We start from the raw sequence: 71412 nt of genomic DNA on the forward strand, positions 1-71412 counted from the left end.
CACATGGATTTTTAAAGCCCATTTTTTAAAAACAAATTCAGTTGATAACTTTCTATTAAATAATAAAACCAACCATCAATATTGCCTTTATGGAGGGTTACAAGAAATATAAAAGCAATGTAAAAGGCCACTCCTGATTACAAAGTTTTGCTCTGTAAATCAAGCTAATAGAGGTATATTTTAAGTAAAAATGAATAAAATGTATACAGAACTACCAAACACCCTTAAATAATTAAGAACACTCCAAGTTTTCTAATCTTTACCAGCCAACTAATTCCAAGGTAACTATATCAGCAGGCCTAGAGTTGTATGTATATAGACTCAGCTCTGCCCCTAATCGGCATAAGCTCACCTGTTAAGGTTTTCAGGTCCCCCTGCTCTTCCTGTTATTCCTTGATTAAACAAATATAGTTTCTGTTATTTAAAAACACCCACAAACAAGTAAAAATTGACTAATTTATAATGAGAGTGTTCCCTCTTGATGTTACAGCTCTAAGGAAAGAATCTGAACAGTGATACAAACAATGTCTTTTCAGAAACAGAGAGATCATGGATATGAATTTACTTTGAGAAGTGGTGAAGAAAAGGAGATTCAAAACACTATATTAGAGGGTACAAGAAAGGAGGGGAAGGAGGGGAAAAGTAGTAAACAAAATCTATTTTCAAGAGCTCTCTGGGACAGGAGACATTTTATGCTCTGATATTATAAACCTACATTAGAAAATGCCAAATCCTGAAATATTTCTGGGATTTTTTCAGACAATTTTAGAATGTAGATGAGTGTATTGTGATTAGTATACTGTATATAATAGTATCCTAGTATCTTCAAACATCATACTTCCTTTACCCATTCCTTTTTCTTATTATGGTACTGCAGGGTAAGAACTTCTAGACTCAAAACCAGTTTTGTTTTATATTGCTGTGATTGGAGTGCTGTAGCTGAAGATAAGAAGGCCTCAAGTTTTAAACTTTTGATTTCAGTTGCATACACCTTCTTTTAAAAGATAACTTTTAGCTGAAACTTTTCATGATGTTGTTTAGACCAGAGGGGCATTTATTTAGGGAAGCTGAAAGAAAAGGCTTTCAGGTCTGTTCGTTTTTTTCCAAACCATTAAGAAAATTGTTTGGTTGCTTTTTTTGGCACTGGATGGCTCATGGTTTATTTAAAAATATATAGATTATAAATTTTACAAGCATGAATGAGTAATATGTGTGTTGCTTAGATTTATAGAAATTTAGTTATTAGGTGTTGAACACTGTGTACTAAGCATGGAAGACACTTTACTTTTTTTACTGATTTAAGCACATATTGAAGAACAATATTCTTAAAACCAGATAGTGTGAACATTTTAATATATTTTATTTAAATCTATGCCCATAACAAAGGTAGTGTAAATTTGTATTGCATAAGAACAATATGGAGTGAGAAAGTCAAAAAACAACATAGACCTTTACTTCTTCTATACTGTTTTGTACTATCTCTTCTTAGGTCAGAAACTACAGGGATAAGTTCCATTTGTTCTCAACTGTTCAGTGCTGTTTGCATGGTATGTCTGATGTTGTACTGTTCTATAATCCTTAATTATAATGTATAATCCTGTTTCCCCAAGCATAGTACCAAATTCAGGATCCAGAACTTATGTATAATTTTTGCAGGTGCTAATAAAAACACAAGCCAAGATTTAAAAAAAAAAATAGGGCACTAAAGTTAGCATTTGGGTTGACTTCATTAGAAGCTGCTAGGTGCTTAGCACTTTTGAAAATCTGGCTACTTATTTAGATGTCTAAAAGACCCTAGCTTTAGGTTCCTATTTTTTTTAAATCATGATCATATTGCTTCATGTGTATTATACAAGTTACCTCTTAATCCTGGACCCAACAGGCATATATTTTGGCTTATCATAGTTGAAGACGCTTGGGGCAAACCAAACCAGGCTTTGACAGATTGTGGACCAAAGCCCCACAAACTGAAAGAAAGAGAAGGTGAATATATGTCCAACCTTCTTTATAAACAGGTAAAATTACAACTTGAAACCTTTCTGGATAGCTGAGCCAGTCTTTACAGTCTTTTGTTCAGTATGAACATAGCTCAACAAACACCCTTTTGCTCCAATAGTAACTCTTCTTAACTTTTCAGTGTGCTACTCTTATGTAAGGGTATGTCTACACTACGAAATTAGGTCGAATTTATAGAAGCCGGTTTTATAGAAATCGGTTGAATACAGCCGATTGTGTGTGTGTCCCCACATAAAATGCTCTAAGTGCATTAAGTCGGCGGACCGCGTCCACAGTACTGAGGTTAGTGTCGACTTCCGGAGCGTTGCACTGTGGGTAGCTATCCCACAGTTCCTGCAGTCTCCGCCGCCCACTGGAATTCTGGGTTGAGATCCCAATGCCTGAATGATGCAAAACAGTGTCGCGGGGGGTTCTGGGTACATGTCGTCAGGCACCTCCCCCTCCGTCAGAGCAACGGCAGATAATCGATTCGTGCCTTTTTACCTGGGTTACCTGTGCAGACAACATACCACGCCAACCATGGAGCCCGCTCAGCTCAGCTCACCGTCACCGTATGTCCTCTGGGTGCCGGCAGACGTGGTACTGCATTGCTACACAGCAGCAGCTAATTGCCTTTTGGCAGTAGATGGTGCAGTACGACTGGTAGCCTTCATCGGCGATCTGGGTGCTGGCAGACGTGGGGCTGGCAGACGTGGGGCTGGCAGACGTGGCGCTGCATTGCACACAGCAGCAGCCCCTTGCCTTTTGGTAGAAGATGGTATATTATGACTAGTATCCGTCGTCGTCGTACTGCAGTGGCTGTCAATCATGGGCACCTGGGCAGTCTGGACGATGATGGCTATCAGTCGTAGTATGCTATTTTCTGCCAAGCACCCAGAAGATGCCGAGGGCTATCAGTCATGCTGCACCGTCGTCTGCCAGCTTAAGATGTAAAAAATAGATTTGTTCTGTATTCATTTGCTTCCCCCTCCCTCTGTGAAATCAACGGCCTGCTAAACCCAGGGTTTTGAGTTCAATCTTTGGGGGGGGCCATTCTGTGTGACAGTTATTTGTGTTTCTCCCTGATGCACAGCCACCTTTGTTGATTTTAATTCCCTGTACCTGTACGCCATGTCGTCACTCGCCCCTCCCTCCCTCCCTCCCTCCCTCCGTCAGATACTAGTTTCGCGCCTTTTTTCAGACCAGACGCCATAGCACTGGGATCATGGAGCCCGCTCAGATCACCGCGGCAATTATGAGCACTATGAACACCACGCGCATTGTGGAGTATATGCAGAGCCAGGACATGCCAAAGCAAAACCAGGACCAGCCGAGGAGGCAATTGCAGCGCGGCGACGAGAGTAATGAGGAAATTGACATGGACATAGACCTCTCACAAAGCACCGGCCCCAGCAATGTGCAGATCATGGTGTTACTGGGGCAGTGGAACGCCGATTCTGGGCCCGGGAAACAAGCACAGACTGGTGGGACCGCATCGTGCTGCAGGTGTGGGACGATTCCCAGTGGCTGCGAAACTTTCGCATGCGTAAGGGCACTTTCATGGAACTTTGTGACTTGCTTTCCCCTGCCCTGAAGTGCCAGAATACCAGGATGAGAGCAGCCCTCACAGTTGAGAAGTGAGTGGCGATAGCCCTGTGGAAGCTTGCAACGCCAGACAGCTACCGGTCATTCAGGAATCAATTTGGAGTGGGCAAATCTACTGTGGGGGCTGCTGTGATCCAAGTTGCCAGGGCAATGAAAGACCAGGGCTTTGCTGCAATGGGATTCCCAAACTGTGGTGGGACGATAGACAGAACCCATATCCCTATCTTGGCACCGGAGCACCAAGCCATCGAGTACATAAACCGCAAGGGGTACTTTTCAATGCTGCTGCAAGCCCTGGTGGATCACAAGGGACGTTTCACCAACATCAACGTGGGATGGTTGGGAAAGGTACATGATGCTCGCGTCTTCAGGCACTCTGGTCTGTTTCGAAAGCTGGAGGAAGGGACTTTCTTCCCGGACCAGAAAATAACCATTAGGGATGTTGAAATGCCTATAGTTATCCCTGGGGACCCAGCCTACCCCTTAATGCCATGGCTCATGAAGCTGTACACAGGCAGCCTGGACAGTAGTCAGGACCTGTTCAACTACAGGCTGAGCAAGTGCCGAATGGTGGTGGAATGTGCATTTGGACGTTTAAAAGCGCGCTGGTGCAGCTTACTGACTCGCTCAGACCTCAGCGAAAAGAATATCCCCATTGTTATTGCTGCTTGCTATGAACTCCACAATATCTGTGAGAGTAAAGGGGACACATTTATGGCGGGGTGGGAGGTTGAGGCACATCGCCTGGCTGCTGGTTACGCGCAGCCAGACACCAGGCCAGTTAGAAGAGCACAGCAGGGCGCGGTGCGCATCAGAGAAGCTTTGAAAACGAGTTTTGTGACTGGCCAGGCTACGGTGTGAAACTTCTGTTTGTTTCTCCTTGATGAACCCTCCGCCCCACCCGGTTCACTCTACTTCCCTGTAAACCAACCACCCCACTCTTCCCTCCCCCTTCGAGCACCGCTTGCAGAGGCAATAAAGTCATTGTTACTTCACATTCATGAATTCTTTATTAATTCATCACACAACTAGGGGGATAATTGCCAAGGTAGCCCGGGATGGGTGAGGGAGGAGGGAAGGAAAAGGACACACTGCAGTTTAAAACTTTAACTCTTATTGAAGGCCAGCCTTCTGATGCTCGGGTAATCATCTGGGGTGGAGTGACTGGGTGGCCGGAGGCCCCCCCACCGTGTTCTTGGGCGTCTGGGTGAGGAGGCTATGGAACTTGGGGAGGAGGGCTGTTGGTTACACAGGGGCTGTAGTGGCGGTCTGTGCTCCTGCTGCCTTTCCTGCAGCTCAACCATACGCCGGAGCATATCAGTTTGATGCTCCAGCAGCCGGAGCATCGACTCTTGCCTTCTGTCTGCAAGCTGACGCCACCTATCATCTTCAGCCCACCACTTGCTCTGTTCATCCCACGATTCAGCCCGCCACCTCTCCTCTCGTTCATACTGTGCTTTTCTGTAGGCTGACATTGACTGCCTCCACGCATTCTGCTGTGCTCTTTCAGCGTGAGAGGACATCTGGAGCTCCGTGAACATGTCATCCTGAGTCCGCCGTTTTCTCCTTCTAATCTTCACTAGCCTCTGTGAAGGAGAAACATTTGCAGCTGGTGGAGGAGAAGGGAGAGGTGGTTAAAAAAGACACATTTTAGAGAACAATGGGTACACTCTTCCACGTTAAATTTTGCTGTTCACATTACACAGCACATGTGCTTTCGTTACAAGGTCGCATTTTTCCTCTTATATTGAGGGCCTGCCGTTTTGGTGTGAGAGATTCCTCACACAGTGCCAGGCTACAGATTTCGGCTTGCAGGCAGCCATGGTAAGCCACAGTCTTTTGGCTTTTTTAACCTTCTTAACATGTGGGAATGGTTTCAAACAGTAGCGCCCTCACTTTCCATACCAAGCACCTGTTGGGTTGGCCATTTAAAATGGGTTTGCAATGTAACAGGAGGGGCTGTGGTTTCCGGGTTAACATGCAGCACAAACCCAACTAACCCCCTCCCCCCCCCCAATTCTCTGGGATGATCACTTCACCCCTCCCCCCCACCGCGTGGCTAACAGCGGGGAACATTTCTGTTCAGCAGAGCAGGAAGGGGCACCTCTGAATGTCCCCTTAATAAAATCGCCCCATTTCAACCAGGTGACCGTGAATGATATCACTCTCCTGAGGATAACAAAGAGTGATAAGGAATGGATGTTGTCTGCATGCCAGCAAACACCGGGGCCATACACTGCCATGCTTTGTTATGCAATGATTCCAGACTACGTGCTACTGACCTGGCGTGGTAAAGTGTCCTACCATGGCGGACGGGATAAGGCAGCCCTCCCCAGAAACCTTTTACAAAGGCTTTGGGAGTACATGAAGGAGAGCTTTCTGGAGATGTCCCTGGAGGATTTCCGCTCCATCCCCATACACATTAACAGACTTTTGCAGTAGCTGTACTGGCCGCGATTGCCAGAGCAAATTAATCATTAATCATTAAACACGCTTGCTTTTAAACCATGTGTAATATTTACAAAGGTACACTCACCAGAGGTTCCCTGTGTGCCCTCAGGGTCTGGGAGCACGCCTTGGGTGAGTTCGGGGGTTACTGGCTCCAGGTCCAGGGTGATAAACATATCCTGGCTGTTGGAGAAACTGGTTTCTCCGCTTACTTGCTGCTGTGAGCTACCTACATTATCTTCATCCTCATCTTCCTCGTACCCCGAACCCGCTTCCCTGTGTGTTTCTCCAGTGACGGAGTCATAGCACACGGTTGGGGTAGTGGTGGCTGCACCCTCTAGCCTGGCATGCAGCTCTGCATAGAAGCGGCATGTTTGCGGCTGTGCCCCGGACCTTCCGTTTGCCTCTCTGGCTTTGTGGTAGGCTTGCCTTAGCTCCTTAATTTTCACGCGGCACTGCTGTGCGTCCCTGTTATGGCCTCTGTCCTTCATGGCCTTGGAGACCTTTTCTAATATTTTGCCATTTCGTTTACTGCTACGGAGTTCAGCTAGCACTGATTCATCTCCCCATATGGCGAGCAGATCCCGTACCTCCCGTTCGGGTCCAGGATGGAGCTCTTTTGCGATCCTGGGACTCCATCACGGTTACCTGTGCTGATGAGCTCTGCGTGGTCACCTGTGCTCTCCACGCTGGGAAAACAGGAAATGAAATTCAAACCTTCGCGGGGCTTTTCCTGACTACCCGGTCAGTACATCTGAGTTTAGAGTGCTGTCCAGAGCGTCACAATGAAGCACTGTGGGATAGCTCCCGGAGGCCAATAACGTCGAATTCCGTCCACACTACCCCAATTCCGACCCGCTAAGGCTGATTTTATCGCTAATCCCCTCGTCGGAGGTGGAGTAAAGAAACCGGTTTAAAGGGCCCTTTAAGTCGAAAGAAAGGGCTTCATCGTGTGAACGTGTCCAGGCTTAATTCGATTTAACACTGCTAAAGTCGACCTAAACTCGTAGTGTAGACCAGGCCTAAGGAGAGTCAGGATGAGCTCTACCCTGACATCTGGTGGTGAATTATGGCGAGTTTTAAAAGTTAGGTAATTTAGATTCTGTTAAGTATTTGTATGTGTGCACTCTAGCATTGTTACTTTAGTGTGGTCCTTAAACAATTGCCTTGTTTGTAGGGTTAAACTGATAAAAACAAAACAATCATGTTAGCTGTTTGATTATTTCAGACTGCTTGCAAATAAGGCCATGTTTACACAAGGGATTTTTTTGGGGGGAGGGAGACACCAACACTGCAACCAGTTCAGCTACACCAGTGTTAGCATTTGTGGGAGTTGGAGTGCAGAGAAGATTCCAATAGCTGCTGGCTTTTATAACCACAAAATAGGGTTGTAAATAGGCTGAAAGTCACCAGAGTCTTGTCTGAAACACTTGACCTAATGGTGGCATCAGTGGTAATTTTTTTACTAAAATTACCAGAGCCTGTATGCTGTAAACACTTATGCAGGTGCTTACCTTTAAGCACAAGAGTAGTCCTATAGACTTTAATTAAATTAAGCATGCATATAAATATTTGCAGGATCAGACCCCTAGTGTAGACAAAATAGAAAACCTTGCAAGCAGCCATTGAATTATTCCTCCATCTCCACAACAACAAAAGAACCTCTGAGCTCTTGCAACTATTGCCAGAGGATCCCCAATCTTAGCTGTGTATGTAAGTACTGTTTAAAAACTGCTGCAGATGCTGAATGAAACTTGATGTAACATGCACTGAAGACTCAATAGATGACACCTGCCAGCTTGTTCAAGCTAAAAATGTTTTAAATGCTGTAGTTCTTCAGGGAAATGATAAACTATTACATAAAACTTCCAAATTTTAATTCCAAAACTAAGATTTTTAAACAATTTCCATCCCTTCTAAGTCACCAGAAGGTAACAAAAATGTAAACATGGCTGTTGCCAACTCTGTCCACATATCTATTCAAGGGACACCATCATAGGACCTAACCACATCAGCCACACCATCAGGGGCTCGTTCACCTGCACATCTACCAATGTGATATATGCCATCATGTGCCAGGAATGCCCCTCTGCCATGTACATTGACCAAACCAGACAGTCTCTACGCAAAAGAATAAATGGACACAAATCAGACATCAAGAATTGTAACATTCAAAACCCAGTAGAACACTTCAGTCTCCCTAGACACTCAATAACAGACTTAAAAGTGGCAATTCTTCAACAAAAAAACTTCAAAAACAGACTCCAACGAGAAACCGCAGAACTAGAATTAATTTGCAAACTGAACACCATCAAATTAGGCCTGAATAAAGACTGGGAGTGGATAGGTCACTACAAAAAGTAATTTTCCCTCTGCTGATACTCAAACCTTCTTGTCAACTGTTGAGAATAGGCCAATTCCACCTTAATTGTATTGGCTCGTTAACACTGAACCCCCCCCCCCCCCCCCCGCCCTTGGTAAGGCAACTCCCATCTTTTCATGTGCAATAATATATATTCTGCTTACTGGTTTTTTCACTCTATGCATCTGATGAAGTGGGTTTTAGCCCACAAAAGCTTATGCCCAAATAAATGTGTTAGTCTCTAAGGTGCCACAAGGACCCCTCCTTGTTTTTGTTTGCTTATAGTTACTCAGCTGTATAAGTATTTGTGGGATATAGGCCTTTTATTATATCGGCTGTGTATATAACAATGTAGAATCTGTGAATGATACTTCAGAATTATGTAGATTGTAGAATGATCCCAAAAATCTTGTACATTTGATGGCTATCTGCCCCAAAGGGGAAGGAGAATATACAGAAGGTTCTGGAATTTCATACCTTTCTTTGCTTTGTGGATGTACAAAGTTTCTGATACTTGGAGTCAGATGCACTCATAGCCAGGTCCCCGCCCATGCAATATGTGTGGTCACAAAGCACCTCTCTTAATAACTCTTATTGGCTTCTTTGCTGATCATCTGGCACTCTCTAAACAATTCTGGCATGTACGCAGAAAAGTTGCCAGACTGGGTTGGTCTGCACTCATCTGAAGCTAATTGTAAGGCGGTGTGAAAGTCTTTCCCTCTGACGCTATAGGATTTTGCTGTGTTTGAACAAGTTTAAAATCTCATTCAGGGCATTTGGAGATATCACTACTACCCCCATGATTTCATGCTCGAATCCTTACATTGATGCCATCATCCTGTCATTGTTGTTCTGTGAATTGGTAAGTGAGATTGTTACCTATTATTTTTTTATTGTTCCATAATATAAATCGTGTATGGAATTCTAGAGATCCTTGGCTTCAAATTGTACAGCCAGTACTGACCAGCCCCAGAACTGACTGAATGGGAGTGCATAAAGCAGACGGTGTCACGGACTTGGTGCTTAGTGAGTGAAGCAGGGGTTGGGCATAGAATCAATATTCATTGCAAAGGATGAGGCACACAACCCAGGTCTGAGGGTGGATGGAGATCTCATTGAGGAGACAGTACGGAGTACAGACTCATTGCAAGGAGTGGGACGCGTAGTCCTGGTTCTCACTGAAGTATTGGGAAAGGTAAATACTCAATGCTCAGTGTGGGGTGGGAGAGATAGCCCCAGGTATCACCTTCATAGAGGGGATGTGGGGACCCAACCCCAGTTGTTACTGAGGCGATGGGAGAGCATATAGTCAGTGCAAGAGAGGGGAGCACAACCTTAGCTCTCACTGAAGGGACTGATGGAGGCACAGATTTGATGCTTAGTTGAAGAGAGGGGGGAAGAGGTCATGGGTTCCATGCTGTTGAGGGGTGAAACAGCCCCAGGTCTCAGTTCTAATTTCAAGAAGGGGATGGGGCTGGAGCCCAAGCTGTAACTGATGGGAGAGGGTGGTGTGTGTGTAAGTTTGGGGGGGAACAGTTTCCATGGGTGGGAAGTCCCCACTGTTACTTTGAGGTTGGGGGGAATCAGATCTTGCTATCACAGGGGTGGGGTGCCCAGGCTTGGTGGGTGTGTGGGGGGGACAGCCCTGCTGTCAGGATGGCATGGGCTCTGTGGGGGAGGTTGGTCCTGCTGTCACAGAGATTAAGGGGGCCTAGGCTCATGGGGGGCAGTTGCCTCTGTCACTGGTGGGTGTGGAGGGCATGGGCTCGGTGGGGGTCTCAGTCCCCACTGCCACAAGGGTGGGCAGGAATGAGGTTGGTTGAGGGGGAGGTCAATTCCACAGTCATGGAGATCATGGGCTCAATGTGCGGGGGTGGGTTACTCCCCACTGTCACGCATGGGGCGCGGGCTCTGAGGGGGATTAGTTTCTGTTGTCACAGGTGTGGGGACGGGGGAGGGGTCAGAACCCGCTGTCACAGCCATGGGGGGCCCGGAGTCAGTGGGGAAGGGCCAGTCCCCGCTGTCACGGGCTCGGTGGGGGGAGGGGGCTCAGTGCCCGCGGTCACGGTGCTGCGCCTCCGGCGGAGGGTGTTTCCCTGAGCGGAGGCAGATGGGCAGGAAGCGCAGGAATTGCAGTCGACGGAGCATGCGCGGCTGGGTGGCGGCCGGAGCCCTGAGGCTGCGCGGAGCCGGGGTCGCTCTGGCGCTGCCGGTGCCCGACCGCGCGGGGGCCGAGCATGAGGCTCGCCCAGCGGCCGGGGCAGGACAGCGAGCCCGCCGTGCGTGGCAGAGGGTGAGGTTACGGGCCCCCCCTCCCCGGCGCCGCTACAGCCGGGCCGCCACCTTGTGGGGGAAGGGCCCGCAGACTCGCCCCCCCCCCCAACAGCTCACGTGGGGGGAAGGGCCCGCAGACTCGCCCCCCCAACACCGCACGTGGGGGGAAGGGCCCGCAGACTCCCCCCCCCAACAGCTCACGTGGGGGAAGGGCCCGCAGACTCCCCCCCAACACCTCACGTGGGGGAAGGGCCCGCAGACTCCCCCCCCCCAATAGCTCACGTGGGGGAAGGGCCCGCAGACTCCCCCCCAACACCTCACGTGCGGAGAAGGGCTCGCAGACCCGACACGCTGCCATGGGCGGGGGATCACAAACTTGCTCTGCCTTTTCTGACTCTCCCTCTTTTCTTACGGGTGGTGACATGGACTTCGTGCCTCTTGCCTGTGCGCGCTGGGAGAGGCTCCCTCTTGCTGGGTTAGTTTCGAGATGCTCCCCTGTTGTGGGGCGGGGCGTTGCCAGGTGGGGGTGTCGTTGTCTTTAACTTAGCAATGATCTGAGGAATGGTCTCCAATGCTAGGGCCCAAGCCACAGCCTCTGCATTAAACTTTGGTTTTAACAAAAATGCCTCTTTAATTGAAATCGTTTGTCTGATCCTTTTTGCTCTTTCCTTCCCATAGGTAATTGTCCTCTGAATTCTCATGTCATACCAGCAGGAGGACTACAAAGAATCTATCAAAATGATGACAAATATTGTCATTTTGAGCCTGCTTATTTGTATTTCCTTATCTTTCTGGATTGTGTCCATGACAGCAAGTACATACTATGGTAAGTCCGTGGCCAGCCTATGTGGCTGAGCAAAGCTAAGCCTTATGCTCAACTTGATGGCCTGTCTCTGTTAGTAATTGATAACTTTTGAACACTGCCTCCAGTCAACTCCAGACTTCTAGAGAATGTTCTAGTCATCAGTGGGACCCTATGGATTTTGATGAAAATTGAAAAATCAGTGGAGGACACACAGAGGCCTCTGGCATGTGGTTAGAGACCTGTCAGCTTCAGTGAGATCTGTAATGGTCTATAGATCAAAGAACCAGTTGATGGTAGCCATTAATACCTTCCAGCATAGTACCTCCCATCTGAGCTCTGCCCATTGATTCAATGGAGTTTAAAATGTGGTTGCCCTGAATGACTTATCTCCCAGACAGAAAAAAATAAATAATTATTGTAGGGAGAACATAAGGAGAGGGGCACAGAGACAGGTGGTAGATAGGGGGGCACTAAGACATGTGGTACAGGGAGAAAACGGGGGACCCTAGTTAGGAAGGAAAGGGGGCACACAGAGCCCCTGGCATGAAGGAGGGGTTTCTGCATGGAGTTCCTAAAATGGAGGGAGGTGGGAGGGTGGCCCTGGGAGCTTGTGGGGGGGAATTGAGGAATTCAAGCAGTGTGGCAATGAGTTCTGCCTCCAGAAGCAAGATGTGCCAATCCTCTAATATATCATATTAGATCATATTTTGTTAATTTGTTAAGTTAAGATTTCTTCAATCCATATTATTACTTGTAGACAAAATACCTGTAAGGATCCTTGTAGTAGGAGAGTATTAAAGAATACTTTACATAAATGTTCTATTATCCTTTTAGTGATTATGTCTGGTGACTGTACACCTTCCATGTGCTACCTTAACTCAGAATCACAACATGCAGATTCTTTCAACATCTGCATCGCTAACTATATACTTAATTACAAAGGCTTTCAACACTGTTGAAATAATTCATAAGTATTTCTTTTGGTTTTGAGTTAAGGTGGCTGCAATCTGTAAAGTGAATTGCCACATGTTTATATTGTCCTAACCACATGTATGAACTCTGTGAGTAATAGTATATTTAGTAAATTTAACTGAACAGTTTTTATGTGGGAATTTTTTTTATTTTCTCAAAAGAAATATAAGCAGCCTTGTAAATTTAAAACCAGTTGGCATGCACAGTACCCATATAAGTCTGTACAGAAAATTTTGTGTCGGCTGATGCTGGAAAGTACTAGGCTTTTTCTTACACATCTTAGGTATGCCCAAGTGGAGGTCCATAGCAACAAGGCTCCCTTCCTGTCATCTCCTAAAGCACTTGCTTTGCACTCTGGTACAGAGGAGAAGAGGGGGTACTTCTGTTTTATGAATCTTTTTGCATACCATAAGACATGCATCATTTGTTGGGATTCCCTCTGAGACCGTTTCCAATTGGCTTATTCATAAGCTCCTTCGTTTTCAGTTTAAACCAAATTTTACCGAAAAAATCCCAGGTTTTACAAAAAGTATTATTCAGTTATTTCCGATTTTTACCCTACTTTTGTATCATTCAAATAAAAATAACTTGTTTTATTAGGAAAATACAATACATTGCATGGGATATATGTATTATGATAATACGTTAGTCTCTGTGTATATGCAAAGCTGCCAGTTGAAGTAAGGCTATGTATTAGTCTAGACCAGGGGTTCCCAAACTTGGTTCGCGGCTTGTTCAGGGTAAGCCCCTGGCGGGCCGCAAGACACTTAGCTGTACCTGCAGACGCTCAGGTAAACAATCGCAGCTCCCAGTGGCCGTGGTTCGCCGTTCCCAGACAATGGGAGCTGCGGGGAGCGGGGGGCCTGGCCTCCGCAGCTCAGGTAAACAAAGCATCTCGCGGGCCCGTCAGGGGCTTACCCTGGACAAGCCGCGAACCAAGTTTGGGAACCCCTGGTCTAGAACAATGGTTCTCAATTTTCTTTTCCAGGGACCACGAGCTGAGTGTCTGGGTGGACCACTTAATGATCTTTCCAAATGTTGTTTGTGCCATTAGCTAACTATTGTAAACTGCTTTGGATAAAAACACTATATTAAAAAAACCCACCTTAATAATAATTAATGTTTTTTTGTTCTACAAATAAAAGCGCACATTCATATTTTAATATCAGTAGTCTTACCTTTCTAATGCAATGGATGTGCCCTCTCTCCCCAGCTGTGGCAGCCCCCAAGCTGGGGCTGGGAAGGAGAAGGGTCTCTCCCTCTCTCCCCCACTCTGGCAGCCCCAGAACTGGGGCTGGGAAGGAGGGGGGGTCTCTCCCACGCCACAGAGTTGAGGTTGAGAAGGAGGGCAATCTCCGCTTTCTCTGGCTGCCACAGCCATGCATGTCCCAAATTCCACCCACCCCCTCTTCTCACCCTACTGCCCCTCCCACCTACCCCTTATTCCCCCCAAAGCCACCACCTCACCTTACATGTGTGTCTTCTCCAGGTCCAGGCACCTAATTAGTGGAGCCACACAGGCATAGCTCCACTAAATTAAGTGGGTGGCCCTTCATTCTCTTGTGTGTGGCCGCCCAGGCTTGCACCTTAGAGGGAACTATCGGTGGACCACCTGAATGGAGCTTGCGGACCACAGTAAGAGAACCTCTGGTTTAGAGGATACAAACAGTAGGCATGCACATAAGCTCTGAAGTGCGTGCGCATCTGAACGTACTGATGAATCTCACACCCACCATGTACATATTTAAAGCTGTTAGCAGATAACGGTTTAAAGATCTCCCTCTAAAATGGGAAAAAAATGAAAATCTGTATCAGAATACATTTCAGAACACGGAAGTATTCAAAAGTTGGCAAAAAAAACAAAAACAGGAGAAAAGGATGAAGTTAAGTGTGTCGCTGCAAATGGCGTGGCCCAGTTATTAAATATAAATATTTATAGGCTAATAGTTCTAAGTCTAAACAGTAAACTTTATTCAAATAAAAAGTTTTATTTTGGGTTTAGAGATGTATTGTTTTGTTAAACTCAATATGTTTTGAGTTCTGTTTTAGTTCTGCAGCAAATCACATTGAATTCCATTCATCAAAGCATTAATCTACTGAATACTTTTCCCCCCTGTCCTTCCATCCATCAAAATAAACCCCAGTATTTACCCAGAAAAATTAATAGCTTTTTCCACCAATTTTCACCTGTTTTTGTTGTTATAGTAATACAGGGCATTTAAGCTAATTTTTCAAAATATTCAACTCATTGCCCATGGCAGATTCATTTCATGGATTCCCAGGCAAAATTAAATACAATAAAAGCCAAAAATGAAAGGCCCTACTTATCCAGAACAATTTGTCCAGTTGTGGGTGAACACCTCGTTCAGTTCTCTGGAATCCAAAAATGTCGTTTGACTCCATATTTCATCATTCAAGTTCCTTTACTTGGCATACAGCAAACCTATGTAGAGTTGATCAGACTCAAGGGTAGGGGCCGTGGGTATAGGGCATACCACACATCCAAAGTTACACAAAAACCTCTTCATTTATATATATTTACACGTTACATTGACTATACTTTTATCCTCCTCTTTTTACAGTCCTAACTTATCTTGTCCATTGTTAGTAAATGGTTCAGTGGCTGTTCTCCCTCTTTTTGTAGCTGGCCCAGACATTGTCTTTTTAGCCTACTGACCTGTTTACTTCAGCGTAATGATCTGTTTGCTTCTCTAATTTTATCCTCCAAGAAGTGAGGCCTCCCTCCATATGTTAATTACTCATGTCATGCAGTGGCGTAGCCAGGTTCTAAGTGCAGGGGGAGAAAACATAAAAAAGGCGCCCTCCCTTGGCTCCTCCTCTGGCCACTCCATGCCCCCCTCCCTTGGCTGGCTCCTTCGGCCGCGCAATCCCTCTCCCCCCCCCCCTTGGAGGGGCTCCTCTGGCCACACTGTGCTGCAGCTATGCTATGCCCCCTCCCCCTTGGAGGGGCTCGGTCCGGGGGGAGGGGGCTGGGTACAGCCCGGCCCAGCTGAGGAAGTTTTCAGGGTGCAGTCGGGGTGGGGGGGAGAGGAGAGAAGAGGCGAGAAAGTTTCACGTGCCCCCGGGCAGGACTCACCAGCTGCTGAGTGACCTCGGAGAAAGCCATGACCCCGCACTGGGCGGCTGCTGCGGGAGAGGGAGGGGAGAAGCGCATGGGAAGCTCCAGGCAGTTGGAATGTAACCAGTAGCTAGAGGGTCTGCGCAGGGGTGCGGGACCAAGCAAACGGGCGGGGAGGGGTGTGATGCAGGGGGATGGGGTCACGGTGGCAGCCCGAAGGGCGGGGCCGCACTGTAACCGCTTTGCACCCTTGCCCCGGGGCAATCCCTGCACACAGTGGGCTGGAATCTCGGACGTGACGTGAGCAGGGAACGGACGGTCGGTCCCTACCCTGCCCCTCTGCCTGTATAATGGGCCGTGAACCGCTGCCGGGAGATGCTGCTGCTGCCGCATTAGCCAGGGGCGGGGAGCGCCTGGCCGCCAAGCCCTGAGCCGCCGCAGGCGGCCATGATGATGTTGGGGCCGCTCTGAGCGTGGGGCACGGTGGCCGAGGAGCGGCCCCCTCGATCCTCTGGCCGTGCCTGCCCCTCCCCCGCCCTCAATGGCTCTTCCGGCCGTGCTGCCCCCCGTTGCCTGCAGGAGCCCAGCAGTGGCCCGGCAGACCAAGCTTCAGAACGGAGTGTGGGCCCTGCCCGCTGGCGCCATGGTAACTCCTAACTAAGGCACCGCTTTTGGAAAATGTGCTAAGGGGAAGCAGCTGCTTCCCCTGCACCTCCCCTAGCTACGCTACTGATGTCATGCCAGGTTTCAGATACATCACTGAAGAATGTGCCTGCTCTGTAATACCCCTGAGCCCTTGGGGATCAGGAACCCCTGCATCTGCAGAGCTTTGAGCTCTGCTGGTCAAGCACTGCTTTTTCTCATGTTAAGAGCTGATGTCAAAGGTCATGATTAAGGATACAATTTTGTCACAGATTCCATGACATTACCGGACCTCTGTGACTTCTTTGGTTTCAGCCACCGTGGCCAAAGCAGCGGCCCTGGAGCAGTGGCTTGGGCTGGGACTAACAAAGTCAGGGACAAGTCGCAGACTTCTGTGAATTTTTGTTTATTGCCTGTGACCTGCTAGTGACTTTTACTAAAAATACCTATGTCCATGCAGTAGTTCTTGCAGGACTGAGACCCAAAACTTTAAATGCCGAGTTTTGATGAGTAAAATTTTAAATGTTGCATTTCAAAAATAATTTCAAGCCAAATCTCTTGATTCTTAACTATGAAATTGCTTCATAGTATCATGCTATACTAGCAACATGATTCCCTATCATACTTCAATTTTTTTGACTCTGTTTAAGATGGAATTTGAATTTCCAATTTAATATCAAAACAAAACAGTAATAAGAGAATATGAAGGTTGCTGGTACATTGCTGCTAATCTAGTAGCCTTATCAGAGGTTGTATCCTTACTGAATATCAGGGTGCTGTAGCTAAATACTGTTAATGGATTCAGTTTCAATAAAATGTTTGTAGTCACTGTAGAAAAACACGTTTGGCTGAATGGGTACAAGTTGATCCTTTTTGTAAATTAACTGGTCAACATTCGTCTGCCATGGGCAATGATTTGAATATTTTGAAAAATTAGCTTAAATGCATTGTATTTATGCTTTTCATATTGAGATACTTTGGTTAGTGATAATACTGTTACCCCATATAGTATTTTTCCTTTGTGATCATCAAGGTAATTTATCAGACAGTGTTACACAGTAATTCATCTGATAGGACTAGGAGTAATTTCTTTCCTTCTCTAGTATCCAAGAGTAGACTTTTGAGCTTTCTTAACATCCTTGTCACAGAGGTCACGGATTCTGTGACTTTAACAGACTTCTTCCTTGACTTCTTCGGCTTCAGCCCCCATGGCCAGAGCTAATTCTTCTGGAATTAACACTTTGATGCTCAAACAAAGAAACAGCAAAATTAAGCAATGAAATATTCTATATTTGTATTTGTGCTGCGGTGCAAGTAAACCTGTGGCCAAAAGTTTGAGTAGTAATAATGTCGTGTGTTTAATTTGATAGGAGTTTTTGATCTGAAAGGTAAAGTGAAAAGAAGTTCATCATTGCTGATTAAAAACAAACAAAAAAAACCCTCATGTACTATTCAACCTGAAGTATAAATAAATCTGTGTCCACACAAGTCACAATGCCTTATGAAAAGACGCCTGTCAGATGAAATATTTGCAATGATAATGAGAATGCATTTCTTAACAACGGGGAAAAGAAGAGCTGGTCATTGGAACTTTCGAATGTGATTTTGCTATAACCTGTAATGTGATTTTGTGTGAACTGAGTACTTCTATATTCTCCACTATGTTAAAAAAAAGTGCATAAAAGTAAGACAGTTCAGATGGCATAAAAACAAACTTTAGAGATACTGATTGTTCCGTTGTAGGTACTGCTTCTCAAACAGTGCAGGCATACAGAACGCATAATGAAAGTTCTCAAAAATATATATAAAAATATATCTTAATGTACCATTTGAGAAAAGAACAGAAATTGCCAGACAGGATCTAGTCCAGTATCTTGTTGTTGATAGTAGCCAGTACCAGATGTTCCAGAGGAAATTGCAAATTATAAGATAATCTCCCTCACCAGGAAGTTTCTTTCTATCACTTCTCAGTTAGTGGTTGTTTATGTTCTGAAGCATGAGGGTTTACATTCTTTATTTTTTATCCTTTTGCAACTGTGGATGTTCTCATTATTTGTATAAATGGGAATAATAAATGTCTAATCCTTTTTAAAAATCCTACCAAGAATATATTGTGTGTGTTTTAATTTTTAAATCACTTTTTGTTAGTCCCTGGCCATTGCTTATTCCAAGGATATTGAGCTAATGTTTGTCCATGTCTTTCACTGCCTGCAAAATAAAAAAAGAAAGAAAGTCTACTGCTATCCTTAGCCACTAAGAAGGCCTTTGATAAAGTAGTGTGATTTATTTTAAAAACATGATCGAAGATGGGTTTTGGAAGCAGTATGAAGACTTGAATAAATGTATTATGACTTTCCAGCTGCTAGGATAAAAGTCGATGTAGTACACTTCAAAGTATTTCAACTACAAAGAGGAGCTAAACAAATTTTCTTGTGTCTCCATTGTTTGTCCTATTTATGGAGCCCCGGCACAAAAATATGTTAGAATTATAGCGTAACCTATTCCAATTAAAATGGAACATAAAATAGTGCTGTATGTCAGCAATGTGATGTTAATGGTTACTAATCTGTACAATCTAGGATTTACATTCTAAAATAAATTACTGAATTCGGTTGTCTATCAATTATACTAAATATGAAATATTAAATACAGGGCTGTAGTAATCTGTAATTAAGCAGCTGCAAGATACATTTGAGTTTGTGTGATCTAAACAAATACGGTTCTTAGTAGTCAATACTTTTCCTAGCCAGCTATACGAAATTAATTTTCCTCCCATTATTTTAAAACTGAAAAATGAGTTGGATTGGGAAAAACTATATTTATCTTGGCTTGGCTTTATGTTGTCAAAAATTAATATCCTATCTCAGGCCCTAACAGTATGGGTATCAAAAAGAACTCAAAGAAATGTAAACAATAATTATTAAATTGTATGTGACAATAAGTTCCCAAGAGTAAAGAAGAAAATTCATATAGACCTAGTCTAGAAGGATGATTGGCAGTACTAAATTCACTAAAATATTATTTGGTGGCTCAATTAAGATCACTGTTAGCCTGGTATCATTGTGCCAGTAAACACTGGGTGGAAATTGAATAACAGAATTTTAAAGATAAATGTAGCATGTTGGTTTTTACAGTCTTTCCCAAACTTGGGACGCCGCTTGTGTAGGGAAAGCCTGGCCGGGCCGGTTTGTTTACCTGCTCTGTCCGCAAATTCTGCCGATCACGGCTCCCACTGGCCATGGTTCGCTGCTCCAGGCCAACGGGAGCAGCGAACCGCGGCCAGTGGGAGCCACAAACAGCAGAATTTGCGGACGGGGCAGGTAAACAAACCGGCCCGGCCTGCCAGGGGCTTTCCCTACACAAGCGGCATCCCAAGTTTGTATCAGCTCATGGGGAATATTAATATATCAGTTTTGTCTTATTTGCAACTAAAGCACTAATCCCATGTAGAAAGCCTGAATTCCAGGAGACCAGTAATGAGAATAAAAACATTGATTATGGGAAAGACCAACTTGAAGGGCCTGATCTTTGCTTTATATAATGAATTGTTACTGAGGTATCTTGAAAATAAGGAAAATATATACAAAAGGGAGTCTTAAGTGCTGGAAAGGGTATGGAGGGTGCATGTCTGGTGGGGGAGTCCTAAGATACAGCAGGTCCCTGGTATAAATCAGGGTTGTGTTCTTGAAAAGGACCATGGACAGGGTAAATTTGATTTAAATCAAATTGATTTAAATCACTAGTCAGGAAGACTCGATTTAATCAAGGATTTCTACCTAAAAGTGCATTCTTCTTGGTTGTTATAACCTTAATACATATTCTTCACAACTCAGAGATAGATGTAGGTTTCATTTTTAGAAGGTACACACTATACATTTTTAAAATGATTTATTTTGAAAGCTTTTCAGATTAGTTTTACAGCTATACCAGAAAATGAATGATTGTTTGATTATTTCATTTACCAAAGGTAATTGAAGCAGATATTTATGAAGTCATTGGGTGGTGAACTATTTCCAATTCAACAGGTTAACCACTAATATTTGGAGGATTTTCTTGCCAGGCTGTATTAGGAGGAGAACATCACCAGACAGATATTTAAATTGCTTTATTTAACTAAAACAACAACATTATGTATTCTGGATTTTTTTCCTCAGCAGCAAACATATAATATTTTAACAAAACAAACACATGAATTTTTGAATTTAGTTAAATATTCAGTTTTTTAAAATCAGGCTTGTTTTTGTTAAAATTGTTGTTAACTAAAATAGTTAAATGAAATATTTAAAAAAAAAAACAAAAATTAAATCGCCTCTCAGCCAGGTCAACATGAGAAACTTAAAATATTGGCTTCTGCAGCTAACTCAGTCATCTTCACCTTCATTTTTCTGTTTGTTCACAATCTGGAAAAGAAAAACAAGCCTTCCTGCTTTTTCAGGTCCCAAATGATTTCTCAATTTGGAATGAATTAGTCCAAAGGAAGAAAATATTCTTTCTACAGCAGCAGAAGAAGTTGCTGCTGTTAAAAGTGAGATTATCACTTCAACAGTCTCTGAATCCAAGTGCTTAAGTAACTTCCACCAGTTCACTGGTGTGACTTTCTTTAAAACATCATCAGCAAACATATATTAATTGAATGGTTCACCCTTACCTCTGAAGTTTATTATAGTTGGCATTATCATAGAATAGAATCATAGAATATCAGGGTTGGAAGGGGGACCTCAGGAGGTCATCTAGTCCAACCCCTGCCCAAAGCAGGACTAATCCCCAACTAAATCATCCCAGCTTTGTCAAGCCTGACCTTAAAAACCCCTAAGGAAGCAGATTCCACCACCTCTCTAGGTAACCCATTCCAGTGCTTCACCACCCTCTTAGAGGGATGATTGCTGGATGTCCACGTAATAGCCAACTCCTCTTCTTCAGCAGTTAAGGTTTGACCCTGGTACCGAGTATTGAGAATATTTGCAAGAAAATGAGCTGGAGATAGTGCTTGTCCCATTCGTTTTTTTTAATGCTTGTAATTTAACTCTGTCATTGCATACTTCTCTTTTTAAGATCTTCCTCAGTTCCTTCGAAATTTCAACAGCGTCAGCAATAAACAGCTATTTCCCTGCATTTTGTTCAAGGCTACAGAAATAAGCTTCAGGGTACTCAGCGTGTGTTCACCATTTCTCTTAAGCCCAATGTTGAGAACTTTGGCTCTGACAGTGCCACCTGTTTTTTCACTATTTTGTTCACAAACTATCATCAGATTAGGCTAGTTCTTGATATAGTGCTCATAACAATCCACTACTGAGTTCCATTGCACGTCTTGTGGGAGAGTTAGCTTGATTCCTCCCACTTTTTTCAGAGCAGCTGTTACAAAATGGTTGTTACAGAAGTATTTTGCAATTTCAACAACAGTAGCCTTTATTTCTGGAACACTGAAGTCTTTGGCTAGGAGGTGCATCAAATGAGCACTGTAACCATATGTTATTAGCTTAGGACTCTCTTTGCTCTCTTCTAAATAATTTCTTCTCATCTTCGATAAATTTGCAGTATTATCTGTGACCGAGCTGCATACTAGACATTTGACTTTTTTTTCACAGTTTGTTCTAGCTTCTACTGCTACTTCTTGTAAGTATTCTGCTGTGTGTGTATTTCCTGATGTACCAATTGTTTCTGTAAGGAAGACATTCCCTTCTTCTGTTGTCACACAAGCATGTACAACAGGATCATTGTGGACATTGCTCCACCCATCAAGACTCAGGTTAACAATTTTACTTTCTAGACCTTTTGCACACTGCTCAATTTCTCTTTCATACACTTTATCCAGCAATTTGCCTGCGACATCTTCTCTGTTGGGTGGACTGTATCCTGGTCTTAATGACTGAACCATGTTAATGAAGTGTGGGTTTTCAATCATACGGAGAGGAGAGTTTGTTGCATAAACAAAAGGGGCAAATTTTTCATCAGTTACCTCTTTTTGTAATCTGCTGGATCTTATTGCAAACTTACGTATGGTTGTTTCTGGATGATGGAGATTTTTTTTTTCTTTTTGCTACAGGTGGTATACTGTGGCTATGTGACATACATGATGTGACTGAAACACTATCATTGGCAGATAACTCTGAAACGATAGAAAATGATGGTGATCTTGAAGGTGGATAGTCTTCAGAATCCTGTATGTTGAGGATGGATTCTCCTAAACAAAATAAGTCAATGCAGTTACTTTATTATTACCATACTGCTCATTTAGTATTATTCAGTGCATTTACTGACACTCAATACTACTTTAAAGGTGAAATTGTAAAAGGAAGATCAGCCTATTTGAGCTATTTATTTTTTTATCACAACTGCATCTAAAATGATAGTACCATAGAGTAAAAACTATATTTTTTGGTCAAACGTGAGAATTCAAGAATAGTGCAGAAGGAAGACCGGCAGTCCTTGAGAAAGAAGTATGAAATAAAAGTTTACCAACCTGAAGATCCTGCATGTTCAGACATATTCGTTTCATCATCTTCAATGCAGCTTCCTCCTGAGAAGGAACACTTCTCATGATGTTGTTTCCTTCGGGTAACCAGGCCCTGCATTTCTTTGTTGCACTGTTTGCATTTTGCACACATGCCTGTCTTACCCATAGGTAGAGGAACTTCATTAAAATATTCCCAAACTGGGTCTTTTTTACGGCCTGCTGCCATTTTCCCTTTCAGTGAGAGAATGGTATGGTAGATCTCAAATCAATGAAGTCTACATTCAGAAAGATCTCAAGACTTCTGGAATATGCTGCTCAAACAGTTTCACTTTTGTTTCTACTGCCTGTCCCTCGCTTCTCACATTTATCTCCAGACTTCTTCTCTTTGTCCAGATCTATTCCACCCCCAAACAATCTTCTATTCATTGAACGTTTTGAAACTTTGCAGTTTTAGAGAGAGGTAAGGGATTGACTCTGTGTACACAAATTTGCACAGGGACAATAAGGTTGAGGTCTGTTATTTCTCACCTCTATATACTAATTATTTATTTATTTTAAAACATTTTTTGCTGTTAACAAGCATGTTGTCTCTGGAGACACAAATCCACAGTTTGAGAACTGCAAAACTAAGCATCTCTGATGATATCTGCTAGACTGAGCACTGAGTCCCATTGGGTAAAGATAAAGATAAAACTATACAGAAGCTCCTGGAACCCCGTAAGATTGGGTCCCTAATCCATGAACTCATTTACAAAACTTTTCTTAAACATTACATGAATATATTGTCTCATACTATAGAATTAGAATTTATAATCCCTATTCCATGATGAGATGTCTTTGAGCTATAATGTATCTTAATTAAAACTATCTTGATAGGTTTTTTTCCTCAAAAAGCATTTTATCAAAAAAAATCTGATTTAAAAAAAAAAATCATTGATTTTTATCCACCCTGGCCATGGATACCGAAACAATGTATACCGGGGACCCACTGGTACAGCAGTGGCATAGGTAGGAGGGGGACACTTGGGTGGGCGGGCTATGACGGGGGGTAGAGGGGTAGGAGCGATTTGGCCACCTCTTCCCCCCACTAGCTGGCCTTGTGGGAGAGGGAGAGTGATAGATGCTCTGGCCAGGGGCTGCCAGAAAAAGGGGGGGGCCTCGTAAAAATGTGCGTACCCGCTCCGCTCAAGGCTTGCCCCGCTCCACCCAGTGCTTCTGCCAGGGAGCGGGAGCAGGGCACAGGGGCTTGCCCTGCTCTGCCCAGTGCTCCTGCTGGCGAGCAGGATTGGGGAGCGAGGGCTTGCTCCGCTCCGCCTGGCACTCCAGCCGGGGAGCGGGGTCGGTGTGTGGGGGCTTGTTTTGCTCCGCCTGGTGTTCCAGCCAGGGAGGCAGGTCAGGGGCTTGGAAGCCCCCGTGGCCTGACCCACTCGCTGGCAGGAGGGCTGGGTGAGCGGAGCGGGGCAAGCCCCTGACACCGTTCCGCAGCTGAAGCACCGGAGCTGGGCAAGCCCCGTACCCCAACCCCGCTCCTTGGCTGAAGCGCCAGGCGGGTGGTGTGGGGCAAGCGCTGGGGTGGGAGCAGGGCTGGGGGCGATGGGGGGTGGGCCTGGATGTTAAGTGGGTGAGCCACGGCCCACCATGGCTACATATATCTGTCACATATCCGTCCCTTGTCAGTAGGGGAATGTGTTCTGATTCATGTCGGTCCCGATCGACGTATCTCTCATTTGCAACTTACACAGTACAGTACTGCGAATGGTGGATACACGGATTGGGACCGACATGAATTGGAACAGGTTGATGAGCGATGGATAGGTGAAACAACGGATAACGGAGAGACTTATACCGGGGACCCCCCCTGTAATGGTATTTTGAAGGAAAATGCTAGAATTTTCAAGATTAGGCCATCCACAAAACCAACAATGATTCTTTATATGTAATAGTCCAAAGGAGGTTATTGATTTGGGGAAAAATTCATTGCTAACACAATTAGTGTTTCCAGCCAGATGTGTGATAGCTCATTTTTGGAGAAGGACAGATCCCCAACATTACTGGCATAGACAAATAATAGTATGATTAATCATTGCAGTGGAAAAAATGATAGATTTATATTAAGATCAAGTAGATTTTATAATGTATGGGTTACCACAGGATTTGAAGAAAATAAATTCCTAGATAATAAGAGGTTGATCAAATACAGATGAATGTTTTGAAGATAAATATAGACTATGAATGAATACTTATATAGAAAGTTCATATATATATTGTGTGGAAAAGTTAAAATTGGCCATTTATTCCTACTACATGTTTTATATCTAGACAATTTCTGATCCATGACCATTATAGGACTTTACTTCCCACTCCATGAATATTTCATTCCTTTAATAATCTTTTTGTATGTGACTATGTCAAAGGCTCTTGGAAGGTCCAGCTAAATTTATCTGTGTGTTCTCTTTTATATACTCTTGTGTTGACACATACAAAGAATTTTAGGAGTTTCCAGAGACATACATTTCCTTTACATAAACCATGTTGGTTTACCTCTGCCACATTATGTTCATCTAGATATTAATAATTCTAATTTTAATTGTTTTAACCGGTCTTCAGGATACTTCATTAATTGCCAAGATTATTTGTCAAAGCAATTTTTAGTTAGGTGAAATGTTTTTCAAAATCATTCGTATTCATTGCATAATGTACTATAAAATATATTGTTAAAACTTCTTCATATAGTTCTAGAGAACCAATCAGAATATAAGGTACTCAAAAGATTTCTGTGTATTAGTTTATTTATTCAAATGTAGTCCTGCCATCTCTGCATAAAAGTAATAAAATAATATAAAGCCTAGAAAACTTAAATTTTCAAAATATTTTTATGTCTTTACTTGAAGTTAGGAAGAAAAAGATCCCATAATGTCATTCGTCCATTAGTGACTTTATGTATTTGCTGTAAAATCATAATTACATCATCCATTCTACCAAAATTAAAATCAGGCTTCAGTTAGTTTTGCATTTTGAATTTTGATTTTCACTGTCTGCAATTCCCTTTTAGAAATTTAAAAATAATGTCATTTCCCTGCAGTTTGGTTCTTTCTCTGATTGGTAAAGTTTTTATTACTAATCTGAATACTTCCTCTTTATGTGGATTAATTTATGTGAATGCTAAACAAAAGGAAAAAGGAACTCTATGATGGTCCATTTCAATGTGGTGTTCTAAAAGAGAGTTAAAGTATTTCTCTTCTGAATTGTAAAAGGGGTGAGGAAAATAAAGCAGGTCTGATTTGTTCGTTCAGAATGTAAATGCATATTAGTAAAGATTACTATTCTGACCATTTTCTATCCTTCAGAAGGCCAGTACGTAACATTTTATTTAATACTTATTTTAACTCCTCAGGTACTCTACGGCCTATTTCTCCATGGCGTTGGCTTTTTTCAGTTGTGGTTCCACTAATGATTGCTTCACGAGGCTTTAAGAAAAAGAGCCTGGATCACAGTGGAGCTTTAGGGGGTATGTATTTTCTGGGAATATTAAGTGAACTATTTAAAATATAAACTAATGTGCCTTTCTTAATTTTTGCATTTCTGTGCACTTTTAAGGACTTCCTACTCTCAATTCAATAATAACGTTAACATATAAGTGTAAGCATACAATATCTGTCATGGCTTCATGTTGTTTAATTTGAATGTCATTTATACTTGTTTAAGCAAGCAGTTTATGCTACTGTAACTACAAATCACTATTAATATTGCCAATAAGACTTATTTAAATATATAAAATTATTTTAAGTTTCAGTACAATATATATATTAATCTGTTTTTAGATATAAAATCCACTACAATAATGGCAATGAGACATGAGATAACGTACACCATCTTACTCTGTAGTATCTGTAGTTTTTGTGGAGAGACTGATGGTTGCAGTCTCTTTCCATCCATGCATAGCCAGAAGAGTGAAAAGAGTATGGGGAAGGAGGCTGCTGGAAAGCAATTCCCTCAATCTAAGGGTATGTCTACACTACAAGAGTAGTTTGATTGTACTTAAATCGAATATGTGGAATCAATATTACAAAGTCGAACGTGTGTATCCACACTAAGGACAGTAATTCGACTTTGTGAGTCCACACTAACGGGGCAAGCGTCGACATTGGAAGCGGTGCACTGTGGGCAGCGATCCCACAGTTCCCGCAGTCCCCGCTGCCCATTGGAATTCTGGGTCGAGCCCCCAATGCCTGCTGGGGAAAAAATGTGTCGAGGGTGGTTTTGGGTAACTGTCGTCATCCAACCATCACTCCCGCCCTCCCTCCCTGAAAGCGCTGGTGGGCAATCAGTTCGCGCACTTTTCTGGTGAGTGACAGCGCGGACGCCACATCACTGCGAGCATGGAGCCCGCTGCGACCATCGCTGCAGTTATGGCTGTTGTCAACACCTCGCACCTTATCATCCACCTTTTCCAGAGGCAGATGCTGAGAAATCGGGCGAGGAGACTACGGCAGCGTGGTGAGGACATGAAGTCTGAGAGTGGCACAGACCTCTCACAAAGCACGGGACCCCGCGCCGTGAACATCATGGTGGCAATGGGTCATGTTGATGCTGTGGAATGGCGATGCTGGGCCCGGGAAACAAGCACGGACTGGTGGGACCACATAGTGCTGCAGGTCTGGGGTGAATCACAGTGGCTGCGAAACTTTCATATGCAGAAGGGAACTTTCCTGGAACTTTGTGGGTTGCTGTCCCCTGCCCTGAAGCGCAAGGACACCCGGATGCGAGCAGCCCTGACTGTCCAGAAGCGAGTGGCCATAGCCCTCTGGAAGCTTGCAACACCAGACAGCTACTGGTCAGTCGCGAACCACTTTGGCGTCGGCAAATCTACCGTCGGGGTTGCTGTGATTCAAGTAGCCAACGCAATCGTTGAGCTACTGCTGTCAAAGATAGTGACCCTTGGAAACATCCAGGTCATCATAGATGGCTTCGCCGCTATGGGATTCCCAAACTGCGGTGGGGCTATAGATGGAACTCACATCCCTATCCTGGGACCAGACCACCAGGCCAGCCAGTACATTAACTGAAAGCGCTACTTTTCAATGGTGCTGCAAGCACTGGTGGACCATAGGGGACATTTTACAAACATCAACGTAGGATGGCCGGGCAAGGTTCATGACACTCATGTTTTCAGGAACTCTGGTCTGTTTAGATGGCTGCAGGAAGGTATTTACTTCCCAGACCAGAAAATAACTGTTGGGGATGTGGAGATGCCTATAGTGATCCTCAGGGACCCAGCCTACCCGCTAATGCCCTGGCTCATGAAACCCTATACAGGCGCCCTGGACACTGAAAAAGAACTCTTCAACTACCGTCTGAGCAAGTGCAGAATGGTGGTGGAGTGTGCTTTTGGATGTCTCAAAGGGAGATGGAAAAGCTTAATGACTCGCTCTGATCTCAGCGAAACCAATATCCCCGTTGTTATTGCAGCTTGCTGTGTGCTCCACAATCTCTGTGAGAGCAAGAGGGAGACCTTTATAGCGGGGTGGGAGGTTGAGGCGAATAGCCTGGCTGCTGATTATGCCCAGCCAGACAGCCGTGTGATTAGAAGAGCCCAGCGGGACGTGATGTGCATCTGGGAGGCTTTGAAAGCTAGGTTCCTCAGTGAGCAGGGTAACCTGTGACTATTAAGTTTGTTTAAAGAGAAGCTGAACCCGCCCCCATTTCTTTATCCACTTACTGTTGACTATCCTCTCCAGCTACATACCCCATTCACCCCGTTTCCCCCCCCCCTTCCAACACATGTTTAAAAATAAAATAAATGGAACTTTGTTAATGAACACCGTTTTCTTTATTACGGATTTTGCGGTAAAGTGTTGAAACTGGGACGCAGACTGTGGTGGGGAGTGGGCATAGTGATGGAAAGAATTCCTTCTAAACTCGAGGAATGACAGGCTCCTGCTCTTAGAGTGGTCCGCAGTGGTGGACTGGTTGTTTCAACGGAGCCTGCCACCCCTCCTTTTCGGGACTCCGTATGTGGGGGCTATGTGACTTTGTGGCGGGGGAGGACGGTTACATATCCTCTGCTGCATGGCTCTGTGATCCAGGATAAGGACCACTGCATAAGATCTCTATCCGCTGTCACATGCCCCCTCCCCCCCACAGAACATGAAAACCACCTCCCAGACTGACCAGGGTGCTTAGTGACTGCAATGTGTGTGTGACCTTCTGCTGAACCTGCCCCCGTGTCTGTACCCTGGTAAAGGTGACTGTTCTCTCCAATTACCAACCCCCTTCTCCCCCTTCAAACACACTCTCCCCTAAAAGAACATGATGGAAACAGTAATTAACAGAAACATATCTTTTATTAGCAACTACACAGTTAGGGATGAAACTGGGACGGGGGCTTGGGTGAGGTGGGAAGGAAAGGACTTAACAAATTTTTGGGAATGAGAGCCTTTTGGTACTTGAGCAGTCTGCAGGGGTGGAGTGACAGTTTTCACGGCCCCTGCCGCCCCTCCTTCTTGGGACTTTGGGTGAGGGGGGTATGGGAGTTTGTGGCTGGGGAGGGCGGTTAGAGACTGCAGCGGGGCTCTGTCCTCCTGCCTTTGGTCCTGTAGAACATCCACAAGGCGCCGGAGCGTGTCTGTTTGCTCCCTCATTAATCCAAGCAGCATTTGAGTCGCCTGCTGGTCTTCCTGCCGCCACCTCTCCTCCCGTTCGCTGTGTGATCGCTGGTATTGCGACATGTTCTCCCTCCACTGGGTCTGCTGGGCCACATCGGCTCGGGAGCAGCCCATAAGTTCTGAGAACATGTCGTCCTGTGTCCTTTTCTTTCTCCGCCTAATCTGCGCCAGCCTCTGCAAGGGGGATGCCAGGATAGGTCGGGAGACAGTCGCAGCTGTGGGATGGGAAAAAAGGGAGTGAATTCCTCACAAAGATAATTTTTTGTGAACAATGAACATAGTCTTTCTCTGTGAACAAGACCATGCACAGCACCTATCACATGCGCACTCAGGACAAGGTCGAATTTTTGGCCTTCGCATTCATGCCTGGGGTCTTGCAGTGGAGATCAGACAAGCGGGGCAGGACAGCGGAATTCGGGTAGCAGGCTGACACGGTAAGCTGTAGACTTTTGGCTGCTTAAAACTTAAATTATAGCAGTGCCCTCCTTTCACGTTCAAAGCAATGCTCCTATCATTGGCCAGTTCCTGCTGCTGGCAATCTGGCAAGCATGAACTCTGTCCCTGTCCCACCCCCTCGCGGCTGTCCCCGGGAAAGATCTGTGTATGCTGCCCCTCTCCCGCCTCCACTGCGTGGCTGTAAACCGCCAGTGACAGTTCTGTAAAGGAACAGGCAAGCAGTCCCAATAGTAACATTCCCCTAATTCTAAGCAGGTCACCATGAGCGACATCACTCTGCTTAGAATTTCTGAGACCGAGAAAGAAAGCATGCTGCGTGAAAGCCAGCAAAAACCAGGGCCGTATGCCGCCATGCTCCGCAAGGCGATGATCCCAGAGTACTTGATGATAGCCTGGCGAGGAAAAGTTTCCTACCACGGAGGACACAATAAGGCTGCTCTCCCCAGGAACCTCATGCAAAGGCTTTCCAATTACCTCCAGGAGAGCTTCGTGGAGATGTCCCATGAGGATTTCAGCTCTATCCCTGGACATATAGACCTTCTTTTCCAGTAGCTGCACTGGCAAGGACTAAAAAGTAGAGCGCCTAGGGCAAACTAATCATGATAAACCGGACATTGTTCGATTCTTTTTCAGTAGTTGCACTGCCAAGGACTAAAACGTTAAGCACCTAGGGCAAACAAATCATGAAAAACCCATTGTTAATATTCCTGTTCTGTTCAAAATAAATGTTTACATGTTTAAAACACTTACCGACTGATCCTTCCCCTGATTCAGGGTCTGGGTTAACTCCTGGGGACGGTTAGTAGGGGATCTCTGTGAGGGTGATGAAGAGATCCTGGCTGTCTGGGAAATCAGCGTTGTATGCGCTGTCGACTGCCTCCTCCTCCTCCTCCTCACTTTCCTCATCTTCCCCGTCCGCTAACACCTCTAAGGAAGCGGCCGTCGACAATATCCCATCCTCAGAGTCCACAGTCAGTGGTGGGGTAGTGGTGGCGGCCGCACCTAGAATGGAATGCAGTGCCTTGTAGAAACGGCATGTCTGGGGCTGGGATCCGGAGCGTCCGTTTGACTCTTTGGTCTTCTGGTATGCTTGTCTCAGCTCCTTGATTTTCACGTGGCACTGCGTTGCTTCCCAGCTGTACCCTCTCTCTGTCATGGCTTTCGAGATCTTCTTGTAGATCTTTGCATTCCGTCTTTTCGATCGCAGCTCCGAAAGCACGGACTCATTGCCCCACACAGCGATCAGTCCATGCTGGGGCCCTCTTTCTATTCTGAGATTGCATGGTCACCTCTTCTGGAGAACTCTGCATCATTGGCAGTGCTGCTGAGCTCGCCACGATGTCCAAACAGGAAATGAGATTCAAACTGCCCAGACAGGAAAAGGAATTCAAATTTTCCTGGGGCTTTTCCTGTGTGGCTGGTTAGAGCATCCGAGCTCGGACTGCTGTCCAGAGCGTCAACATAGTGGTGCACTGTGGGATAGCTCCCGGAGCTACTAGCGTCGATTTCCATCCACACCTACCCTAATTCAACATGGCCATGTCGAATTTAGCGCTACTCCCCTCGTTGGGGAGGAGTACAGAAATCGAATTTAAGAGACCTCTCTGTCGAACTAAATAGCTTCGTTGTGTGGATGGGTGCAGGGTTAATTCGATTTAACGCTGCTAAATTCGACATAACCTCCTAGTGTAGACCAGGCGTCAGACATAGAGGGAGCCTATCTGCTTGATTCTTCAGTTTATGTGGTACAGACCCAGACTGTTCTCTGTGATTTCCTTTGCTGAAGGATGGGCAGTGCTCCTTTCTTGCCTCCCAAAAATAAAAAGGCAATTAATGATCTGGTCAAGCCTGCTTTTCTTGACTAGCTGGAGAAACACCAAGGTACAGTAGAGCAGCATTACCAAATTCTGATACAAGCCTTGTAACTGTGGTGCTAGTCCACTTCATGAAGCACAGGGCAGAAATGAGGATCAGTGTCGGGGAGAAGGGTAAAAGAGCACAACCCCAAATCTTCCCCTCTTTTATATCACACTGCAAATATGGTACTTCATCTGCAGGTAAAATGGCAGGCAACACCTTGAAAGCCAGCAACTTCACTTTTCTTCTCCTTTTGTAACCCCTACTGTAACCAGCCGGAGGAGTAGCTCACTTGTATAGAGAGTCAGGCCAAGCTTCTCTACTGCAGTGACATTGAGCTAGCTGAGCCTCAGGTGGCACCAGTTGTCTTCTTTTACTAGCAGAATGTGGCTTCGGATGAGCAGTTGAGCAAGTAGGGGGAATCCGAAGTATATAGTCAGTAGGAGAAAAGTCAAAACTAACATGTGAAAAAGCAACAAAGAAAAGGATGGCAAAAAGGAAATAATAGACAGAAAAGAAAAAGCAAGAGAGAAAATGAACAGAAAAAAGGAGAGAGATTAGCAACTGTCAGGACATGATATGAATGGATGGGGGGGAATGCCCAACCTGTCAAATAATCCAAAGAGGTGGCTCTATTTTAAAAAAAAAAAAGGAATCCAAGTCATGAAAAGATGTGTTTAAAGTCAGCATTCAAATAGTAGTGGCTGGAAACATAACAATAGCTCTCTGTCTGCTTTCTGCCTAGAAACAATAAAATACTGCAGGCAGGGTATATCCAGGGATTTTCACTTAGATGTCATTTGGCCTCATCTTATTGTTTCATTTTCTTTGTATCTTCCATAGGTGAGTGTTACTGTTTTCTGGAAATATCAGATGGCTGTTTCAGAAACCATATACTGTCCAGATACTTAGTGGGACTATTCAGGAATGTTAAAGGAAAACATCAAAGCAAAAAAGGCCAAAAAAAAATTTCAGTCTAAATGGTTGGCTCTTTTTAAATTGTGTAGACAGTTTTCAGGTACTACAGTAATGATCTAGCTAATTGCACTGTCATTTTATTTTAGGTTTATCATGAAAGAGTAATTGATAATTTTTGAGACTCCAAAATAATTTCCTGTTAATTGTTTTGAAAAGATGATTGTGTGAACTAAACTTGCTTGATTTACCCCCCCCCCCTTTTTTTTTTCTCCAGGATTAGTGGTTGGGTTTATCCTAACAATTGCAAATTACAGCTTCTTCACTGCTTTGCTCGTGTTTTTTGTTACTTCTTCAAAACTTACTAAGTGGAAAGAAGATGTGAAGAAGCATATAGATTCAGAATTCAAACAAGGTAAACACTAAGAATTATACTGTCAGATAATCTGTAAAGAATAGATACTGTATCTTACCTGATACTTTTGAAAGTTAGAGATATTATGTAGTAGTACACAGAATAGAGAACACTGTAAAGCGTTCTTATCCTCTTTATCCCCATTCTGGACTAGATGCAATGTGCTTGCTAGTGGTTCATTTAATAGTAATAAACTAAAAGTAGTGATTGTGACTCAAGATTTTCATGTTGGGTTTTGAGTTTGTGTGGGTTTGTTTGGGGTTTTTTGCGCTTTTTAATTTGCTTTTGCTACTGTATGATGTGGCTGAATATCAAGTTTCTCTGCTATAGTGAAAATATTCAAATATTTTTGTTTGTTTTTACTCGAGGTGGGCAGAGGAATTGGGTGCAAGTATTCTGTAATGGTGGTGTCCCTACGGAGCTCGCTCTGCTATATATGATAGAAAATGGACCAGGTGAAATTCCAATAGACTTTTCCAAGCAGTACACTGCATCATGGATGTGTTTATCCCTTTTGGGAGCTTTGGCCTGCTCTGCTGGAGATACATGGGCTTCAGAGATTGGCAGTGTCTGGAGTAAAAGTGAGCCAAGGTTAATAACAACATGGGAAAAGGTTCCAGTAGGTAAGGGCTTACTGATTTACACATTCTTGTCTTAATACTGTGTCATTTCTGTCTGGAACCCTTAATATAATCATATCCATAAAAAGAATAAATCAAATTCTGCTAGCATTGTGAAGTTTTGAGTGGTAAAAATTAGTACTTTGACATAGTATTTACCACATTCTGTTTGTCATGGGCTGTAAATAAAAAAATAGCTTGGAGAGAGAGAGAGAGCGAAAAATTCAAAAGTACCTTTTGGTTTGGTTCAAACTGAAACAGTCTTTTTCTTGCCAAAATGGGGAGGAAAAAAATTCATTTTGGGTTGAACAAAACATTTTGTTTGACCCAAAACAAATGTTATCATTTTCAGGTGTTTTTAACCCTCTTTATTTAAAAAAAAATCTAAATTATGAAACCAAAGAGTCAAAATAAAATGTGTTAAAATGTTTTGTTTTTTGAAATGGTGTGAAATAAACTGTTTTGACATTTTCATTCTGACTTTTTCATCCAAAATAGTGGTTCCCAACCTTTAACAACCTGTGAACCCCTTTCACTAAAATGTCAAGTCTCATGAAGACATGAGACAAGACTCCTGTGTTTCATCAAGTAGTATCAGATGTGAAACAGCATGAAGGTATTTAAGAAGCCAACTCAAAGAGTTCCTTCTACACAAGCATTCAGGTCTTGAGCAGTCCAGGCAAACAACACACGTTACAACAAAGCTTAAACTTGTCTTCATAATAATTTTAAAAGCAATACTAGCTGCCTGTTTAATTTTAAAAACAGCAAAAAATATCCACCTCTCTTTCCATTTCTTATAAGAAGTATTGAAGTTTAAATCTCCCCAGTGTGATAGATAAACTTGCTTTGATCTGCTTAGCTCTTGGAAGTCTGGGGGCTCCAGGCTGCTGGCCTTGTGCTGCCTGGGGTTCCTGGGGACAGCTCTGTTTGCCATTAGGGAATTTTTTCCCGTGAACCCCCAGGGGTTCACAAACCACAGTTTGGGAACCACTGATCCAAAGCTATTCACCAAATTTGACCTGATTTTATGAATCGTTTGTGACCTGAAAAATGCATTTTTTGACAGATTTACTATTGTGAAAAAACTTCACGTAGCTACAGGTAGATAGCATCCTGTGAGATAAAACCCGTACAGAATTCTGAGACTGCTTGTTTTTACTACCATTAGTATGTTCAGATTGCAGAAGATGTAGTTTAAAGAATGGTAACTGTCATCTGACTTGCTTTAAAAAAGGGGAAGTGAAAAGCTTTTTAAAATCAAGCTAGATAAAATTTCTAATCAGTAGCAGAATGTGTGTTTTAAATGTAAAGATTACAAAAATGCACTTTTAAACCAAATAGTCAATTCATTTCCTGCTTTGCTGTCTTACCACTCCTTGTCTCCATTAATTGATGACATTGTTAACTCTTAAACAACTCATAGTATTGAGTTTTCTTGAAGCAAAGAAATTTAGATCCCTAAATTTGAGAGTTGGTGATTGTAATATTGTAAGTTGATTTCTAAATTGTGTGAGGACAGTAGTTTGCCTCATATTTTTTCACCATAAATGCTTACTGGGTTCCTTTTGAGTAAGTAGTTAAACATGTTGCTTTTTTAGATAATTCTTTTAAATATCTTTTGCGCAATACATACCTTGATGAACTGCTTCTGAAAGTTTGAATGGTAGACACTCTGGCTGAATAGAGTTACGTGTACAGGTTGGGAGGATATCTTTATCTTCCTCCCACTCTACCCCTAAAATTGAAGTTTCTAAGTAATACTGAAACTTCGTGAAAGTTTCTGGATTAATAGCCACAGAGACTGAAGTTATCTGATTACTGAAGTGGTAGTTCATAGGCAGCAACTTTGCAGGGTAAGCTTCCCAGCACAGTGCCAGTCAGGAAGGATCAGCTCTTGCCTTGTCTACACTAGCCTTTTTTCTCTAAAATTTCCCACCACTGCTAACACTGGGTGTAGCTCCATCAGCAGTAACAACAGTGAGAGCATCAGTGTAGACAATCTGTTGATCGCTACTGGAAATTTCAGAGAAACAAAGGCTAGTGTAACAGAGCTTCTGGGAGTGAGAGGGTAGTTCTGTTTTCACTGTCAAGTAAACCATTAAAGCCAATTAATACATCTTCCGAAATGGTTTATAACTCAACTCCGTTTTTCTTTGATTTAGGTACTAATGGAGGTGTTACGTTAGTGGGCCTAATTTCAAGTCTCATTGGTGGCATGCTAGTAGGTGTGGCTTACTTCATTACTCAGCTTGTTTTTGTGAGTGATCTGGATATATCTGCTCCACAGTGGCCACTCGTTGTGTTTGGCGCAATGGCTGGTTTACTGGGATCAATTATTGATTCATATTTAGGAGCTACAATGCAATACACCGGTAAGAAATGTTCTGCTTATTTTTCTGTTTAACTTAAAAGCTCCCTTTTAACTCTAGAGAGGCTGGGGAAGTGGTTTTGAAAACGGGGAAAGAATGGAGGGATTACTACAGTGGTCAAAGAAAGGTAAATAGAATAGCTGAGATCAGAAAGAAGATAGGAGAAAAGGCAATTTATCTTTACCCTTATCCTCTGCCATCTTCGTTCTTCTCCCTACTTTTTGATTTTGGCATTTCAAAATTTTCTGACGCTGCTATCATCTTTGAGTCATTGAAATGGTATGACAAGGGAAAAAATTGTGGTATTTTTTTTTATCAGGCCTTGCTTGAATATGTCAGATCCTAGTAGTGCACACTGGCTTGTGCACACTGGCTTTGTGTACTTCTATTCTTGTTCCACTGAATTGCTATCAAACCAAAGTGTGTGTAATATTATATGACAATACTTTCCTTTTACTTTCTATTATCCTATCACAAACATAGTAAAGTTAAGGCCAAATTGTCCCACCTTATCACATGGAGTAATGCGTTACTTTGCAAATAGTCCCCTTGATTGGAATGAAATTAGTTGTAGAGTCAGGTACTACTTGTGGTGATTACGGGAGGCAGAATCTGGCACTTGTGCAGTGCATTTGGGTTTTGATTGTGGCTTTCACTAAAGATGTTTATATGGGGGGCAGAAGGTCTTTTTCTTTGTTTTTCTTGGGTTTGGCAAGTTATCTAGAAAATAAACATGAGGCTTGGCTTTTTGTAGCACGTATTAAGTAAAAGTTAGGCTACCCCAGCATGAAGTTAGTGCCTCTGTAGTCTCATCCTGTTCACCACTGAACTCTGGCTTTGGCCTAAGTTTAGTAAGAGAATGGAAGGCAACAACACTGCCAGCTATTTGCTTCCCAAACAGGCTTTAAAAAAAAATGTTGTCTGCGGTGTGTTAGCAGGGATCTCTTTACAATAAAACAGAAGTTCAAGGTGAATATTCTTATCTTTTAACATGCTAGGCATTAGGAGATACTCAAAAGCTACGAGAGAAATACTGGCATGTATTGGTCTGGCCGGCTTTGAGGTGCTTCCTCCTCCCTTCGTTCCCCACACAAACACCTCATATGCCAGTTTTCTAGAAATGTACATTTCTCCTGGAACACAAAATAGTGGAGTGGCAGGGAGCGCACTGGATAGCTAATGAAAAACAGTGTTAAAATGCTGCTAATACAAAGGTAGAGTAAGAACAACAACATAGAGTAGAGAGTAGCTAGGTTAGTGGAGGGAAAGCCATGCAGCTAGCTAATAAATACTGAAGTGGGCTGTAGTCCACGAAAGCTTATGCTCTAATAAATTTGTTAGTCTCTAAGGTGCCACAAGTACTCCTGTTCTTTTTGCGGATACAGACTAACACGGCTGCTACTTTGAAACCTAATAAATACTGTTGTTTTGGAAGTGGAGATGTTAGTGAGTGCTATTTCAGCATTTAAGACAGTGGTGCCCAAACTTCCTGTTGTGTCCGCCCCTTACCAATAACGGAATCTGTCTGTGCCTCCCCTTTAATTACTGCAGAGTTGGCTCAACAGAGGAGCTTGGGCTGAAGGCAAAACTGTGTATGGGGGAAGAAGAGCTGGGGCTAGAAGCGGAGCTGGCCGGGGGGCAGAGAGGGAATGAGGGCAGAGTTGAGCTGGGGCCAGGGCCAGAGCCGTAGCTGCAGCCAGAGCGGGGCTGGAGCTGGGCAGTGCTCTCTCTCTCCACCCGTCCTCCCTTGTGGGGGCCATCCGGGGTCTCGCTGCGTGCCTCCCCAAATGTTCCTCCACTGATCTAAGAGGAGTAGACTTGCCATCAGACAGAGTAACCATTTTCTTTATACTGTTTATCATTGAAAACTAATTCTTTTTGACAGACATACTTTGTTTCTAACCATTTGTTTGTTCAACAGCATCATTCATATCCGAACTCTTTAGTTTTTTGTTCTTGATTAGCACTATTATTAGCTTCTTATTATAGGACTGCATATGTAGATTTCATAGAAATAGTAACTACATTTTTAAAAAAGCTTCTCACTAACAGTAATTAAAAGTATAGAATCTAGATTCCCTTCTTTGAGGCTATTAGTGTTAGTTTAGAATAATAGTTTAACATTATTGGCTAGTTAATTGTCCTTTTTATATATGTTTGACTCAACAGCCATATACTAAGCATTTGTAGGCAGTCATGTACATTTGAGGTCTTGGTACTAGTGGGTTTCCTCTCAACTATGATAGTATTGTAAATTGATCTTTTATTTACTTCTTTCCCCAGGTTTTGACAAGCGTATTGGCATGGTTGTCAACTACGAAACAAAAGACTCCAAGCACATATCTGGAAAACCTATACTGGACAACAATGCAGTGAACCTCTTTTCTTCTGTAGTCATTGCTTTGTTACTTCCTGGTGTGGCATGGGGTTTCTGGCCTAGAGGGTGAAACTTCTTAAGTCTTTTAATACATAGTTCAAATACACTTAATATGAATCAAAGGTTTCTCCCCAAAACACTGTTTTTATCTTGCTTGAGGGAGTCCTCTGCATCCTTTTCAGATCCAGAAGGATTCACTATCTTAACTTCCTTAGGCTGTAAGTTTTATGGGCAGCCACCATCTTTCTGGAGAAAGAGGACCATATGAGGCACTGTTAATAACCTGTCAGTGCTACTCCTTAATTGGACACAGATTGCTACTTTGTAACATGAAGCAATTCGTTTTCCCTTCTGGAGCTGAATGCTTGGCCTCCAAATCATTTCCAACACCTGGCAGAAGAAAGAGTGAAAGAATACAACTAGAAATTTAACCTGGGTCTGCCATACAACTACTATTAACACTGTTCACCAAGCCACAAACAAAGTACTATATATTTTCTGTAATGTAGAACATAGTAGTATCGATGAAATCACTGAATTCTAGTTTAGTATACATTTCCCATTGTCGGCTCAATATTATAGGTTTTATAGAGGTGTATTGAAGTCTTTAAAAAAATTGTACTTTAATAAGCATCGTTGCCTATTCCATGTTGTATTACTTTTTTGCCATGCTTTTGATGATGGGTAAGAAAAAGTAATGCTTTAACATAATGTCTCAGGCATATGACTAAATTTAAGATCAAAACTATCCTTTTTCCAATAAGCAAAACAAGAATATAAAGCTTATATAAGCAGCATCATAAGGTACTTCTTAGATTAAGTTATTGATATTAAAGTAAAGATTACATTTTTTTTTAATTCAAAATCAACTGGTTAGAAAAGATGTAACTTGTTCTGTAACTGTGGAATTACTCTTTAATAATCGGAGTTTAATAGCACGTTCACCAAGTTGTGGTCTTCATGTTCTTTCTCAGTAACCCTACTTTTTTGCTTTACAAATTACTGCTCACTGGAGATGTCAAGGTGTTGGGTCCTTTATTGTTGATAAACTATTACAGGGTTTTCACTTTTGTCATTAAATGACAGGCTAAAAAGTTTTTCAGTTAACAATTTAGTATTTATTATATAGAATCAGATCCTGCAACTGGGTTGCATGCGTGGATCCTTTTGGCCATATAGAGATCATCCACCTGGATCCATTTGCAGGATATGACTCATAATGTGTGCATCAAAAAAAGTTTCTTCCAATCTGTGAGCGATTACCAGTTCCAGGGATATTCCCAGTTTTAAGTATAGGAGACTTGGCAGAATCTTTCAAAAGAGAATAAACTAAGTGTGACCACTGCATCCTAATGTTCTTGTTGAAAAGCACTGTAACATGAAAGGCATAGATGCCCTTACTGATTAATTATATTTAATTTAACTGTAAATAAATCAGTTTTTCTTTATGATATAGTTAGGATTTTGTGCTAACACATTTTTGATTTTGTTAATGCCACTAGACATTAGAGGAAGGCTCTTAGAAAGAATAAAGTAGATGATGGTGAGTTCGGTAAGAAAGTGAAAACACACATATACTTTGAGAGGGTTTAGCTTTTAATTTAAATATTTGTATTGTCTGCAGGAATCAAAGGTATCTTTTCAGGGATTAAGGACACTTTTAGCCAAGTTTCCATTGTAATCTAATGTGGATCCCAAGACTAAAACAGCACACAACACTGAACATATATCCATAACATATTTTAAAAAAAACACACTTTACGTAGCAGTATGAAATGTCTTCATTGCTGTTAAATTAAATTGTAAACAAGCAATTTTGCACTTAGCAGATAAGGGTGAGATTTTCAAAAGTGTAACGTATTGGCTTACCTCTGTCAGTGAGAGCAGACTTAGGCCAACACTGAGTGCTTTTGAATTTCCCACCATTAAATTTCTAGTGTACAGAATTGTATTTAAAGAATGATTCTCGCCTTTTCTGTAGCATTAGTTTTATTAAATAATATCAGTTCTGGACAGGATACAATTACACTGGACAAGATACTATTAAATTGAACAGAACATAGTAGTGCAGATTATGTTGCCTTTGATTTTTGTATTTTACGCAATAGCTGTGCAGAAAGTGTAGCCCTTATGAGAGGAGGAGGAGAAATATAGGGAAACAGTATGTGACTTAGTGCCTGTAAACCAGTGCATGTCACTAAGTGTAGTTATTGGGACCAGAAAGAAGCCGATGGAATGTTAACATTTGAGATCATTAGAAGGTGTCTGGGTAGGCACAGAGAAAATAGATGAAAGTAAAAGGGCGGGTGATAAAAGGGAAGGAGGCAAAATAAGCAGAGTAAGATATTAATAGAAATGAATTGAGCGCACATAGTGTTTTTCCATAGTAAGCAATTACATTACACTTTGTTTTAAATATTTGAATATTTGTTTTGCCTCAATGCCTGTATATGGATTAGTATTTGAGATTAATCTGTGCCTGTAAATTAAAATTTGACATTTACCTGGCACTAATTTATTTTTTCTTACTGAAACAGCATGAAAATTCACAAATCACCTCTCCAATACTTTGATCAGATTTCCTTAAACTGAAAAATTCCAGTTGGAGGTCAGTTGAGCCTTATCTGTATAGTTTTTATGGATTGTGTATGTTAAAGAAAATGACTATTTTTCACTATAAATATGAAGTCGTTTTTCTTAATAAACACATAATGCAATTGGTTTTTGTGTGTTAAATCTTGTCTCTGGCTGAAAAAAACTTTCACTTGGTCTGGTATCTCAATCTGAAGCATTTTTAAGGATACAACAATGCAATCATTTATTTACAGAATACAGCTTTATAATTGTACTAATTTACTAAGTGTCATAAATGAGCATTGTTTGTGCCTGAGAGATCCACCGTAATTAAGTGTGCGAGCACTTCAATGAGACATGTTTAGCTAAAACCACTAAATAAGGGATGTCACACAGTCTGGGGAGATGGCCCAATTACGTGTTAAAATGTGGCCCAGGGCTTCGATTTTTAAATGATTACTTTGAGTCCAGATAATCCATTGAACAGCTATAAAAGATAGAATATGGTTTTAGTGATGCATGGCCCTTTCTGGATCACTACTACTTCTGCCTTTTGTTTGGCAATTTCTGCATGCAGTTAACTGGTGTGTATGAACAGTTGTTAACTGTGTATGCAAATTGCACACCTACATTATTTTCAAATCTGATTCCTAAATATCCATTATTGGCTTCATAGTGAACACTGGGAGATGAATGGGAGAGTTCTCACCTATCTGCTGTTTAGGATAGGACTACAATAATTCATGTTCAGATGCCTGTCTTTGCAACAAACGGTTGAAACTTTTTTTTAAAATGAAAGCTTGCATCCTATTGAATCTGGATGCCAGATTAACACATCAAGTGGACTGATGCCCTTTCTAAAATGAAAGAAGTTTAAGACTGGATGGCTCAGGATTGGTAATAGGGCTTGTCTACATAGTTATGTTATATCCAATTACTTTAAATTTGCCTTAAAGTGCCTTGCATCTATACATAACCTTTTAAAAAGTTAATTTGGCATCTTACGTTGCTGTAATGAATCCTTGCAAGAGAAGCAACTCTGCAATGAGTTTGTTTGCTGTAAGGTTTGCATATGCGCATTCCTAACTACTATACTTCTGGCAGTCTCCCCAGTGCATTGCTTCACACTTGGATCAGATTATCTGTGTACCTCCATGGCTCATCTTGACTGGATCTCACCTCCCTGTTTAAATGCAGGCTGGCCTGTGCCTCTTTTTGACACCAGATAGTGAGTTCACACACCTGGAGTCACATATGTTATAACCATACCCCTCCCTTCCCCCAAGACTTCCCTGTGGACCCATGCTTCCCATTCCCCTAGATTTATTTGTGAACTCCTGCAGAGGTGCTAGATTGGTTTGTTGTTTTGGAGAGTTGCATGTTCAGTGCTTGGAGAAGTCACCAGAAGGCAGACTTCTACAAGACACTGACAGAACTAATGAAGAGCAGGGCACTCCCATACCTGGTCCCAGTGCAGTCAAAGCACAGGATCTCCAGCAGAAGTAGCTGAAGGCAAGGGACAGAAACAGGACCTCTGGTAAAGCTCCCACGGCTTGCCGGTACTATGAGGACCTGGACTGTTTCTGCAATCAAAGCCACCACTGCACTTAAGAATGATGTGGTGGACAGTTTTCCACAAAGCACCCTAGATAGCATAATAGGTGCCCTTTGACCCCATTTATACCAGGAAGTCTGACAGGAGATTTTTCTGGGCAGCCAAGAACGGTATTACACAGCAGATTTAGAGATTACACAAGAACATTGTATGGATAGCCGGCCTGAAAATGCTGTGGATGAGAGCTCTACAAAAATGAGCCTGAAAATGCTACAGAGGGGAGCTGTACCAGTACACACCTGGTGCTGTATTACAATACAAGTGTACAGGGAGAGTTAAATAACGTTTTTCGATGTTAACTGTCTGCTGTTGTGTTCGAGGAGCCTTTTCCTGCCTGCTTAGCTTTTAACTGCACTACACTAAAAGTTATGAAGTTTTATTTCCCTGCAGTATCAAATCCTGCTACTGGTTCCACTTGCTGCCTCCACAATCCCCTTTCTGAGCTGTTTCCTGCTCTCTTTCACCCACCCCTGCTCAAGATGTTGGCAACACAGGCCGGGTAAAATCCTGCATGGCAGGTGTGTTGTAGCCACAGAGTAAAAGCGATAGCCAAAGCATTGTGGCTCAGTTGCATTAATACCCTCAACTTTTAGCTAATTTATGTTGTGAAGTAAATTGCCCAAGTGAGGCTAGAGAGATTTCAAAACAGATTGTAAGGCATTCATTCACTGCAGAGAGCTCTTTATTTTGGAGTGCACTTTGTTCATCTGAGGGTGTCATAAAAGAGACCCTAAGGAAAATTAGAGCTTTCTTTTGCCATGGACGTTCCAACGCAATGAGTTTATTCAGCAAAGGTATGTGTGTAGACAGCATAGTTGAACTAATTGTTCATGTGCAGTTTTTGATAAATTATAGGTGGAGCTGCTAGTTCCACCTATAGTTATGGTTGCCTGATACTTTCCATTATAAGACCATAATTTTAGCTGCATATGACTTTGCCAAACTTTAACCACTGAGGCTGAAATTTTGTATGCTGGGTGTCTGCCTCAGACTGAACATTTTTGAAAGTATCAGCTGAAATATTTCAGTTTCCAAGAATGAGATTGGGGGAAAATGTCATTTTTGCCCAGGTTAAAAAATATTTTCTTACAACTGTTTTGTTGGGAAGATCTAGCACCTTCATTCTTTAGAGCGGGGATTTGTAACTTAGCAGGCAGATTGCCCTGCTGACAGGGATGTGCTTTGAACTGTCCCTGTGAAAATTAACCCAAATTTGGCCAAGTTATGTGCCTCTGAAAAATTGCAGTTTGCACAAGGTCAGTAGAAGCTTGTTAGAGTTTGGCTACTAAATTCTCTGAAGATTCTGTCTGCACTGAGCATGCTCCAGCTCCTCACAGACCCTGTGAGCTGATTGGACTGTTGATGTGGAATCCCCACACAGCACGCTTCATCCCAGGCTGCAGAATTTAACTAGACTTTCCCTGTAATAGCTCTAAGCTCTCCGAGGGGCTGCTCTGGCACTTGGCCTAGGAACTGACAGCAGTGTGACTGTCTCTCCTGTGCTATCAACATTCACTCTACTGGCATGTGGAGGACAAGACAGAAGCTATATAACTTGAATGCAGAGGCGGTCAGGAGTTGGGGCAGGGTATGGAGGTGGATAGGGGCAGAAGGGGAGAGAGAGAAGCTGGGAGAACAAGGGAAGAACTCTCTGTAGCCACTACAGTACACTCCTTCCAGAATCTGGAGTTGAACCCAGCACACCTGAATCCCTACATTCCTCTCCTGTCAGAAAATAGCTAGAAGCCCACAGGCAAAGTGTGTGTCTTAGCCTCCTCTGGTGTCTGGTCTGCATAGAAAATAACAGCCTACTACTGCTCTAGTTACTCCATTAGGTCAAGTGATAGAAGTCTGTGGTATGGATCTTAAGGTCTGAACCCTTCTCATGACCAAATATGGTTCCACATAGTGGAAAAATTTTTTGCACCTTTTTTTTTTTTAAATGCAGAAATTACATCAAAAACACATTAAAAAGAATGTTATGGCTGCAAGGTCAAGCACTCAACAGTTAGGAAATGCCAGAATGCATGTTGCCCTTGTAACCTTAATTTGGGTCCCTTGTGTGTGTTCATTATGATCATGATCAAAAATATTTTTTTTCTATAGGACTCCTGCCTCATTCAGTGCACAAGATGGACAGTGTTTCAGAGTTGAGTAGTGAATGAAGCAGGGGTTTGCAGAAAGAGAAAGGATAATCTCATGGTTAAGGAGGTTAAAATCTGCCCCAGAAAATTGGATTCTATCTCTGCCTCTTGCCACAGAGTTCCTACATGATGCTGGACAAGTCATTTAAACCTAGATGTCCACAGTTGGCCACCAATTGTGTATCCTTCATTTTCTGGGTGCATAACATGAGAGTATGGAGCCAGATTTGCAGAAGTGATGAATGCTTACAACTGCAACTGAAGTCAACTGGACTTGTGCTTTGAACACATAATGTGTTATAATAATGCTAAGTACTCTGCAGAATTAGTCTCTAAGTGTCTCAAGTTGGGCACCCAAAATTACTGACAGTTTTGGCCTTAATCTCTCTATGCCTCTGATCCCCATCTGTAAAATAGGGATATTATTCCCACCCACTCTCACATGGGTGCAGTGAAGATAACTTTGCTAATGTTTGTGAAGCACTCAGTGTGACCTTAACAGCATCTCAGTGCAAAAGGGCAAGGGGCTCACTGGTATCTGGTGATGAGCTTCTGCTGGCCTGACCAGTTCAGTGTACCCTAGTTCATTAATGTCATAAACTGTATCTTATATGTGTCATATAAGGTATCAATGGAAAACGAATAACACACTAATCATTAATATTCTTCCATGGTGTATGCACAGTAAATGCCCAAGGGATCACACAAGTATGAAGGAAATTTTGAACTAAAATGTGTTTACCAGATAAGTCTTGGGAATGGGTCAACATTTTTTTCCCAAAGGACAAGCTGACACCTCCAGCCAGGTGTCATCAGAGTTGATCAACAACCACATGACAAATGATCATTCATTTGCATTGCAGAGGGCAGAAACTGGTCAATTTGCATTTTAGCAAACACCAGCAGGGAAAGAAACCAGCATGGACTTTCCTTCTCCACCTGATGCCTTCCTCACAGCTTGAATGAACTTTATTTTGGGGGGGGGGGGGTAACTTTCAGAAAAATCATTTCAAAAGTTCACTGGACTGTAAAAGAGAGGGGCAAAGAACCTCAAGTTGTCTTTCACCTAAGACAACAAAGGACTAAGCACTTTAGACTTTGTGGGAGATCCTGAGCAGAGGGATGGTCAGCCATCTTGCTGGAAGATAGTATGGTAAGGATCTTACTGTGAACCAAGACTGTAGTTTTGTTAAGTCTTAGTCTCTACGAAGCACTTTTTACTTGTATTTGCTTGTAACCACTTCTAACTCTATCCTTTAAACTTGGATTCAAAATCTTGCCTTCTTTTGTTAATAAACTTGTTTTAATCTAAACCACCCCAGTGCTGTGCTTGAATTGAAGTGATTATTAATTCCAGTTAAAGTGATAAACGGTGCAGTATGTTTCTTTAGCTGAATAAATGAGCATTGTTATTCCTCTGAATGGTCCCGGAAAGGGCTGGGCACTGCCAAGCATACCGTTTTGGGAAAATTTGGGACTGGGGTGTGTTGGAGTCATCTTGCCAGGTGTATCCAAGGCTGGTGGAAACTAGAGTGTGGCTGTGGTGTAACAGGCTGCTAGACTCAGAGTTGCTGGGCCAGGGCTGTTTGTTGCCTGGACCCTCAGTGCATGCTTCTGTGCTGACTGGGAGCATCCAGAGAATGGAGCTACAGCAGCAGAACAATTGAAGGCAGGTGATGACAAAACCCTGCCCTGGTCTGCATTGCACCTCAGAACATGACACTCAGGTACTATGGTGGGAGCACCACAGAAACGCCCAAGAGGCAGGGATCCCATGGGGAAAAAATAGTGGTATTAAAGACAGTATTAGTATGGATGGTAGTTGTTTGATAATATCCTGTCTGAGCTCCAGGGTGGGGTGGTAGGTGACAATTAGGGGGTATGTGGTCAGAGGAGATTTTATTTCTGTATTGAGCAGGTACTCTTGGGATATTTGGTTGGCCTATTCCACAATATGATCTACTTCTCTGGTAGAGTGTCCTTATTTGGTGAAGGCGGTTTTAAGTGTGTTAAGGTATATATTCTGGACTTTCTCCTGAGAGCATATTCTGTGGTTTTCAAACAACCTTCCAACTTCTCCAGTTTAATATTCTACACAACTAATTTTCTGAAGCACTTGGATTTGACCTGTGAGGGTTTCCTGGAAATGGTTAGCAAGGCCCATCTGATTTCCCTTATAAGCTCACATGACTTAATGGCTGTATGTTATAACAGGATACATTTTATTATAAGCAGCAAAATCTAAACATTATCTTTAATACTCTACAAATTTCCTCTGGTTCCACTTCTATTCGCTCCTAGAAACCTGTCATTTCCACGCAGACATACCCCTCTACTCCAGGATAGCCCTCTCCTCATTCCTATGTTAGAGTCAAGATGATTATTCTCTGTAAAGGGAAAGATAATCTGATGCAGGGATCGGTAACCTTTGGCATACAGCCCGCCAGGATAAGCACCCTGGCGGGCCGGACGGTTTGTTTACTTGCCGCGTCTGCAGATTCGTCCGATCGCGGCTCCTATTGGCACATCGCTCGGCCTGCGCCGCTTCCCACAGTTCCCATTGGCCTGGAGCGGTGAACCGCGGCCAGTGGGAGCCGCGATCGGCCAAACCTGCAGACACGGCAGGTAAACAAACTGGCCCGGCCCGCCAGGGTGCTTACCCTTGTGGGCTGCATGCCAAAGGTTGCTGATCCCTGATCTAATGTCATTTGACAGTAATACAGCTTAACATCCAAAAGGGCATTTGTTTACTCTGAATTTGCCATTTGCTAGACATAGCTGGTTCATTTGCTCTCAATTATTTATTCCAAAATTGCATTGATGTGACAATTTTAACTAGCTTAAGGCTTTCAGGCCCAGGAAGATTTGCAGATCTTTACTGCGATGACTGGCAAGTCTATGTTTCTACCACCAGGTCACAGTCAGCCACAGAGGTATGTGTGGTGCCCAAAGTTTCTCCCATGTATGGAGCTGAACCTCTGATATTAATGATGGGAATAATTTCTGTAACAGTTCCTATTGCAAACAAGGCCTACTGGCTTTAACTCTGTGTCAGTTTTATTTAATTATCCATCTTTCAGACAATTTACCCAGACCACATTTTACTGAATGACCTGTTACAAAATTTCATTGCTAAAACCATACCCTTTATAACAATACCATTCCCAGTGCTGTGCTGCAGTTAGTGAGAAGTATCCTCAACAAGCTTAGACTCCATAAATAAACTTAAAAATCTCTAAGTCTTCAATAAGGACTAAAGTGTCCAAGCATCTGGAATGCTAAGTGCTTTGGTTCTGTTTTGCCTCTATGGTGGGATGGTAGAAAAGAACAGAATTTGGTTTGATATTGCTGCTTTCCTGTTTAAAGTATCTTTTTTATTTTAAACATGGAATTAGTTGACATGCAACAATAGTACAGGAAAATATTGTACAGTATCGTCATAGATAACTCACATCTTCTAAGAAGATCAGAGCAACTAGAGGCAAACGAAGCAGCCGCTAAGTGCTCAGCAATAGCAGAAGTTGTATTGATAAAGAAGATGTTGCCTAACACAGCAGGATTATCTTTTCATCTTGAAAAAGGATGATCCCATTCCAAATGAATAACTAGTAGAGAGACATATCCATCCAACCACCATTTTTTCAAAGCAGTGGCCTCTCTTAACACTCCCTCCCAACCCATTCTGCAGCAAAGTGACATCAGAGTTTATATTTATTGACCTTCAAAAAAATACAAATCTGCTGCAGGTTGTTGTAGTGTGTGACAAATGCGGAACACCTGCATTTTGATGCTGGTAGCACTTTGTGGCCCCTGCCCTCCCAACAGGTGCTGAAGTTTTTCTATCTTCAAAAACGGAGGGTTTTTTTTCCCAAGCTGGAGAGTTTGTGTATATCACACCAGTTTTATAAACTGGGATAGTTCTGTGCTGTTCTGTGCCTGCAGTTCTGTGGTGAACCTATCAATTTCTGCTAGATATACACTTTCATTTTAAAAATATTCTATTATTTGTACAAGGCCAGCTGTTTACAGAATAAATATGACAGTTTGTCCTGAGGAGCTTGCCATCTAATTCTGGTAGCAAAGAAACCTACTTGAGTATGATCCCATGCCACATTATCTGGCTGAGTCTAGGGACACAATAGGTCTATTTTAATTCCAACTTCCTTCCTGCTTCACGTCAAACGGAAAATACCGTGAGACTAGAGCATCCTTTCTCAGAACAGTTTAGAGAGACTTCTGTTTCTGATCCTGCAGGCATTAGGAAGTGCAGAGTGAAAATTACATAATGGGGGAAGGGGAAAGTTATACAAACTTTTCTGAATCTTGAAAGTCTTCATATGAAGTTTAGATGAAGGTCTTTGCTTCTTTGTTTTAGCTCAAATAGCTTGACTGTTTTATTTCTTTGATCAGGGAATTTGAACAGTAGGGGCCAGATTCCTTTTTGCTCTCTGACCACTCTGCACCATGTTCTGGCTGTAAATGACCAGTAGAGAATTCCCTCCTAGAGGGGAGCTGTCCACCTCAGTAAAGCTGGTGGAAGTGGCCCCTATACCAGGTGACCCTCCCAGTATAAAGGGCATGCTGAAGGAGGGAGCAAGTCAGAGACATGGCAGAGCACAGCTCTGCTATGCTGATTCCCACTGGTGTGGGCTGCTCTAACTGATGCTAGGACCCAGACAGGACTGATGCCATGAATAATTTTGCAATAGCACCTTCATTCTCCTATGCTGAGTGGACCTGGACTTGGGAGAGTTGCGCACTATAAAGTGATGTGTTATGTAATATCTTGTAGAGATGGTATATGCAAATTGTTGTAATTAAAAATCTCACAGCACTTTTTGAAGAGACAGGATATTAGCTCCTGAACAAATTCCAGCCAGATCATTACCTAAAAATTGTTCCCATAGTTGGAACTTGTGGCAGTGTTGTTCATTTTCTGTCCTAAACTTTTCTGTAATTAGTTAACTGTGTAGAATATTAAACTGGTACTAGCACCTACTATACCTTAATGGTGTCTGAATTTAACTGGTGGGAAAATTGGTTAATATACATGATTGTTGTAAAGAAGTGTAAATCGAATACAGTAGACAGCTTTAGGCATGTTAGTGAAATTGGCTATATAAATATTGTACCAACCCCTGACCCATGCTGACACAGCTGCTGGTAGATGTCCTAAGGTAGTGAGCCTGCACCTCTTTCTTTTCAGGGTAGGCACAGCCTTCCCCCCTCTCCCCCACCCTTTGCTTACGTGGAGCCAGAAACTCCCGACACAAAGACCCAAGTGCACACAGAGAAGTTCTGAGACTATTTATATAAATGACCAACGAGTCGAAAGGGGATGGGGGACTGAAGGGAATTCACAGCAACCATGAAACAGCATTTTTTAAAAAACTAAGCACAATCCCTCCCCCAGCTCTGGCGGTGCCCAAAACCTTTTATCCCCTTCACCTCCAAGGGCTCTAATCCCACCTGTGGTACACACAGAGCTGAGATGCACTAGGCTGGTGAGGTAGCTGCTTGCTGGCTGCTCAGTCTGGACCTCTGCCTGGTGGGATATGTTGCTCCTTGGCTACTTGGCCTTCACCTGCCCTGCGGACACATGCAAGTCTGAGTCCAAAGTGTTCACCACCAGCCCCCATTTAGCATTGCCCCTCACACTCCTTTCCCTGGACTCACACATACTGCATGCAGAGCAACAGGAGTCCTCTTTCCTTCCACCGAGGCTCAAACCCTTGCCAAGATGGTGTTCTCCGACTGCTCCAGCTCTCCCGGAATCCTCTGCTTTCTTGCTGCTCTAGGACATTGATCCTCCAAACTTGGTTGCTCACATTTAGGTGTATCTGCTGGATTATTATAATGTCAGTAATTCTGTTTTCAATCCCAGTCTTTACAATGATGAAAAACTATTCTAAGTATTATCTGAAGTATAAACTGTCTCCTGAAAAGTTGCACAATCGGATTTCTTTCAGCATTCCGTGAAAACCACAAACAGTGGGGTTTTCAGAACTTTTTGCATAGTTACCATTCCAGATGTGCTGAATCAGAGTTCCTGGACCTGGAGCTGTCCCAGTGAGCCACTTCTCTGAGGCCCTGCATCATTGCTGATTAAATTAGGGGATTAATATTGCTTGCTGGAAACACAGGAAGCCTGAAAACTGCCTGTGTGTGGTGAAAAATGTTTTAAGATCTCAGGGAACTCAGAGGAGACTTGTTGAAAGTCAATGAAATTAAAGTATACTTGTACTTCACAGCAATGCATACAGTCAAAGGAAAAGCAACTCATCTGGGGGTTGAGCCAGTTTCAGCAATTGCCTTTTAAATTAGCTGTTGACACTGATGGGGCTCAACTCCATCTGCCTTTAAAAAATTATCAGACTGTCTGAAAAAAGGAAGCCAAGAAATTGTTCAGATTGTATTAGATAATTCAACACTCCCCTTCCCACCCCCAGTTCAGTGGAGAGACCCAGGCATCACTCAGTGCCTTGGGGCTCTGATTTTCTAGAGTATTCCAAATCTGGCAAATTGAAATGGGATCATTTTCTGCCTCTCGGCATCTCTTCCCCTAAAACCAATCACACTGTTTTAGCCAAACATGGAGCCTGTCAGATATGAACGTAGGCATAGGTTTGAGACTATTGTTTCTACTTTATAGATTTTATCTGCATGTTTGTGAGCCAGACCTTAAAAGCATGAAAACTTAAAAGGCTATTGTATTGACATGTGCCAGATGATATGTGCTGTAGAATATTTGCAGAACTTTGTATCAGTACAGGTTATATGTGTAACACTGACCACCTTGATGTCATTGGCAGGATTCAAACCTGGGACGGCAAGCTAAATACTGAATGAGCTAAAAGACACCTCTTGCTTAGCCATACCTCTGGCAGACTCATCAAGTGCTTGCTGTCTTAGCTGCCATCATTGGAGGGGGACCAGCAGGGGTTGCATATGTATGTGTGTGTTCCTGTGGCATCTGCAATCATCTAGGGGTAATTAATGCAAAATCCCAATGCCAGTTATGCTGCTCCCCATTCTCTGAAGCTTCACCCCTGGGGAAAGGGGCAGTGACTGGCTTTACCCGTTTCAGGAGATGAGGAAAAAGAGAGGGTTTGGGTATAGAGACTGAGTTTAAGTGGACTTGAGGGCCCTCACTTTGATCCAACAAACTGACCCAGGGGGCAAATCCTACTAGAAGGGTTTGAAGGACTGGAACCTGCCTGGGTCTCCATAGGAAAGATGAGGGACCTCTTGCAAGCTTAAGTATGTGTTCGGACCTTTTATGTTCTCTGTAATGCCATTGTCTTAAAATAAATGTATTCTGGTTTGTGAAGGCAGTTTGGTGACAGGAAAACCACTGTAACCCTCCCTGCAGAATGAGAATGAAGTTACAGGGGCTGAGCTAGGTCAGACCTGCTAGGAAATCACACTGAATGGCCGGAGGGCTGCAAATCTAACCTCCCTTTGAGAGTGAGGGATGCAGGTCCCTGTGCAGAAGTGACATTTTGAGATGTAACAGGGCATTTCCTGAGCAGACCATAGAGGGGTCCATCACCCCACAACTGGGCAGAGCATCATAATGGTCCTGATGCTGGAAGGAACTGGCTCAGTGCCCATAACTCCCTTGGCTCTCACATATGGAATTACTCAGCTACCATTCTGTGCTTTCTTGGATCTTTTAGAGCTCGTTTGTTAAACATACTATAGGTATTATACCAACTTTTCTAGGACCATAATAACTGCATAATAGAAGATCAGACTAGCGATCCATCTCGTACAGTATCCTGTCCTGGAGACAGGCAGTATCAGATGCTTCAGAGGAAGGTGCAAGAAACCCTACACTGGGAAATAGAGCCCATATTTTTAAAAGGTATTTAGACATTGCAACACCTAGCAGACTTAGGAGACTAAGTCTCATTTTCAAAAGGGATTTAGGCACTTGGGAGCCTAAATCCCATTGACAGTAAAAGTGCCTACATCGCTTGAAAAATACCTTTAAAAATATGGGCCTCAGGTAGTAATCTGTTCATACGAGAAGTTTACTAACAACACCCCTGAGTTAGTGGCTGAACTATTTCCTGAAACATGAGGGTTTATATGGTTTCTTTAATCCTTTCCAATGTAACTTTGGATGTTCCTATAATCAATATACATGTCCAATACATTGGGAATCCTACTAAGCTCTGTTCCCTCACACTCTGTGCAAGGAATTCCACAGGTTGACTGTGCATTGTGTTTAAAAAAAATCCTTTAAAATCCAGTTTAAATTCAATTTCATTGAATGCCCCCTTGTTTATGAGAAAGTATAAAGAGGATCATATGACTTACCTTCTCTATCACTCTTCATTGTGCGTCTGTTCACTATGTTTCCTCTTTTGTGTTTCCGCTATAAAGTGAAACCACCCCAAACTTTTCAATCTCTCTGTGACGGGTTGAATCACAGAACCCCCCTTGGGGCTGCCAGCTGATGTGCCAAGACTACTTCTGCCCCTGCTTTCCTACCCTGGCAGCTTAGGACTTCAGTGCCCTGCCTGGTTTGAGCCAGACACTAGCCTGCTGCAAACCTAGATCCAGGGTCTGAACCACGTCCCCTAACAGCTGTAGGCTTGACTGAAAGCAACTTACAGAAGTGTTCCTGTCTTTAACACTCAGATGCCCAACTCCTTATGGCGTCTAAATCCAAATAAATCCGTTTTACCCTGTATAAAACGTATACAGGGTAAACTCATAAATTGTTCGCCCTCTATAACACCGATAGAGAGATATGCACAGCTGTTTGCACACACCCCTCCCCCGGTATTAATACATATTCTGGGTTAATTAATAAGTACAAAGATTTTATTAACTACAGAAAGTAGGATTTAAGTGGTTCCCAGTAGTAACAGACAGAACAAAGTGAATTACCAAGCAAAATAAAATAAAACATGCAAATCTAAGCCTAATACAGTAATACAACTGAGTACAGATAAAATCTCACCCTGAAAGATGTTTCAATAAGTCTCTTTCACAGACTGGATGCCTTCCTAGTCTGTGTACAGTCCTTTCCCCTGGTACAGCCCTTGTTCCAGCTCAGGTGGTAGCTAGGGGATTCCTCATGATGGCTCTCCCTTTTCTCTGTACCATCCACTTATATATCTTTTGCATAAGGTGGGAATTCTTTGTCCCTCTGGGTCCCTCCCCCCAATGGAAAAGCACCAGGTTAAAGATGGATTCCAGTTTAGGTGACATGATCACATGTCACTGTAAGACTTCATTACCCACTTGCCAGCACACACATATACAGGAAGACTTACAGGTAAAATAGAGCCATCTGCAGTCAATTGTCCTGGTTAATGGGAGTCATCAAGATTCCAAACCATCATTAATGGCCCACACTTTGTAAAATTACAATAGGCCCTCAGAGTTATATTTCATATTTCTAGTTACAGATACAAGAGTGATACATTTATACAAATGGGATGATCACACTCAGTAGATTATAAGCTTTGTAATAATACCTTACAAGAGACCTTTTGCATGAAGCATATTCCAGTTACATTAGCATATTTTCATAAAATCATATAGAGTGCAACGTGACACTCTTCATTTAGAAGTTTTTCCATGCTTCTAGTTTGTTACTCAGTAGTGAACCTGTCTCTATGTGCTATAACAGGGGTCAGCAACCTATGGCACGCATGCCAAAGGTAGCACGCGAGCCGATTTTTGATGGCACGCGGCGGTGGGCTGAGCCACTGAGCCACTCAGCCCACCACCGCTCTGGGGTTCCAGCTGCTGCCCCATTGCAAGCCGGGGTCCTGGCCACCGGCCCCACTCAGCACCCACTGCTGGGCTGGGGACCCCCAGGGAACCCCAGGCTGGCAGCAGGTGCTGAGTGGGGCCAGTGGCTGAGACCCCAGCTGGCAGGAGCTGGCGGCCGGAACCCCAGAGTGGCGGCGGGCTGAGCCGCTCAGCCCGCTGCCAGCCTGGGATTTCATTCACTCAGCCGGCTGTGGGCTGAGCGGGGCCGGCAGCGGGCTGAGTGGCTCAGTCCACTGCCAGTCTGGGGTGCCGGCAGCACTCAGCGGGGTGCCGGCAGCACTCAGCCTGCTGCCGGTCTGGGGTTCCAGGTGCCAGCCCCGCTCAGTCTCCTGCCAGCCTGGGTGAGCAGAATCCCAGGCTGGTAGCGGGCTGAGGGGGGCCAGCAGCTGGGATCCCGGCTGGGAGAAGCTGGCAGACAGAACCCCAGACCGGCAGCGGGCTGAGCAGGGCCTGCGATCCTTGTCTGGGGTTCCAGCCAGCAGCCACATTCAGCCCGCTGCTGGTCTGGGGTTCTATTCACTCAGCTGGCACCTTATGTCTGAGTGGTGTAGGATAAATATCAAGTCTGAATTAGAGTAGCAGCCATGTTAGTCTGTATCCGCAAAAAGAACAGGAGTACTTGTGGCACCTTAGAGACTAACAAATTTGTTAGTCTCTAAGGTGCCACAAGTACTCCTGTTCTTTTTTCTGAATTAGAGTTATCTTAAGAAAATATATGGGTTGTAAAGAAAGCCCCTAACTAGCAATTAGAAGGAAGGCCTTGAAACTGATAAGTTATAAAGCCAGAAGGAATGAAGTAGGGAGGATGTCTGGTTCAAAGAGTAGCTAATGAGATAAGGGGAAGTTTCTAAAGAGAAGGCCTCTGACTAATAAGGGTGACCGCAAATGGTTTTAAGTAAAACAAAGAGAATCTGTCTTAAAATGAGCCAAGATGGCCCTTCCCTACCCACATGCCAGTGTTAAAGACTATGTGATCCCAAATGCAATTGAAAAAAACTGTTGGGCAGCAAGGAGGGGCGGGAAGGCCTGGAGGAGAAAGGAGGCTGTAAATCTGATGTGGATTAAGACTGGAAATAAAGGGTGAATTGTCTCCAATTGATTTTTAGCTAACGTGATTAATTGGCAATGACATAATTTCCTTGTTAAAGGGTAGAAAAAGTAAACTCTTAAAGGGTTCATTGCTAATACTGGGCTGGCCACATTGGAGCCAATCAATATGGGTTTAAGTACCCCTGGGTTTAGCCCATTTGTGAGTATCTTGATCAAATGCTTACAACTGTTTTGTTACTTTTTGGCTGTAGTAAATTGCTTATTAGTTAGGCATGTTTACAGCAATTGTATAAATACACCATTCAGCCTTTGGATTTAATAAAGGAATTTATGATTCAATTAGTGTTTGGAGTTTCCCATATTAATATTAATTTCAATTATTAATGTCAACAAGTGGATTTATCAATCAAATGGCAATCTCTTATTTCCAAAGAAATGTACAGTAGGGAGTTATTTGGCCCTAAATTTGCTTCTGAACTGGTGATTTTAAAGTAAAATATAAACATTTACATGAGCTTCGTTCTTGTGTACGCTGATCCATTACCTCACCCACTATGCCAGCTGGCAGTTCTTGAATCACTAAGCCCATTTGAAAAAACCTGTGTGGCACTGGTTCTCCTTTGTCATCCTACCCTCCTGGTACATCTTTGCCATCATTTTTAAAAGCAGCAGCATCACTTCACTTCAGTCCTCTGTCATAGTCACTCAAAGGACAAAAGCAAAACTAGTGTTAGCAGTACTAAATGGGACTTGAACCTAGTCTACCAACTCACTACATTCAGGTCACTGAGTAGTCATCAGATAGTAACTTCTTACCACTACAGCCCTGATCCTAAAGTCAGAAACATAAGACAAAAAGAGGAGACTATAGCTTTTCTTCAACCAAACCCTGCCTCAGTTATCAATTCCAGGGTTCATATACCAAACCAGAGATTGGCAACCTTTGACACATGGCTCGCCAGAAGAAGCACCCTGGAGGGCCGGGCCGGTTTGTTTACCTGCCGCGTCTGCAGGTTTGGCCAACCACGGCTCCGACTGGCCGCAGTTCGCCACTTCAGACCAATGGTGGGGGTGGGAAGCGGCGGCCAGCACATCCCTTGGCCCGCACCACTTCCCGCTACCCCCATTGGCCTGGCCGGCGAACCGCGGCCAGTGGGAGCCACGATAGGCCACACCTGCAGATGCAGCAGGTAAACAAACCGACCCAGCCCTCCAGGGTGCTTCTTCTGGCGAGCCGTGTGCCAAAGGTTGCCGATCCCTCTACCAAATCTTGTCTTTACATGATTGTCTTTCCACTGTCATGTGCCCCTGCTATCTTGTAAAGCAGAGGATATTTTGCAGTGGCTGCATCTGTAAACGTAGCAAGGAACAGTGATGACTTCAGCGTGTATGTGGGTGGTAAGTGACTGCTGTTCTGTGACTGCTATTATTGCTAATTAGCAATATTTCCTGCAATGTGCTAGATGCTTTCGAATCGTTAAATGAGTGGTGGGAAATCACAGTCAAAGAACAGGCAGACCAGAACACAGAGGTTAAGGGAAGGGGAATGACACAAATCAGCTCTATTCACTGTAAGCAGTGCGGCAGAAGGGTTTTTTGTTTGTTTTGAGAGAAAGAGAGAGACTAAATGTTTGTCCACATGGGGAAAATTTACCAGCATAATTAAACTGTAGTGTTACATGGGTATAGTTCCCTATGTGGACACTTATTCCAGAAGAAAGGTGCCTTTTCCAGTTTAGCATATACTGCTTCCTAAGAGACAAGCTAAATCAGAAAAGGCACTTGCATTCCAGAATAAGAGTGCCCATACTGGGAATGATACCAGTATAACTATGCCAAGGAAATTGCCCTGTGTAGACAAGCATTTAAACAGACAGGGTAGGGGCCTTGTGGATGAGCGTATCTGAGCAAACCAGTAAATGTATTTCTGCCCACAGGCTGCAGAGAAAGTCTTGGCTTTTCTGCATCTACTTCTGTGCTCAGAGAACATGGATCTGTGATGGGCTCCTTGAGAGCCCAACTCTTTAGCTCAAGCTGTAGGGATTCATACTTTTAGCTCCGGAGGCTCTCAATTCAGCCACTGGCTGTTGACCAGGATAGAGGCTGCCACACAAGTGGTAACTAGAGCTGGTTGAAAAAATGGTTTTTCCCTGTTGAAAATTTAGAAGGAAATGGAAAATTGTTTTAATTACCCATAGAAAATTTTGATAATTTTTCAGCAAAACCTCAGGAAAAAAGGAAAAGCTTCAGCTCATGGGCCTTATAGTTTAGATGCCTTGTGCTCCCCATCTTCTCTGGAGGCTGGGCTTCCTGGTTAGCCTATGTCTCCTGTGACACATTCATAGAATATCAGGGTTGGAAGGGACCTCAGGAGGTCATCTAGTCCAGGGGTAGGCAACCTATGGCACGCGTGCCAAAGGTGGCACACGAGCTGATTTTCAGTGGCACTCACACTGCCCAGGTCCTGGTCTCGGGGGCTCTGCATTTTAAATGAAGCTTCTTAAACATTTTAAAAACCTTACTTACTTTACATACATACAATAGTTTAGTTATATATTATAGACTTATGGAAAGAGACCTTCTAAAAACATTAAAATGTATTACTGGCATGTGAAACCTTAAATTAGAGTGAATAAATAAAGACTTGGCACACCACTTCTGAAAGGTTGATGACCCCTGATCTAGTCCAACCCCCTGCTCAAAGCAGGACCCATCCCCAGACAGATTTTTGCCCCAGATTCCTAAATGGCCCCCTCAAGGATCAAACTCATAAACCTAGGTTTAGTGGGCCAATGCTCAAACCACTGAGCTATCCCTGCCCCCCATTATGGTCTCCCATAATGGAGAGGGGAGACAGTGCATCATGGGAGTCCACTTAGAGAGAAGAATGGGGACAGGAGGTAACGAACTAACAGAGGCGGTGCCAGTCTTTTCCGGGGGGGGGGGGGCGCTCTGGTGGGCTACACAGAAAATTGGGGGTGGGGAGATGCAGAAGAAGGCTACTGCAGTCTCAGGGAGAGCTCAACTCGACGAACACTTGTTCAGTGTTGCTTTCCAGCTCTGCTCTTTGATGACACGGGGGGCGGCGAAGGAGCACAAACCCAGCCATCAGGGCTGAACTGTGAAGGAGATGGAGCAGAGCTGTGCCGCGCGTTTTACCATGAGGATTCCAATAGCTCTCCTGTCAATTGCTGTGCTCTACAAATCCCTGAGTCGAGTGCCTCTGTGTGAACCAGCTGACAGGCTGCAGCCCAGGAAACCCCACACTTAGGCACAGACATTGTGAGCAGCGGAGGCGAGATGCCACCCAGCCTCCAGGCGCCAGGAAGTTTTGCAGCCCTGTGAGCGTGGTTGCAAACTTCCCCCTTCTGCTCTGTGCATGGGACTTGCAGCACAGCTGCTCCCAAGGCTCCCTCAGTGCCTTCTCCACAGAACTGGGTTTAGTTTACTTCCTCTTGCTATCTCCCCTCTGCTACTGCTAGCAGCGGCGCTAGGGTGACCATCCCTCCCGAATTGGTCTGGTTAGTCCCAAAATACAGAGTTCAAGCCCTGGTCCTGGGTTGAATGACTCCAGGACAGCATTCATCCTGGATTCCCTGTGGTGCCGCTCCATGCCTGCCCAAGGCTCAGAGCAGTGCCAGTCCTTTCCTAGTGTGGGGGGGCTGTGGTTGGCTTTAGACCTCCCCCTTGCCATGTGGCCCTGCCTCCTCTCCCCCCAAGGCCCTGACTCTGGCCAGGCGAGAAGCCAGAGCTGACCAGTAGTAAGAGCTACCCAAGGAGCAGAGGATGGTGGGGAAGCCCCAAACCCTGCACCTGCCCTCTGCTCGGCACCTTGGGGTGGTGGGGTGGAAATGGGCCAGGGGCTACTTTCAGGCATCCTGGCACCCCACCCAGGGCAGTGTGGAGGGCCTGGGCTCCCTGGGCAGCTCTTACTAATGCTCCGCTCCAGCTTCTGGCCTGGCCAGGGGGTGGGACTTCAGGAGAAGAGGAGGAGCAGGCCCTCAAAGGGGAGTGGGGCTCCTGCACATGTCCCACTTTTGCCTTTTGAAAAGGTGGTAACCCTAGCCAGTATTGCCTTCAGTGCTATGGCTATTCAGCCAGAGCTAGGCAGCTGGAGAGCATCAGCTACTGGCAAGACAATCAGCTCTGAAGGCAGTGCCACTGCCAGCAGCACAGAACTGCAGAAGTAAGGGTGGCAATGCTATAAAGGGAATAAGTCTATAGCCCCCAGCAGTCCCTCCTCGCACCACTCCTGCAAACTAATTTCCCATGAGGTATTTGTGATGGAATGCACCCCGAATTCATACCCTATACACTTATTATAAATCTTTGTACAAAGTATGCCTTGTAATATATCATTTGAAAACAATTTGCTGATCAGTATTGTCCTGGTAAAATGTGTGACAACAGTTCATGTGAAGTTATAAGATCCCCCTGGATGATGTTATTAACATATGTTCCAAACCCCACAGCCCTGCCCAGGCAGAAGTCAGGTCTGTCCTACACAAAGGAAGGAATGTGTGCTTGCCTTATTTTGCATTTAAGTCATATAGAGAGTCATCAAGCAGGAACGGAAAACAAAGGAAGTTCAAACAGGTTGAAGAAATCCACAAGGAACATCCTTCCACGTAGACTTTATCTCCTGGGTCTCAGCTGCAAGTATTTTTCAAGAGGAGAACAAACTATAAAAAGGAGGGACAAACACCCCCAAGGTGCCCCACTCTCTCCTTGCCCATTACATTCTCTGTACCCAAGGACAAAAGGAACTTGCCCTGGACTTGGGGGATGGGTCCTGACCTGAAGAATTTGGTCAGTAACCTTGCTAGAAATATGTAGTGAGAAAGTTTGCTTTGCAATTAAGTTAGTTTCTTAAGTAGATACTAGTAAGTGTTTTATCGTTACTGTTCTTGTAACCATTTCTGATTTATGCCTCATTATTTATACTCATTTAAAATCTCTGTAGTTAATAAACTCATTTTACTGTTTGATCTAATCCAGTGTGTTTAAAGAAGTGTCTCGGTAATTATTTAAGGTAATAACCTGGCATGTTTTTCCTTGAAAGGAATAATAGACTTAATATATTGGTACTGTCCAGGAACGGGCTAGGGAGTACAGGACATGCATTTCTAGGGGGAGATCTGGTACTGGGGATCTGATGGGGTCACACTTCAGTATAACCAAGACTAGTGAGAGCCAGGGTGTAGCTGGCAGGCTGCAGTTACACAAAGATACTCAGGGTGTGGCTTGCATGCTAGAAGATTGTGAGCAGCCCAGACATTGTAAGGCACCCAAGGTTGCAGGGCAGGGGTGACACAGACCCCCCCCCCCACTAGTCTGAACTGTATCCCTGTTATGTCGCAGCATTACAGCAAAATATCCACAGTGAAATATATTTTTTGGCTGAAATAATTTGGTTTTGAGGTGTTCATTTTTTCAATACATTAATCAAAGTTTTCCATGGAAAGCAGATAATTTTCTGTCAAACAGTTTGGGGTTTTGACTAAAAGTCTTCATGAAAAGTATGGCTAGCCCTTGTGGAAATATGTCAGGGATTCAAACTGCTGTGGATCTCAGAATGAGTTTCCATGGTCAATGTGTGTTACCCATCCTCCCCTGTGCCTGATCACAAGAGGAGATGGGTCTGTTATATCTCAGCTTGAAAGCCTGGGTCTCTCACTCCAACTGCAGAGACTAATGCTTCTCTCTCTAGAGATCCCCCCTAGGCAATCTCTGATGATGGCTAAAATGGTGGCTATTACACAAGCAGCTTTGGAAATCTGGCCAGTTTTGCCACCCTTATTCACCTGGAGTGTAGTCCCTTACTCCACAAGTAGTTCAACTCATGTCAACCAAAGACATGAAATCTGGAAGGAGAAGAATCTTTTGGAGAAAAATGTCATTGCTGTTAGTGCCAATGCTGATGGTGCAAGATATTACTCAAGATGAGTAGGGGTGGCAGAGCTGAACTCTCTGGTAATTTTACTTTTATTGATGAACTACTTCCCATGTCCATTTTGGCTCCAAGTGTCTTAGCCAAGAAATAGGGCCACCTAATGAATCTTTAAAACAAAAGTGTTCTTCACATATGTAAGTATTAATTTAGAAAGAAGCACACACCATCCTGTGACTAGCATGCATATTTTAAATAACTGGCTGAGCAAGTTTAAAACCAGTTTGACTGCACCATTAGGAGTAAAGCTTTTATTAATAGGCTCATCTTTAAGCACACCAGAAGTGGTTTGTCTGTATTACCAGGTACAGCCATTAACTGGCTGGCTTTCTGTCTGTTGGAAAAAGTCACTGTGTGAAAAAGTTCAGGGCTTTGAGTGTATTTCTGGTGGTTTATTTTCAGTCCATAAAAACAATAGAACAGGAGAACTTGTGGCACCTTAGAGACTAACAAATGTATTTATTTATTTGAGCATAAGCTTTCGTGGGCTACAGCCCACTTCTTTGGCTGTAGCCCACGAAAGCTTATGCTCAAATAAATTTGTTAGTCTCTAAGGTGCCACAAGTTCTCCTGTTCTTTCTGCGGATACAGACTAACATGGCTGCTACTCAAAAACAATAGGTAGAGCAAGATGAAATACATAAAAATTACCCTCATCTCAGGCTCATAACACTGGTTACTAATTAGCAACTTGGATCCCCACCAAGCATGATTGCTGGGTTAAGTCAATCTGCCTAATAGCAAGACAGTATTTCCTCACCTAGGGGAGCATTCCTGTTGCAAATTGGGGCCTCCATTCCTAGTAGCTGATGCATTACCTTTGAGAGAAATGAGAGTTCCCTTTCATTTCACCAGAGTAGGAGTCTAAGCCCTTCACTATTACAAATTTTATGGGGATTATAAATCTTCTCACACACACCCTTCTGCCGCTCCCCTCAGAGGGAGAATGCACTTCTCTTTCCCTGGGCTTCTTACTACTGTGCCTCCTACAGGCTGGCTTCCCTACACCTCCTCTGGGTAAACATCTTCTCTCCAGGGAGCAACAGCAAAGCTCCTGCCTACAACCCACTCCTGTTCTCACTACTTGGCCTCATATCAGCCCTGTCTGCTCCTGTTCATCTGGACTCCATCCTCTTTCAGGGATTGTTTATCAAGACTAATCCTCCTTCAGGTGTGGTTATCAGGTTACTTAGCCTCTCCTGACCCACATTAACCCTTTTCAGGCTAGTGTAGGGGTGAACATCCTGTGACACTCTGTACCCCATATTCATCAGAGTGGTATGATTATGATATGATTATGACATAATTATGATGCATTTTCTGCAAAATGTGTCATATGAGGTGTCAATGGAAAAGTTAGGGTTTACTGAATATGATTATCCTATTTGTATGAATGTCTCATTTTTTTTATGTGGAGTTTTGAATATTGACTATGGGCTAGTCTATACTGGCAACGCTAAAGCTCTGCTGAGGCAGCGCTTTAACGTGGCTTGTGTAGGCGCGGCGCAGTGCTGGGAGAGAGCTCTCCCAGAGCTCTAAAAAATCCACCTCCATGAGGGGCGTAGCTCCCCGTACTGGTGCAGTGTCTACACGGGCGCTTTACAGCACTGAAACTTGCTACGTTCAGGGGGGTGTTTTTTCACACCCCTAAGCGAGAAAGATGCAGTGCTGTAAACTGCCAGTGTAGACAAGCCCTATGTATCTGTATTTCAAATGTGCTTGCACCTGGGTAACACCCACAAAGCTTTCCATACATCCTGCCAGCACATTGTGAATAGCCCAGGAGTCAGCAACCTCTGGCACGCGGCTCGCCAGGGTAAGCACCTGCCGCGTCGGCAATTTCGGCCGATCGCAGCTTCCACTGGCCGCTGTTCACCGCTCCAGGCCAATGGGGGCTGCGGGAAGCCACGGCCAGCACATCCCTCAGCCCACGCCGCTTCCCACAGCCCCCATTGGCCTAGGTCGGCGAACAGCGGCCAGTGGGAGCCGCGATCGGCTGAACCTGCCTACGTGGCAGGTAAACAAACTGGCCCGGCCTGCCAGGGTGCTTACCCTGGCGAGCCGCATGCCAGAGGTTGCCGACCCCTGGAATAGCCTATTCAAGTTGAATGGGCCATCAACAAAGACAGTGGGGAAAGCTTATCTTCACCTGATGAACTGTCCTGGGGACCCTTCAGTCAGCCTATGGATAATGGCTGCCATGACTCATCAAAGCATGCAAGGGCATGTGACTAGATCACATGATACTGAACTCCATTTTGGTACCGGTATTTTTCTACAAACTGGGCTGGGAACTTGGCTTGGAACAAAGGGGTTCCCGCATATGGAAGAAGTTATAAAAGGGGGACATGACATCACAATTGGCCTCACTCTGCACACAAGAGAACACCTGAGGAACAAAGACTAAACTGGGGGAAGTGCTGGTTCCAGGCAGGAAAGAAGGAAGCCTGCCTGTGTATGAAACCTTGGTGGACTGTTTATATTATCTAACAGGGTGAGACACTGCTTAATTCAAAGCCTATCTGGTGCATTAGGCTGAGATTGCGTTTTTGTTTATTTGCTAGGTAATCTACTTTGATCTATCTGCTATCACTTATAATCTATCTTTCTGTAGTTAATAAATCTGTTTTATAATTTACCTAAAACAGTGTGGTTTGAGTGAAGTGCTTGGGGAAAAATCTCAGCTCAGGAACAAGAGGTGGTGCACATCCACTTTCCTTTGCAGAAGTGGCGGACAGGGTAATTAACTCATATATTGGTCAGGCTTTTGATCAGGGTAGGATAATACAGCTCCAGGTCCTCGGTTGGAGAGCTGGCATATTTTGGCTGGAGCTTCATTCTATTGTCAATTCTTGACTGGCTTAGGAGAAGCATTCATGTAACTGCAGCTGACTGTGTCCCACCTGTGTGAATCCTAGTGGGAGTGCAGAATCGGGAGTGGTCTTCAGCTTCTGACAGTAACACAGAGTGTCTTATCAGCCTGGCTTCCTCTCAGAGGGCTCAGTGGTTCCCCAGTTCCAGGCTGAACCCTGAAAGGATGGGGGGTGGGAGGATATTGTCTAATGTTGCTTTGCAAAGCTCTTGTTTTGGCCTCAAACTAGAGACAATTTTAGAAAAAAAACCCTCACTCTTGGGCAGGGGAATTTTGGACAGCCTTGGCATTTGTTTGCTCTAGTTAGCTAGCAGGGTATCCCATGGTCTCTCTCTGGCTAGTACCATGCCTAGGATGAAGATGACTCCCCTATGCTCAGTGGCTGCCAGAATTACCTGCAGCCTCAGTTTTGATCTGTATCTTGCATAACTCCTCCAGTAGGTGACAAGTTAAAACCAGCAAAACATGCAGAACAAAAACACTTATTGTCAGTTTCAGTGGGGCAACATTTCCCCACATCTCTGCTTGTGCAATGTTTATTGGAAATTACAAAACGTGTGCCAGCTTTCAGGGCATCTAATGGAACCAGAAGGAGCAAATATATTTACGAAGTATTCTGTGCTACTTTATAGCTTGTAAGGCTGAACTTAAAAAAACCAAATTCCTACAGATCTTCTCAACTAGACTTGCAGCTTCCCAGTTCCAGTTAGCAAACATAGTTGTTTGATAAAAATGTGTTTACAGATCTGACTGTTTTCTAATAAGCACAGTAATATGTCTTTCAGTCATTAGAGTCTCCATAGAAACAACCACTAAGAATCCATATAGTTAAAGGGAGAACTGCTGTCAATAACTATTGATGGACTTTTTCTTTGTGTTCTAAAGATAACTAATGTGCAATTGTCTTACATATACTTGTTTTTCCATAACTATTAAGGAGCAATTTCAAATGACAAGTAGAACATATTGTTTGAGGGTACTTCGTATATCATGAAAAGTTAGCTCCACCCTGTCCCCTCTTCAGCTGGTGAAAGCAGTGTAAATCATGTAGCCAAGCAAGTGGCTGGACTAAATCCAGGAAGTACTGAGACATTCACCAACTATCAAAGAGTATAATTATACTTGCATCACGTATTCCTCATAATCTGAGACCAGTCAAGAGACATAAGAGCTTGGCATTGTTATTAAAGGAGGTCTCGTAAGACTCTCTGCAGTTGAACCTGCACAAGATTCACCCCTAGGGCTTAACAGGTGCTTCTCCCACTGCCACCCTTTCCCAGGGGATCCACTGTGGGAGGCAACCCTAAGTTCTGGCCAAGGCTCCATGGGAGTCACAGTAGTGGAGACTGCCCAGGAAATGTACTTTAATCAGCACATCTCCTAACAACTAGGAACTCAGCATGTGATAACAAATACCTCATTTAACTCCAGGTTTTGCATCACCACTATTGCTATACTTTCTCCATGTACTCTATATGTTATGCCAACAGCATGGCGTGTCTTGTTTATCATGTCATTTCTTCAACATATGCCAATTACGAGGCTGAAGAATTGTAATTCTACCCGGGTGTAGGATTAATGGAAAAAATATGGGGGGTGGAAGTACGTGATTAAAGACTGCATTGTAATACATATGCGCAAGAAAGCTGAACTTTCACTTGTGTGATGTTGTAATTTAAAGATGGTTCTTTTAATGTAGTTTTTTAATATATAATCCAATATCTCTGTTACAGCAGTACCCATTCAAAGATCCCCAATAAGAAATGGAACCCCACTGTTGTAAGTGCTGTACAAACACATAGTAATAATACCTACCTCTTTTCAGCAGTAGAACTCAAAGCATTTTACAAAGGTGGGAAGCATTACTATCCCTGATTTTAGAGACAGGGAAACTGAGGCAGAAGAATGTGGCTTGACTTTCCAAGATCACCCAGTAGGTCAGTGGTCAAAGCAGGATTTGAACCTGGAAGTCCAAGTCCAGTTGTCTAGACACTGCGCAAACATGGTTCCTGCTCCAAGGAGCTTATTTGAGGAAACACTTTGTTTGCCCTTGGTGACAGTTACCTGTTTTCTTTATTATCTTGTTACTTACTACTGACTTGTAGGGTAATTATTTTAAGAAACCCAAGAACATTTTATAACCCAAACCAGTGTTTTCAAGTGTAAAATCAGAGAAAAATGACTCCTCATACTTGCCTACAAACTGCACATTAATGGAACTGAATTTGCTAGCAGTCTGGTATTACCATCCCATAGGCCAGGCAGAGACTTGACTATAAAACTGATGAAGCATCAGGTGAGAGGGAAGAGGCTAGTTGCAACAGCCATGCTTTTGGCACTTTTCAATTAAATTCCCACAACACAATCTTCAAAATTAATTACAAGTTTCAGACTGAGCAGTGCTCCAGAAAAGGGGTTTCGGGTGCAGGAGGGGGCTCCAGGCTGGGGGGGTGGGGCTGAGGGATTTGGAATGTGGGAGGGGGCTGCGCGTTGAGGCAGGGGTTTGGGGTGCAGGAGGGGGTATGGGCTCTGGGCTGGGGGTGAGGGGTGAGGGAGGGGGCTCTGGGATGGGGCCGGGGGGATGAGGGCTCCAGCTGAGGGTGCAGGAGGGGGATCTGGGTTTGGGGGGCTCAGGGCTGGGGCAGGGAGTTGGGGCAGGGGGTTACCTCAGGCGGCTCCTGGTCAGCAGCACAGCAGAGCTAAGGCAGGCTGTCTGCCTATCCTGGCACAGCGCTGCTTCCCAGAAGCGGCCAGCAGGTCCAGGTCCTAGGCAGGGGGCCAGGAGGCTCAGTGCACTGCTCTTGGGGTGGGGGCAGTATGCGGAGCCCTATGGCCCCCCTGCCTAGAAGCCAAACCTGCTGGCTGCTTCTGGGGCACAGCGCGGTGCCAGGACAGGTAGGGACTAGCCTGCCTTAGCCCCGCAGCACCACTGACCAGACTTTTAACGGCCTGGTCGGCAGTGCTGACCGGAGCCACCAGGGTCCCTTTTCGATCGGGTGTTCCCATCGAATATCGGACACTTAGGTACCCTAATCTAGAACCATTGCAGCTTTTGAAATGGTCCTAGTAATAAATCTGTGGATGCATATATGAAGCTAAAATAGCTGCATACCTCCAGCATCCAGGACAGAACTGATAACTTTAGATCCAAACCCAGTCCTTTATCACTTTAGTTAGGGGCTTGCATATTCTATGTAGGCCATTCCTCTAAAACAGGGATCGACATCCTTTGGCACGTGGCCTGCCAGGGTAAGCACTCTGGTGGGCCGGGCCGGTTTGTTTACCTGCCACTTCCACAGGTTCGGCCAATCGCAGCTCTCACTGGCTGCGGTTTGACACTCCAGGCCAATGGGGGCTGCGGGAAGCGGCGTGGGCCGAGGGATGTACTGGCCGCCGCTTCCCGCCGCCCCCATTGGCCTGGAGTGGTGAACCGCGACCAGTGGGAGCCACAATCGGCCGAACCTGTGGACACGGCAGGTAAATAAACTGGCTCGGCCTGCCAGCGTGCTTATCCTGGTGGGCCATGTGCCAAAGGTTGCCGATCCCTGCTCTAGAAGGGGATTTAAACATACATTAACTGATCCTGTCCAGCGGAGGGCAGCAATGATTGGCTGTGGTGTTTATGCCTATCTCTTACATGCTTTGTCTACTGCAGTCCCCTGAACAATAGCCTGCATTTCAACTACTGCACTGAAGTTCTAAGTGGTGGTGGCCCCTTTGACCTCCGTGGGCCAGATTCTGAGGTTTTTACTCACAATGGGTAGCTCATCATTCCATGTACTTTCCCACTGAACTCACTGGGACTACTTGTGGAGTAAGGTACTATTTAGCATGAGTAAAGGTTCAGAATTTGACCCTGGGTAATTGGAATAAAGAGTGTGATTTGCAAAGGCACTTGGTATTGGCCTAATTCTGTTCCCATTGAAGTCAATGGGAGTTTTACCATGTAATAATTTAAATTTCTCTCATTAGGTACTAGAATTTGCTCTGATTTTCATGCTACAGCTAGAAGGACCATCTGTGTCCTGCTCCTTAGAACTACCTCTGCTCCACTCCAACCTTTTGATTTTGATTTCTAGCCAGATCATGGGTTACAGCTGTGTAGAGAAGCAGACTCACTCCTGCAGCACCTCCTGCTGGTTGTCCAGGGAATTAGCTCTCCAGCCTCTGGAGCGCCCTCTGCAGGCCAGTGATCCGCCTGTCCTCTTCCTCAGGCTCCCGTGTTCCTCCCAGGACCCCAGTGCCCCTTGCTCTGGGTGCTGCCCCCTGGCAGTACCTACACACTAGGTCTCCCCTTCCAGGGGAACCCCCACCCACTATCCCCACCTTACCTCAGGATAAGGCCACTGCCAGTCACCAACTAGCCCCCCGCTCCCTGGGGTAGACTGCAGTATAGGCCACTCATCATCAGCAAGGTTGGGTTTGGACCTGCTGCCTTGGCCTTGCCCTGGGCTGCCCTCTGCAACCCCCAGTACCCCTTGGCCTATTACCAGGCCACAGCCTGGGGCTATCCAGGCTGGAGCTCCCCAGCTCCTCAGCCTTTCCCCAGCCCTGCTCCACTCGGGTACCCTGTCTCAAGCACCCTGCAGCCAGGCCCTTCTCTCTCTGAAGGCAGAGAGAGACTCTTGAGCTCCTGGCTCCCAGCCTTCTTATACAGGCCAGCTGGGGCATGGCCCAGCTGTGGCTACTTCCCCAATCAGCCCAGTAGCTTTTCCCTTTGCCCCAGCCCTCTCCCAGGGCTGTTTTAAACCTCTCTGCAGGAGTGGGGTAACCACCCCGCTACAAGCTGTTTGGAAAAAGTACTCAAGAAGTGGAAGAGCAGCTGTCAAAAAATATCCTGCCTAGAGTAGAAAGATTCCTGCCAACTGTATGAGGAAATCTGCCAACATATTTGTTTTCACAAATTATTTGCACCAAGAATTCTCTTAGTTAATAACTATCCAGATGGATCTCTCATTAAATGTTTGTTTGTTATTTAAACAAACAGTAAGCTAAATTCTGCCTTGACTTGCACCCTGTGTTCCACCGCTGTAGTCCATACATATAACAAACTGTATGTATTGTCCAGAGGTCACTTCACTTACCATTGATATGCTGTCACTGTTAGGGTGGAACACAATAACAACCTAAGGCAACACTTCCTAAGATGGAGAAAGCAACAGAGGGTCCTGTGGCACCTTTAAAACTAACAGAAGTATTGGAGCATAAGCTTTCGTGGGTGAATGCCCACTTCATCAGACGCAAGTAATGGAAATTTCCAGAGGCAGGTATAAATCAGTCTGGAGATAACGAGGTTAGTTCAATCAGGGAGGGTGACGAGCTCTGCTAGCAGTTGAGGTGTGAACACCAAGGGAGGAGAAACTGCTTCTGTAGTTGGATAGCCATTCACAGTCTTTGTTTAATCCTGATCTGATAGTGTCAAATTTGCAAATGAACTGGAGTTCAGCAGTTTCTCTTTGGAGTCTGTGTGGGTATCGTAGTTTTGAGAATGCTTGGTGAAGATCTTGTAGGTCTTATAGACCAGTGGCACCGCCACAGGCACCCGCATGGCCCCACAATATACCAACATTTTTATGGCTGACCTGGAACAACGCTTCCTCAGCTCTCGTCCACTCACATCCCTTCTCTACCTACGCTACATGGATGACATCTTCATCATCTGGACCCATGGGAAGGAGACCCTGGAAGAATTCCACCATGATTTCAACAGCTTCCACCCCACCATCAACCTCAGCCTGGACCAATCTACACGGGAGGTCCACTTCCTAGACACCACAGTACAAATAAGCGATGGCCACGTTAACACCACCCTATACCGAAAACCCACCAACCGCTATGCCTACCTTCGTGCCTCCAGCTTCCACCCCGGACACACCACACGATCCATCATCTACAGCCAAGCGCTGAGGTACAACCGCATATGCTCCAACTCCTCAGACAGAGACCAACACCTACAAGATCTTCACCAAGCATTCTCAAAACTACGATACCCACACAAGGAAATAAAGAAACAAATCAACTGAGCCAGATATGTACCCAGAAGCCTCCTGCTACAAGACAGGCCCAAAAAAGAAACCAATAGAACTCCACTGGCCATCACCTACAGTCCTCAGCTTAAACCTCTCCAACACATCATCAGTGATCTACAACCTATCCTGGACAATGATCCCTCACTTTCACAGACCTTGGGAGGCAGGCCAGTCCTCGCCCACAGACAACCCGCCAACCTTAAGCATATTCTCACCAACAACCACGCACCGCACCATAACAACTCTAACTTAGGAACCAACCCATGCAACAAATCTCGATGCCAACTCTGCCCACATATCTACACCAGCAACACCATCACAGGACCTAACCAGATCAGCTACAACATCACCGGCTCATTCACCTGCATGTCCACCAATGTTATATATGCCATCATGTGCCAGCAATGCCCCTCTGCTATGTACATTGGCCAAACTGGACAGTCAGTACGCAAGAGGATAAATGGACACAAGTCAGATATCAGGAATGGCAATATACAAAAACCTGTAGGAGAACACTTCAACCTCCCTGGCCACACAATAGCAGATGTAAAGGTAGCCATCTTAAAGCAAAAAAACTTCAGGATCAGACTCCAAAGAGAAACTGCTGAGCTCCAGTTCATTTGCAAATTTGACACCATCAGATCAGGATTAAACAAAGACTGTGAATGGCTATCCAACTACAGAAGCAGTTTCTCCTCCCTTGGTGTTCACACCTCAACTGCTAGCAGAGCTCCTCACCCTCCCTGATTGAACTAACCTCGTTATCTCCATACTGATTTATACCTGCCTCTGGAAATTTCCATTACTTGCATCTGATGAAGTGGGCATTCACTCACGAAAGCTTATGCTCCAATACTTCTGTTAGTCTTAAAGGTGCCACAGGACTCTCTGTTGCTTTTTACAGATTCAGACTAACACGGCTACCCCTCTGATATTTAGATGGAGAAAGACGCCTCCAAATCAAAGAAGTTTAGACAGGAAGAATGTACTTAGCCATGCTGGAATTTAGCCAGACTACTGATGTTTAGCACAGCTACTCATGTGAAAAATGCTTGGAATCCTTAATGAGT

General features: G+C 44.0%; 3 protein-coding genes across 5 annotated transcripts; 2 read left to right on the top strand and 1 right to left on the bottom strand.

The window, feature by feature from the left end:
* Nucleotides 1–4662: 4662 nt before the first annotated feature.
* On the bottom strand, nt 4663–11117 carry LOC128836345 (uncharacterized). Its single transcript, XM_054026555.1, has 3 exons — nt 11097–11117; nt 6137–6737; nt 4663–5209 (listed from the first exon to the last, which is right to left on the bottom strand). The coding sequence occupies exons 2-3, from the start codon at nt 6537–6539 to the stop codon at nt 4707–4709; spliced, it is 906 nt and encodes a 301-aa protein (XP_053882530.1). The 5' UTR covers nt 6540–6737; nt 11097–11117; the 3' UTR covers nt 4663–4706.
* On the top strand, nt 10548–41034 carry TMEM19 (transmembrane protein 19). Of its 3 annotated transcripts, none has more exons than XM_054026524.1 (7): nt 10548–10703; nt 11363–11510; nt 26031–26144; nt 32807–32944; nt 33313–33567; nt 35730–35939; nt 38220–41034. In XM_054026524.1, exons 2-7 carry the CDS (start codon nt 11384–11386, stop codon nt 38381–38383), a joined length of 1008 nt encoding a protein of 335 aa, XP_053882499.1. In that variant the 5' UTR covers nt 10548–10703; nt 11363–11383; the 3' UTR covers nt 38384–41034. The 3 variants fall into 3 exon arrangements, with proteins under 3 accessions (XP_053882499.1, XP_053882518.1, XP_053882510.1); XM_054026543.1 differs by having other exon boundaries at nt 10548–10689; XM_054026535.1 differs by lacking the exon at nt 10548–10703 and adding an exon at nt 11021–11159.
* LOC128836354 (uncharacterized) lies at nt 26495–28437 on the top strand. The gene is made up of 2 exons (XM_054026567.1): nt 26495–26640; nt 27091–28437. The coding sequence occupies exons 1-2, from the start codon at nt 26548–26550 to the stop codon at nt 27700–27702; spliced, it is 705 nt and encodes a 234-aa protein (XP_053882542.1). The 5' UTR covers nt 26495–26547; the 3' UTR covers nt 27703–28437.
* Nucleotides 41035–71412: the final 30378 nt, after the last annotated feature.

The sequence above is a fragment of the Malaclemys terrapin genome, chromosome 1 (genome assembly GCF_027887155.1).
Source record: "Malaclemys terrapin pileata isolate rMalTer1 chromosome 1, rMalTer1.hap1, whole genome shotgun sequence".
Taxonomy (NCBI): domain Eukaryota; kingdom Metazoa; phylum Chordata; order Testudines; family Emydidae; genus Malaclemys; species Malaclemys terrapin.

Coding starts and splice junctions, on each gene's coding strand:
- LOC128836345 (XM_054026555.1), bottom strand. CDS start 6,539: ATGAAGGACAGAGGCCATAACAGGGACGCACAGCAGTGCCGCGTGAAA. Junction 5,210..6,136: donor GGGCACACAGGGAACCTCTG/GTGAGTGTACCT, acceptor CTCCTCCACCAG/CTGCAAATGTTTCTCCTTCA.
- TMEM19 (XM_054026524.1), top strand. CDS start 11,384: ATGTCATACCAGCAGGAGGACTACAAAGAATCTATCAAAATGATGACA. Junction 32,945..33,312: donor AGATTCAGAATTCAAACAAG/GTAAACACTAAG, acceptor TTTTTACTCGAG/GTGGGCAGAGGAATTGGGTG. Junction 35,940..38,219: donor AGCTACAATGCAATACACCG/GTAAGAAATGTT, acceptor TTCTTTCCCCAG/GTTTTGACAAGCGTATTGGC.
- LOC128836354 (XM_054026567.1), top strand. CDS start 26,548: ATGGTTGCAGTCTCTTTCCATCCATGCATAGCCAGAAGAGTGAAAAGA. Junction 26,641..27,090: donor GCAATTCCCTCAATCTAAGG/GTATGTCTACAC, acceptor CACCTTTTCCAG/AGGCAGATGCTGAGAAATCG.